The 72,089-nt window shown below is 38.3% G+C and overlaps 3 protein-coding genes and 1 pseudogene across 4 annotated transcripts; 1 reads left to right on the top strand and 3 right to left on the bottom strand.

The window, feature by feature from the left end:
* Positions 1-54,929: 54,929 nt before the first annotated feature.
* Positions 54,930-56,285, top strand: LOC143568651 (histone H2A.6-like). The gene is made up of 2 exons (XM_077054751.1): positions 54,930-55,177; positions 56,029-56,285. Exons 1-2 carry the CDS (start codon positions 54,989-54,991, stop codon positions 56,239-56,241), a joined length of 402 nt encoding a protein of 133 aa, XP_076910866.1. The 5' UTR covers positions 54,930-54,988; the 3' UTR covers positions 56,242-56,285.
* A 1,308-nt stretch (positions 56,286-57,593) lies between these two features.
* Positions 57,594-62,108, bottom strand: LOC143568647 (formin-like protein 5). The gene is made up of 6 exons (XM_077054749.1): positions 61,944-62,108; positions 59,769-60,219; positions 59,110-59,692; positions 58,840-59,045; positions 58,531-58,766; positions 57,594-58,449 (listed from the first exon to the last, which is right to left on the bottom strand). Exons 1-6 carry the CDS (start codon positions 62,106-62,108, stop codon positions 57,616-57,618), a joined length of 2,475 nt encoding a protein of 824 aa, XP_076910864.1. The 3' UTR covers positions 57,594-57,615.
* A 1,040-nt stretch (positions 62,109-63,148) lies between these two features.
* On the bottom strand, positions 63,149-64,252 carry LOC143568650 (photosynthetic NDH subunit of lumenal location 3, chloroplastic-like; annotated as a pseudogene). The gene is made up of 3 exons (XR_013141605.1): positions 63,977-64,252; positions 63,415-63,701; positions 63,149-63,321 (listed from the first exon to the last, which is right to left on the bottom strand). The product of XR_013141605.1 is annotated as a photosynthetic NDH subunit of lumenal location 3, chloroplastic-like (transcript).
* Positions 64,253-67,182: 2,930 nt separating this feature from the next.
* LOC143568646 (autophagy-related protein 18f-like) lies at positions 67,183-71,610 on the bottom strand. Its single transcript, XM_077054748.1, has 5 exons — positions 71,419-71,610; positions 69,445-70,233; positions 68,490-69,362; positions 68,273-68,415; positions 67,183-67,586 (listed from the first exon to the last, which is right to left on the bottom strand). Exons 1-5 carry the CDS (start codon positions 71,608-71,610, stop codon positions 67,292-67,294), a joined length of 2,292 nt encoding a protein of 763 aa, XP_076910863.1. The 3' UTR covers positions 67,183-67,291.
* Positions 71,611-72,089: the final 479 nt, after the last annotated feature.

The following is a 72,089-nucleotide window of genomic DNA, read 5'->3' as shown; positions in this document are numbered from 1 at the left end:
TTTCGGCCTCATACATTTTCTTCTCTTCTTCTTCCATCTCTTTGTATTTCTTGATCTGATCACGACCCTCATACTCAGCAGTATGTGGAATGTAACCATCTTGTATGCACACCCACATCTTAGCATCTTGGTACTTGACATATTGTTCAAAACGATCTTTCCACGCTACATAAACGGTTTTCTTAAGCATCTTCGGTGCCTTTGTAGCCGAACCCGCTTCCACATCCATCTTAACTAGTTCCGTAATGTTTATTGAAGACATCTTTCACGAAACCCAAAGAAACTCGAAAAATAAAAAATTTTATTTTAAACAGTACTGTAGGCGAAGTTGTGGATAACTTCGCTTAAGTCTGAACTTCGTTGATTTTGAACTTCGCTTCCTTTTTAAATTCGCCTGATTCGGCGAAGTTGTGAATAACTTCGCTTGAGGTAAGCGAACTTGAGAGGTAGGCGAAGTTATGGGTAACTTCGCTTGAGATAAGCGAACTTGAGAAGGTAGGCGAAGTTGTGGATAACTTCGCTTAACCTTATATCTTCGCTGAAACACTACGAACAGTGACGGCAACTTCGCCTGATGAACACGATGAATATGCAGGTTTGATTTCTGGATTTTACGAGGTTTGTGAAGGTGTTATGGGTGGTTTATGATTGTAGGAGATGAGTATGACACAAAAACTCAGAAAACTCGTCCCGCGAATATTCGAACGGAACGATTTCTATACCCGCGTGATAATCCCGAACCACACAATCGAGCAAATGCTCTGATACCAATTGTAGGTTCCCAGCCGGATCTAAACGAGATATCGCGTTCTACGTAGGTGCGGAATCCCTACGTAAGACATTACGAGTATAGAAAACAATACGAGCTAACACACGATACGATAATCAAACACACGTTGTATTCCAACCGTAAACACGTGATGCTATGATCACCAAATACAAACTCTCTGACTCGAATACACGAATGAACTGGAATTCCTATGAATAAGCCGTAAACAAAACAGCTTATATAGACACGACAACTTCGCCTGGCATGTTCAGGCGAAGTTGTCCCTAACTTCGCTTGTCTAACAAGTTCGCCCATATAAGCGAACTTGTTAGCAACTTCGCTTACATAAAAAACTCAAATCTAAATAACACGATTACAGACACTCGACACTGAACTACTGACATCATGCACCAACAGACTCCCCCTTGGCAGTAGCTTCATCTCTTTAGCTTCAAATACGTGTCTAGTAATCTTCAATCTTCTATCTTCAAGCATTCACTCCTTCTCGAACACAAACCGAGACAACTCTTTGATATTTCCTCGCTTCGTCTTTCCAAGCTGGAATATAAAATATCTTCTTTTCATTCAACACCTGCAAATCAGCTTGCGACAAATTTACTAGATGCATCGGATCGTACACTCTAAGCAGCTCTTGTTCATCTTCGTCTTCCATCACTGCCTCAGCTGTCTCACAATCTACATACCACCACTTCAGGTCTTTAAGCACATCCTTGGGCATTAGTTTCATCGGCACTTCTTTCAAACACCGGATCGGTTTATACTTCATAATCATCCAAGGTTTTCCATCAGCTTTTAAACCTCTATCCTTGTCTTCAACAAGTTTTCCTTTTTGTGGTTTCAACAGCTCAAATTTATTCTCTTTTATACTCTCTTTTCACACAATCTTCCTAATGACTCTAGCCATATTATCATCACTTCGGTTAATCAACCCCAATCTGGCTAAGTCTTTCACTTCACATTCTGGCAGTGTATTCAACGACTCAACATCCTTTTAAAGTACTGAACACCGTCATATCTCTTAACCACGAAGAGCCTCAACTGCTCATCATATATCCAGCAAATAATCCCTTTCTTCGCTTCAGCATAACCTTTAATGTTGTAACTCTTCTTAAACATTGTAGGAACCGTTGGTTTCTTCGTTTTGACGAACCACTGAGCATAGCCTTCTTTCCATCTAGGCTGCTCTTTTCATTCAGTCTCATCACTTCCAATCTGTTGACTCATATCTATCTTCTCAACATCTGGTATCTCATGCTCCACATTCTCTTCTACTATCTCTCCCTCTTCAATCTCATTATCAATCACAATCTCTTCTCCAATCTTCTCTATCACATCACTCGGTAGTATATCATCATCACCAACCAAACCATCATCCATCTCCTCTACTTCCACTACCACCACATCATCACCACCAGCTGCAGTTGTCGACTCCCCCTGAGTTGTGGAAGTTCCAAGAGCTTGATCAGTTCTTGGCAACTCACCACCTGCACCTTTCGATGCATTGGGATCATCGTCTCTATCATTTCGTCTCTTGGTCCTCAACTCATCGCCTTTACAGCTCGTCTCCCCCTGAGATGCCAAGAACTCCTTGAAAGCATCTATGATTTTTCCATGTTCTACCAGCAGGGACGACTGCATCTGATTCTCTGCAACTAGGCGTTGAATAGCCTGGGTCTGGATAAGATTAATCCTTGACTGCTCTGCCACGACCCGTTCAAGTGCTGCTATTCGTTCAGAGTCTGATAGGGTTGCATCGAAATCGAACCTCATATGTGATATATCTTGAGTGTACTGAGGAGGGATTTCCGATGTCACCGGGACCTCAGAAGTAGAAATAGACGTAACCGCAGGTGGTATCGTCACCGATAACCCTGCAGTGGCCACAACAGTCGACTCGATAAATTGTGCCACGACCTCCGATACCACACAATCGAGCAAATGCTCTGATACCAATTGTAGGTTCCCAGCCGGATCTACACGAGATATCGCATTCTACGTAGGTGCGGAATCCCTACGTAAGACGTTACGAGTATAGAAAACGATACGAGCTAACACACGATACGATAATCAAACACACGTTGTATTCCAACCGTAAACACGTGATGCTATGATCACCAAATACAAACTCTCTGACTCGAATACACGAATGAATTGGAATTCCTATTAATAAGCCGTAAACAAAACAGCTTATATAGACACGACAACTTCGCCTGGCATGTTCAGGCGAAGTTGTCCCTAACTTCGCTTGTCTAACAAGTTCGCCCATATAAGCGAACTTGTTAGCAACTTCGCTTACATACAAAACTCAAATCTAACTAACACGATTACAGACACTCGACACTGAACTACTGACATCATGCACCAACACAATCCTGGTTAACCTTTCCACAGTCACCACTTACATCACCTGCTACACAAGATACATTGACATTAGACCTATCAGATGATGGAATTTGAGCTTTTGATGAAAAGGTAGCAGGAACAAATTTCACTGGTTTTGGTACCTTACCAATCCCATAGGCCATCTCTTCATCAGGAGAAGTATTATAGATAAAATAGGGTAGGCAAGTGTAATTATCATTCATTGGTGGAGGTACTGCTGAATAATCATAACCTAGTCCCGATTTAACTTTAGTACTTCTCTGAGCTCCAATAAGATCATCTAATTGTTCAGATGATGCTTCAAATCTTTCAACTTGTTTTTCCTTTTCTCGTTTATCAGAAATATCAAGTTTCAACTTTTCAATCTCATCTTTCAAATTATTAATTATGTTCTTATAATAGATGACATTGTGCTCTTCTTGAAAGATTTTAAGTTTAAGATTTGCAACATTATCATGATGAGTTTTAATCTTTTCAACATAAATCTTGTCATCCTTAACATATTCAACATTTAGTTGACGAAGTTTTGCATTTTCTTTCAAAACTTCGTCCTGAAGATATCTATAATATGTAACTTTTTTCACGCAAGCTTGAGAGCAAAGATTTTTATTTACCTCATCAGAGGGTGACGCATCAGAACTTGCAGTAGTAGACGAAGAAGCTTTATTGTTTGTTGTGAAAGCCAAGCCAACCATGTTGAGAGGATTCTGCAGCTCTTGGAATTGATCATCCCAATCCATACTAGTGTGCACCTCTGATTGGGAGACATGGGCCTTTGAGTTTGTACTTGAATTGCCCTTGTGTGGATGATTCCCAACTCTTTGAGCTGAGCTGCATGGCTTCTGTACTTCATGCCTCTTTCCAGCAACTTTGCTATTTTCTTCCTCTGTAACTTCGGTCACACGAATATCATTTGCTGGCTTTGAGGGATTCGTGCATTCTCGTGAAAAGTGAACCATCTCACCGCAGTTGTAGCATCGCAACTTTGACTTGTCAAATCCAATCCTTTTTCTGTCAGAGTCGTTGAAGCTATCCTTTCCATACGTCTTCATGAAGTTTGTGGCTCGTTGCACAACCATTGCCATTTGGTACTTGATATCCATCTTCTCAAGATCCTTCTGTTTGATATCTTTCAAATCCCCAGTCTCAAAGTGTGGTGGCAATAGATTTCCCTGCAATAATTCTTCATGACATGACAGAAACGCATGAACTATTGAGACATTTGAATCATTCAGCAATGGTAGAGCTTCACAATAACTTGAGGGTTTGTTTGGTTGAGGTTTTGAAGATGAGGAAATCCCTTGAGCTTTTAATGCTTGGGCAACCGCACTATTGACTGCCTTTTGAAATGAACTAGTACTTAAAGAGTCTGATTGATTGCTGGTTGAGATGATAGCAGTTGGTTGTGAAGGCACACTTGGGGAGTACTTAGGAGTGGTCACAGGATACACATTCTGTTGAGTTTTGCTAATAAAAGCAGTTGGCATTGAGGAAGTCGTACTCACTCCAGCTTGATTCAGAGAACTTAGATGATTGTTCATTCTTATATGTTCATCCATTTCAAATGACTTGATAGTAGAAATCAAATCACTGTTTGTCATGGCATTCAGATTGGTTGTTCTCTTGATCGTGATTATGTTTGTACTCCAACTGTAGGGCAACGAATTCATCAACTTGTGATTGACCTCAGAGTTAGTTATGTTGACGTTGGCAGCTCGGACTCTAACCATCAGCTTCTCAAATCTCTTTACCAAATCCAGCACAACTTCACCTTGTTGATGGTTGAACATATTGAACTCTTCCTTCAATAGGGCTTTCTTGTTTTCCCTAATTTCAGCATTGCCCTCAATCTTCTCAACAAGTGCTTCCCACAAACCCTTGGCACTTGTATGTTCACGAAGAGTCTCAGTGATCTCATTTGAAAGACAGACAGTTAAAATGAGATAGGCTTTCTTGTCTTGTGCTAACAAGTCTCCGTCTGCTTGATCATAGTTTTCAACAGTCTTAAGTTGTTCCCCTGCATCAGTGTGAGTCACAGGAATATGTGGACCTTGTTCAAAACATCTCATTAGGTCAGTTTCAGTTAATGAGATGTAGTTCATGAACCTCCTTTGAAGTCGGCAAAGTTGTCATCTAAGGTCATAAACTTAGGAGGCTTCTGAGGGGTTCCCACTTGGTTTTCCAACAGCAAATATCCCTTTAACAACTCAGAATCAGTGCTCGTCATGGTCTTGGTAGTCTAAAATACTTAACAACCCTTAAACAGTTTAAATTTTTGAAAACAGTTAATTTTTTCGCGCGAAACGCCTTTTCAAGCGAAGCAAAAAAGTGGTTGAAGCGAAAAAGTTAAGCAAGCGAAGCAAAGCGAAAGATATTGTGAACATTAAAGTGAAGCAAAAAAGTTCGAAGCGAAGCGAAAAAGTTTCAAGCGAAGCGAAAAAGTTTTAAAGTTTTCAGAAGCAATCTTTTTCGGGATCTGTTCCACCTAACTTGTCAGTTAACGTCAAAGGTTGGTTCACTGAGTTTGATGCCATGAGAAGCGAAAATCTTAACTTGTTAATTTTAACACTTTTCAACAACCCGTAACATCAAAACTTATCACTTTTAAGCCTAAAACCTTTTGGATCTAGAACTTGAACACTTGTTATCTTCACCAAGAACACTTTCTAAGACATTTTATGAACTTGAAGCTGAATCTTTTTATATTTTTCTTATTTTTGTGGACTTTCTTGTCAAGAACACTTGTTTTCTTCTACTCAAGATCAAAACCCAAGGTTGTGATCCAAAATCCTCAACTAGTGAGCCGAAGCTCTGATACTAATTGTAGGTCCCAACGCGGGTGGATCTAACAATGATCTTGGATCAACCGAGCTTAGTGCTAGCGGAAATCACACGAAGCCACCTAAGCGGTCTCTGATCTTGAGATGTTATTTTTGGGTGGTTTGAGAGAAAGAAAGAAAGCCGAGAGAGAGAGAGAGAATGAGAGTTATCAAAAGGTTATCTATTGATCAACAATGAACAACATCTTACTTCTCATGGCATGCTTCCTATTTATAGGGAAGCATGCATGAGAAGTAGGTCACATCAAATGCCCAATGGACTTTACAACATTATTTCTCGTGGGCCTATTACATTCAATACTAACAACTAAAGTCCAAAACATATAATTACAATACAAAAGACTAAAACAAAATGAGACTAACAGATTAGTTGATATGGTTGTGGTGTTCATGCTGTTTTAAGGAGGAATGTTTGTGAAATATTGAAAGTTTTTGTTGTCATGAAATAAATAAAAGGAATTTCAGGCAGCTATGACATGGTATGGATGTGATTAAATATTCTGCTTATTCATTTTCGTTTGAGTAGGATAGCCGAATGTTTAGTGTGCTGTTTAATGAGAAGTTCGTTTATTTTGTTTATTACATTATGCGTAGTGGTTTAATTAAAAAGTACATGAAAAACGGCAGGCCATGTAAACATGAGTGTTCTCACCAACTTTTCTCTCAAAAATACATAATTGTTTAACTACAAAACTACTATTTCTTGAATCCTTTTCTTATATAAAAATGTGAAAGGGACGCAATGATTGGTTGGAAAAAAGAGTGACCCCACGTCCCAGGTCTTCATGCCCTCCATCAGAGTGGAGCAGGCGATGGTGTCCTTGGCACCTCATCTTTGTGAAATGATGTATGGCTAAGGTGGAGCAAGGATAATGCCACCACAATTGGTCTTAAAAAAGCAAATGAACATGGACGATAAGTGATAAGTGTTTTTAGTTGACTGAACGAAGATGAACACTTGTCGTGTTCGTTCATTTATGTTTGATTTTTTTAAAAAAAATTGTTTAGACTTGTTATGTTTGTTTATTTGCGTTTGTTTCTTTATGCCTGTTTCCATATTTATCTCATATGGATATTTAACTTAATGATCTTTTAATTAGTAAAATGACAATAAATGTATGTGTGTGTATATATATATATGTCGAAACGAATCTTACGAAGGTCCATATACACCGAAGAATCTCAACCTTTGCATAATGCCTAACTCAAATAATTCATTGTCAATATCTACCTAAAACGGCACAAATAGAAATTAAACTTGAATCTCCACTGAACAACTCAAACTTCCTCCTACTATGCCACAAGTGAGAGAGAAACGGAACCTTGGTTACACAGCTACTTTCTAGCTTGTTTAAAAGAAAATATGTGATAGATAAGAGAGGGAGGGGTGAAACTGTTATATTGAAAATTGTTGAGGGTGTAATGGAAAATATAGGCATTTATTGTGTGATATTTACAATTTGAATTGATTTAATTACAAGCCCTAGCCGCTTTTCAAGACAACAACACTATTATCATCGCCGTTTGCTCATTTGCGGTTGGTGAGTTTCCTTTTGTTTCCGAAAATCTTGTCTATTAATTATCTGTTTTTTCTCATTATTGTTCACTACTATGTTTTATTAAATATGGTAAGTAAATGTGTTATTTTATGTGACTTTTTTTTATTCTGTTATATGCCTATTTGTTATTAATATTTATGTTTAGCTATGCTTAATTAAACATGGTAAGTAGATGTGTTATTTTGTATGATTTATTTATTCTATTGCACGCTTATTAAATGCTTAAATAAATATGGTGTTAATGTAGTAAAATGCGTGATTATGCCTGCTAATTAAATGTTTCCCTGTATTGTTAGTAAATGAATATGCTGTTATTATTATTATGCTTATTTTTTTTTATTCGTTACGCCTATTACTGTCTAAATGAGTTTTTGAATTTTTTTTTTGGTGTTGCTGCACTTTCTCTCTTAAAATTGAGCTCAAATCCATGTCTTAGACTATATATTGCTCAATATAATGATCAAGTAACAACTAGCTGGATCAGGATGTATTTGAATATTATGTATGTTGACTATTAGTATTCACAGTGAGTTTTCATGTCAACAGAAGCTAGAAACAGTTGTTTTTAGGGCTTGTTTGGATATGTGATTTATGAATGAACATGGTTATTGAATAAGTTAATGTTACCTTTTGAATCTGTGTTTGAAAGTGCCTTTTTGAACCTATCCTGTTTTGTCTTTTTGAATATTCATGTGTTTTCATGTCAATAGAACTGTCTTTTTGAATATTTGTTGCTTTTGCCTTTTTAAATACAGCTAAGTACTTTTGTTTGTTTGTTTTAGGGCTTGTTTGAAAGTGTCTTTTTGAATATTCATGTGTTCTCGTGTCAATAGAACCTTTCATTTTTTATTTTTTGTATTTCTAAATTAGTGGATTAACAATTTACTTTCTTTTTTCTCAGTAACATGGGTAACAACATGGCTTCGCAGCAGCAGCAGCAGATAACCAAGTGGCGGTGCAACCACCTATCGTCGTCTACCAACCCCTTGAGCCCGCGGATAACCAAGTAGGCATCCGGCTTCCAAGGTAGTATTTATCAGTTGCATTTTTATCAAAAAGTATATAATGAGTATAACAATGTATCAACTAACACTTTTTTTTTTAATTTGCATTACTGGGTTACCAATGTTGATCAGGATCTCCCAAATCAACTCATTATTCACATGCAAAGGTAGCAGCAACTTTGTTAAACTTTATGTTCAAAGTTTTCCAGTTTATAATACAAGCCAACATATATGTTGTGTTTCAGGGCTCCTGCACCCGCCGTGCCAGAATTTCGTTTAAGGTTCATGGAAAAGAGCCACTACCTATTTATCGCGTGGGGGGCTACTCTCGTTAGCCTTGCGTATCTCCACTCCCACGCGTTTAGCGTGGTTAGTTGCATACTATCTCCACGACGAGGCCACCGAGGATCCGGGTGCAGACCCGTTTCCTAGGCTTGTAATCATTTTGGCCTTTGTGGCAGGCGTGGTGGCGCTCTCAATCACTTTCACCACGCTGTATTTCCCGGGTGATATCCCCTTTGTGAGTGCTATTGTGATCGGTATTGTCGGTGGGCTGAGTGTGCTCTTTCTTCTATTCGACTAGTGATTGTAATGATGGAAACAAAAGACTTGACTTTGTAGTGATGATAAGATGTTAGGGTGATGATGTGATACTTCCCTTAAAGTTTTTGTGTAGTCATGATGTTTAGGGTGATGCTGTAAGAAAATCTTTTGAGATACTCTACAGGTTTTGTTATTTAAATGAATGTGATGTTCTAACAGGTTTGGTATTTGGATAAGATCATCATCATCATACTCAGTATATCCCACCAATAGCAAAGCTATGGTAGGGTCTGAGGAGGGTAAGATGTAGGCAACCTTACCTCTACCCCATAGGGATAAGATGGTCCAGATTAATATTTGGTGTAATTCAAAAGGTTTGTACGTTGGATAAGATGCTTCATATTCCAAAAAATGATAGTGAATCTCTAAAATTCAGAAGAGGTTGGTAGAGTGTTGTATGGAATAGACTTAATTTGAAAACCATTGGTTTCGTTTTTCTCGTTTAGTTCGGTTTTTGGATTTTTCGTCTTTTAGTTTGGGTTTGGTTAAGTTTCAGTTTTAGAAAACCGTTTGTTTTCAATTATTTTAGTTTGTTTTCAATTATTTTAGTTTCGGGTTTTTGGTATTGTACTTTAGTTTGGTTCAGTTTATTTCATAATTAAAGGGAGTTTGGCATCAGGTGGTGTGCTAATCATACTATGCCCAATTTGACTATTTATTTTTAATCCATAAACATACCAATATATATAAATATATACATATTAATAAAATGTCCCTCATATGTTGAACTACCATTATCTTTAGTAGAGGCAAAAAGAGAGAGCCATAGATTTAGCCATTTAGGGGGAGTGGGTGCATTTAGTATAACCATGTATGGACAGTTTAAAACAACTCCATGACTTATAACAAAAGAAGTTTCATTTTTTTAAAATAAAAGAAAACAATAACAAGAAATGGTATTTCAGTTACAACACAAATTCCGCTAACAAAAGTTAGCGTTTACTATGCGACCGGCATTTGAGTCAGATTCAGGCCATGTCAGGTTGGGTCAATCTAAACAAGAGCGGATCAAATAGAATTATAGAGCCCGGTTTTATTTATTAGTCTTTCGTATTTGTTTAGTTAGTTAACGATGCATTTTAGTAGCTTGTCGGCTTTTTTTTTTATGTATGTTTGGGTCTAAGGCCTTGTATGGTTGAGCCTAATAGGCCGTAAATAATATATGAAGCATGGTATTGGTTACACTATTTATACTATGCAAAACAAGCTTTTTTGCCAAACGCTCTATCTTATCCATATTTATCAACTCTCTCTCTCTCTACCCTCTTTCTTTCTCTAACCGAAATAAACAAACCTGAACAAGATCCTAGATCTTGGTTAGCTACTAGTGATTTCCGCTAGCTAGTGGTCTAGATCGATTCAAGAAATTTGTTGTTAGATTCGTTACGGGACCTACAATTGGTATAAGAGCTTTCAGCTCTACTAGTTGTAGTTCTTAGGTACAACCTTAAGTTTTGATCTTGTTTGAGTGTTTGAGATGTGTGGTTTTGCAAAACTTGTGGGTTACGGCGTTGTGAAGAGGATTACGGGTGCAAGCTTGAAAAATTGTGTTAAAGGTGTGTTTAAGGGTGTTCTTGTGCTACTCGAGTTTGTGGGTGTACTAGCAAGTTCAAAAGTCGTGAAAAGTGCGTTTGACATCAAATCCATAGGTGAAAAAGGCGTTTTGGAAGTTACTGAAATTTCCAATCGAATCAAGTATATTTTCAGTCGAATCGAATCATTTAAATCGAATTGAGTATTTCACTCGACTCGATTCAATTTGAATGAATCGACCAAACACTCAATCGACTCATTTCAGTCGACTCGAGTCATCCATTCGACCCGATTCATTCTTCACTCGACTCGATTCAAATCACTCGACTCGATTCTTTCTGACTCGATTCGACTCAAACTTGTTCGACTCGATTCATTTGAACTCAACTCGATTTGTTTACACTTGTCCAAAACAGCCTTCTGTTCAAGTGTTGATCTTCCAATCTTTGTACAAGATGGCAAACGATTTTGAGCTGTGTAGGAGCTGTTTGTTGCTTGAGAATGAAGCAGGAATAACCACCAAACCTCCCAAACTAATGACTTTTGATAGTAATTTTGATGATTTTAAATAGAGGTTCAAAAATTATATCAAGATGACCGATATTACTCTTCTAAGATCCCTAAAAGTTGGTCCCCATGTACCCACAACCATGATCGTTAATGGACCTGTACAGACTCTCGTTGAAGGATATGGAGAAGAAGACAAGAGGTTAGTTCTCGAAGATAAAAAAAGCATTCGGAGTCTTAATAGTGTGTCTATCAACCGAGGTTGCTCAAACGTTAAGAGAGCACACTTCTGCTAAAGGGCTCTGGGATGCTCTTGTTGAAAACTTTGAGGGAAACTTAGAAATGAGGAACTATCGCAAGGCCATGTTGAAGGGTGAATGTGATATGTTCAATCATGTGCAAGGGGAAACTGTTGGAAGTCTTATTAAAAGGTTTGAAAAGTTGATAACAGAGATGAGAGTTGCAGGGATTGATACCAACCCGTCCGAAATCAACCACAAGCTGCTAAATTCACTACCTTACATGTGAAACAGCAGTGTAATCACCATTAAGAGAACAACGAACCTTAATGTCATCTCCATACAAGACTTGATCTCTATTATCAAATCATTCGAGATGGATAACAAGCTAAGAATGAATAATCATGTGAGTTCGTTAAATCAAGTTGGCATCGCTACAGGTTCAGGAATCAGGTCAGCCTTCTTAAGTCAAGCCCGTTCAACAGTTCACCCAGTGGACGGTGTGAAAACATATTCAACTCAACCTGCTCCGAACTCTGCCTTCAAGTCTACCGCAAGTCAATCTGCACCATCAAGTTCAAACTCATTTCAAGACGTGGTAAACAAGGCAGTTGAAAAGGCCTTGAAAGCTCATGGGATTAGTAAGCCTGCTGGCATCCCATCCTACTCCTCTCCTCTGTTGATGACTCCAACATTGCACTATATCATGCCTTCATGGCGAGTCACGAGGAGTTGATGCAAGGAAAGCTCCTGCCTCCTTCGTTTTGACAAAGAGACATTCCAGAGATCAACAAGAAGGATCTGAAGAAAATGGACATCAAGTATCAGATGGCGGCCATGGCTGTTCATAGGGCCTCCAACTTCATGAGAAAGTACGGGAAAGACAGTTTTAAGGATCCTGATGGGAAGGGAATTGGGTTTGACAAAAACAAACTCGGATGTTACAACTGTAACGAGACTGGGCATTTGCAAGAGAGTGCACACAACCAACCTAACCCGCTAATGACATCAAGATCACTGAGGTCTCTGACAATGATGGAGTTAAGAGGAGCGATAAGAGACATGTGGGTCAGAATCCTGGTCAAGGGGTTCAAAGAATTAGACAAGGAAATCCACACATAGGAAATTCAAGTTCTAGCTCAAGAGCCCTTGTCACCTAGCTGCATCAACTGGACCTGACTAGGAGGGTGATTAATTCACCGAATTGGCGAACCCTCTAAAATTTGCTGGCATGGCGTTTATCAATGGAGATCAAGAGGCCTCAAGCTTAACAACAGAAGGAAACTTTACCACACTTCCCATTCCCGAGGTACACACAAATCTATGCACACAAGCTTGCATTAATAAGACACAATGATCTGTATTGATTAAAGAAAACTCAAGCATTAAACATTTGAATGAAGAATACATAAAAGCTGACAAGATTTATCCCACTAAAATCAAGACTCACCATGACGACATGGCTAAAATGCATGTTAAATTATTTCATTCAAACAAAGCAGTTGAATTTTATAAAAAGCAAATTGTTGAGTTAAATGATAAAATTAAGAATTTAGAATCTGAGCTTTCAAAAAGAAAATCAACTGTTGAGAAATTAAAAATGACGTATGGTAAGTTAAGTGACATCATTGGAGCACAGAGGGGTGCTAAACAAAAGACGAGTTTAGGTTATGACCATTCTGTTGTCCCTCCATCATTTAATGATAAGTACACTAGCCTGCCCCACTTTAGTTACAATACCCCTCCAGAGGAGGAAATGGTATATGGAATTGGTCATATGCCAAAACCAGTAACATTTGTTCCTCTAGTTTCTAAAATGATTGCTCCAATGCCCGTGACTGTTGATTCTAATGGTGGCTTGTCTTGTGTAGCAGGTGATGTAAATGAAAGTGGGTGTTTGAAGGAGAACATGAGTTGTAAATGTATTCCTATACGTATTTGATGCCACTTACACTTGGAAGCTTATCGTCTTGATGCTTCAAACTCTATGTAAATGTTGCCGTTGATATGAATTGATGCCCTCTACTCTAGTTTCGTTGATGTGATTGTTTGAACATGTTTAATTGTTTTTGTCGGGCGATCGATCTATTTATGTTTCAAACTATATGCTGTTGCTTTTTTTCCCTTCGTTTATATGACTTGACCTCCCTTCGCATGTTACAACCTAAGGGATTATACTTGGATGTAATTTGTAAAAAAATACGTTAACGGTGTCGTATGGGACATTTGTTATTATTTAAGAGTAGTTAATACGAGGGTTTCTTTTATAAAATTGAGAGGATAACAAACCGGGCAAAAATGGTACAAGCAGCCTCTTTTCTGCCAACTCTCAAAAGACTCAAAACATTGTCTTTCCGGGTAACATAAAATTTCATTTGAAAAATCAATCATATGAAATATAATTTCATTTGTTTCATTCAAGTATTCCCAATCTACTAAAATTCGAACATCTGAAATCCATTAGATGGCGTTAAACAGGTGTATTAAAACACTAGCAACTAGCAACATCTTAACTGTTCAACAACCAAGTTGCGTTTTATTACCAATTATTATAACACTAGGATAGAGCCCGTGTGATACACGGGTGGTTAAAAACAACAAAAAAGTTAAATTTAGTAATATACATGATAACATACGTTATAGATTCATATGATATTAATAATGATAAACAAAATTATAACACTAGGATAGAGCCCGAAACCGGATCCGAAAACGAACAGCTTTGTTCTTGATAAACGCTCTAGACGGGTGCGGTGAAATAAAACGACCGAACAAAATGATATAACGATAATATAAATGAACGATCTCGTTATCGGTTGAAAGATTTAATATATTATGTAAACGAATGGACCCACCCAAGGTGAGCTCCCCTTGGATGGGTGAAGACACCATACAAACACACACACATAAGCTAACAACAAATGTCCTATATATAGCAAAAAGAAACGTAATCTAGAAGCTTTTCCCCCGTTGAAGCCAAACGCGTGCCCGAAGTTCTCGTCTCGTGTCCGGAGTTCCCGCCCACTTTAATTATTAACTTGACCGTAGATATATAACGGGTTTCGTACTTTGATATCGCAAGTCACATTTTTTGCCTTACAATCACCCCCTTGACTTGTGATCTCAAAACTTTGTCAAACCGTGTCTCGCATCTTCACAAGTCACCCGATAAATCGAAGCCTCTTTGTTTCAATTCACCCCCTCAAGGTATGACCCACATATATTAATGTTGAAGTAGTTTTCGCTTGTATATAGGCATGAGATGATCTCGAATTTCCACAAATCAATCTCGAATTACCGGCTTCATCGATCAAATGAACAAAACTTATTATTTCATTCGAAGTTCACCTTTCGGATCCAACTTCTCGAACACCTTAGAAATAACAAGTTTTGAACACGGTTAAACAAGACGAAACCCGAACAAATTTGACTTTCTTCAATTAGGTCAACACAAAAAATAAACGACTTACTCGAGCAAAAAAACACCTCTCAAAATCTGCCCAAAAACCAACTTCCTTCGAACCAGCCTAGACTACTTGATAATCAGTTGTCCAATACTTATAAATGGCCAACACTTGAATGATCTAACAATTAAAGGCCAAGATATGTAGTTTGGGCCCAACATGTAATAGGAAGCCTACTTTATTTTCTGATATGTTACGTGAAGAAGAGAAAAGAAATACAAACCCTAGTAAATTTTGTGAGCCTCCAACATAACCAACCACTGGTGACTGGCGCCGGAAAACCGGTCACCGATTATCGGCCGCCGGAAATCGGATTCCGGCCCCCATAGTCGCCTCCATTCCAAACAGCCACCGCCTTCCACCATGACTCTCCGGAACATGGATTCTGGCCATTACAGCCGCCATCTCTCTCACCACCACCACCATACCTACCTCTGCCGCCACCGTTTCTGGTACACCACTCACCGGAAATCCGTTTCCGGCCACATCTAGCCTTCAACACCACTTAGGTCGCCGGCTGCTTCTGCCATTTCTTTTTTTTTTGCTTACTCTAGCCGAAATACGGACCTCCTTTAACAAACAGAGATAACCGACTCATGTCGGAGTTTGATGTGCATCTCCAATCTCTAGAATCGTCACCGGGAAGGACCGTAGGGTCGTCGGATTTTCGACGCATGGCGGAACGGTTCCCGAAACGCCCGGATAAGGCACTCGTAGATCCCGAACATCCGGATCTACAAGGAGAAGCTTCAAACACGCTTATTTCCCATTTTATTTCCAACTTTATTTTCAAACTTCAACGGGAATAACGTCTCGGTTCGGGTAATAGCGGAAATAGAATCCGAATATGAAGAACAAAGTTGAATCATAAGATTCGACCCACTCTGATACCAATTGTAGGTCCCAACGTGGGTGGATCTAACAACGTGTCTTGGATCAACCAAACTTGGTGCTAGCGGAAATCACACCAAGTCACCTTTGTGGTCTCGGATCTTGAGAGTTATTTTCGGAAGGAGAAGTGAATGAGAGAGAGAGAGAACTAGTGAAAAAGTAAGTTAGAGATTTTGGCAAAAGGTTATGTTTCTCATGGCATGCTTCCTATTTATAGGGAAGCATGCATGAGAAGCAAGTATATATTCATATGGCCCAATGGGCTTGTTTACAATGGACCTTGGCCCAATACATACAAAATGACTTAGATAAGTCCAAACATAAACAAACCAATACGAAATACTAAATAAACAAAACGGGACCTACTAAACAGTGCGTTTGGTCAGGCATTTCCTAAGGTTGATCACAAAGCCAAGAAAATGTCTAACCAAACTCACTCCATTGCCAGTGAGACAGATTTCAAACCCAAAAGTGATAAGAAACCAAAGAAACCATTTTGGCTAACCCAAAGAGAAAGAAAAAAGGTTAGCAAAGGGTTCGGAAGCTGGAAAGCCAAAGGGCCCTTCAAATGTTTTCAACAATAAACATACTAAGGACTTTGTTGCTAAGTCCAAACCAAAGCGAAGGCAATCCAGCAAACCTTTTCAAAACCAAGGAAATCATAATTCAAGTTCCTCGAGGGATTGTTATTTAGATTCTGATTCACCAATAGACTACATTTTCAAGAATCATAAAATTAAACTTAGTGATTTTCTGTTTAATTTTCCTAAGACAACGAGGTCTCGGGGCCCCTCCACTAACTAGCTGTTCATGTGTGTAGGGTCAGCCTGGAAGGCCTGTCAACAGTATTTGGTACTTGGACAGTGGCTGCACCCGGCATATGACAGGAGATGAGTCCCTGCTGTTTGATGTGAAACCATTCGACGACGGACATGTCTCTTTTGCTGGTGACGTAGGAGGAGAAATCACGAAACAAGGAAAGGTCTCAAATGATACATTGACCTTTGATGAAGTCAATCTTGTGGAACAGCTCAACCACAGTCTGCTCAGTGTCTCCCAAATCTGTGATAAGCATTTCTCGACTCTATTTACAGAAAATGAGTGTCTTATTCGTAAACCAGGTTTTAAAGTCCCTGATGAGTGGATTATGTTGCGTATTCCGAGGCATAATGATGCTTATATCCTGGACATGAGAAGTAATTATTCAATGCGTACTGCTTCTTGTTTGATGTCCAAGGCGTCGGAGAACGATTCATCCTTATGGAATCTACGTTTAGGTCATGCCAACTTTAATAACTTGAACAAGTTAGTTAAAGGTTTGCCTGTTAAATCCTTTCATTGTGTTGAAAAATGTTTATCCTGCTCTAAATGCAAACAGCACAAGCTCCCTTACAGGCCCAAGACAGTCAATTCCATAAACTCCACTCTTCAACTGTTACATATGGATCTCTTCGGTCCAATCCAACCATTGGCAATAGGTCGAAAAGCCTATTGTCTGGTTATTATTGATTATTTTTCGCGTTTCAGTTGGACTTTTCTACTAAGACACAAGGAAGAGACATCTCAGTTTCTGCTCAGGTTCATCATCTTGGTTGAGAATCAAACTGATAAAAGAGTCAAGTGTATCAGAAGTGACAACGGAACATTATTCTGCAACAAGACCGTTAACGACTTCTGTCACAACAAAGGGACTCTTCGTCAATTCAGCGCAACTTACACTCCCAAACAAAATGGGGTGGCTGAAACACGAAACCGTACATTGGTTGAAGCTACTAGAACCTTGCTGTCATACTCCAAACTTCCTTTGTTTTTCTGGGGTGAAGCCATCAATGCTGCTTGCTTTACCAAGAACCGTGTGTTGCTGAATAAAAGATTGAATAAGACTCCTTATGAAGTATTTTATGGAACAAAGCCAAGGGTTAACTTCTTCAGAAAGTTTGGATGCCCCTGCACCGAGCTCCAAACAAATGTTGCTACAACTTCCAAGTTTGCTGAAAAGGCGGATGAGTGCTACTTTGTGGGCTATTCGGCTGATAAAAGTGCTTATCGGGTCTACAACAAGAAAACTAGAGTGATCTTGGAATCGTTCAACATTGACTGGCAAGAATTGAACCCTACCGGTGCACACACCGGTCCAAATTGGATGTTTGACTATGAAGGACTGTTCAAGCAATTTCGCGGAATGTATATAGCACCGGCGATTTCTCCTGTTCCCACCGTTGTGACAACACCAGCTCAATCCGAAGACGATCAGTCAATATTGATGCGTGCCGTTTTGAGAGGTCTGGAAGATGTTCAAGTAGCTGCACCTGCATCAGTTCTAAATGCACCTGCAGTGGTTAATCAAAAACCCGCGGTGAATGAAGTGCAGCCCTTTGCAGATTCTATTGAGATGCCCACTGTCGAAGACGCCTCTGATTCAGATACCAATTCGTATGTGTCTGCTGACAATGTGGAAAATCATGTGGAAAACTACCAGACCGATCAAGCGATGAATCCGCCAGCAGATCCAAGTATAGTTGAATCTGTTCCTACACCTCCCTCTGATGAAGAAATTCAAGGATCTACTGAGGAGACTGATCAAGCACATGTGCAGAATGAACCAGTTCAGAATGAAGCTTCTGGTAACACCGACTCGACTTCAGTTCCAGCCATCGTTGTGCCTTTCTATGAGAACCTATGGGATGGTTCCATTGCTCAGGAACATCTGGTTGATCAACAAGATGATACCACTGTTCCTCAACCACATGCTCCTGTCATTGTGGCTACTGTCTTTCATCCCTTAGAGAGCTTATCAATCGAGCTTGAAGCAACACCAGTCGAGCATGTCGAGAAAATTCCTCAGTTACCGATCCACCGACGACATTTGACTAAGAATATCAATGGAGATCCATCTGCTGGCATTCAAACACGCAGTACCTCTGGTAACATTAACAGATGTCTTTTTGCTTGTTTTATTTCACAGGTTGAACCCAAGGACTATCGAGTCGCATTAAAGGAGAATTCTTGGGTGGAAGCCATGCAAGAGGAGCTATTACAGTTCAAGAAGCTGAATGTTTGGAGGCTAGTGAAGAAACCAGAACATAAGAAACCGATTGGAATGAAATGAGTGTTTCGAAATAAAAAGGATGACAAGGGAGTTATCATCAGAACAAAGCCCGGTTTGTTGTACAAGGTTTTTGGCAACGTGAAGGACTTGATTATGATGAAGTTTATGCACCTGTGGCCAGATTAGAAGCAATTCGCATCTTTTTGGCCTATGCCTCGTATTAGAACTTCAAAGTATATCAAATGGACAGACCGCTTTCTTGTACGGGAAAGTAAAAGAAGAAATCTACGTTAGCCAGCCTCTAGGTTTTGAAGATCCAGATCATTCTGATCATGTTTATCGACTTGACAAAGCACTTTATGGTCTTCATCAAACACCTCGTGCTTGGTATGCCACACTGGCTGACCATTTGGTGAAGAATGGTTACAAAAGAGGAATCGTCGATCAAACTCTCTTTGTCAAGAAGGTTAAGGGTGATCTGATTCTAGTCCAAGTGTATGTTGATGACATTATTTTCGGGTCAACGAATGAGAATCTGTGCAAGGAGTTTTTTGAGATTATGGAACAGCGATTTGAGATGAGTTCTTTGGGAGAAATGACTTTCTTCCTGGCCTACAAGTTAAACAAAAGACGGACGGGACTTTGATTCATCAGGAGTAGTACGTTCACGACATTGTTCAGAAGTTCGGGTTCAAGGATTCAGCTTCGTTTATGACACCAATCGCTACGCGACCTGTTCTTGATCCTGATCCATCAGGAAAGCCAGTCGATCAACACCTATGTAGGTCCATGATTGGCTCCCTAATGTATCTCACTGCAAGCAGACCGGACATCATGTTCCCTGTTTGTCAGTGTGCCAGATATCAATCAGATCCAAGAGAATCCCACATGACAGCTGTCAAACGTATTTTCAGATACTTGAAGGGTAGACCTTATTTGGGACTCTGGTATCCAAAAGAGTATCCCCTGGAATTCATACTTTTACTAACAGTGATTATGGGGGATGCAATTTTGACAGAAAATCAACATCGGGTGGATGTCAATTCCTGGGAGAGCTGTTGATTTCATGGCAGTGCAAGAAGCAAGTCACTGTGTCCACCTCCACAGTAGAAGCCGAGTACATCGCCGCATCTAGTTGTTGTTCCCAAGTCATTTGGATCCATCATCAGCTGCTGGATTACGGTTTGAATTTCTATGATACAACGATCAAATGATAATGATGTTGCCGTTGCGATTGTAAAAAACCTGGTCCAGCACTCTAAGACAAAGCACATCGACATTCGAATACACTTTATTCGTGATTGTTTTGATTGTAAGCTTGTCAACATCAAAAGGGTCCATACTGATTTTAACTCTGTAAATCTCTTTACAAAAGCGTTTAGTCGTGCCCGATTTTTATTTCTCGTTGAGTCTTTGGGCATGATTTCTTTTCAGTAAGTTTTATCTTTTATTTTAAAATTGTAAATAGTTTCAAAATATGTCACAATTTTAGAGAGAGAAAACGAGTTAACTTTAACTCAACAAAAAGATTTTCAATTTACTTTAAGAAAAACAAAAACGAGTCACTTGACTTAACAAAAAGACTTTACTTTTATATATAATATTAATTTCATCTTTACTCATATTTTAGAAATATTTAAGAAAATTCAAAAAGTATTATCCCGCTTAGAGGGAGCTCCTGTTTAAAGAGAGTCGGATAATTAAAAGATTTTCAATCAAGAATTTGATCCGACCTTTTGGAAAGTGATAGTAAATTGGTATGTAATGATTTTAGCGCGTTAAAAGATTAGATCAAAAGGCTACAAAGTCATTCATAGATGTGTAGATAGGCTTGATAAGCAAGTAAGTGTTGGGTGATATAAACTTAAACTATTGCCGATGCTAGTGGCTATACGTTTAAGAAGCGGTTGCATGATTCCGTTAAAGTCATATCAATGAAGGATGAAATGTAATTACACATGTTATACCCAAGCCTCTCTTTACCTGATCACAGTCGTCTTATAAAATATGTGTCAATTTTAATTTTTATTGAGTCAAGAAAAGTGTCAAGTGAAGCGTCAAGAAAAGCAAGAAAAAGAAAAAGAAAAACAAAAGAGTCAGAAAAGAAAAAGAAAAAGAGTCAGTTATAGGAATTTTAACTTATGCTTTATTTCTTCATTTATTTTATGATTCAATCCTTGGACTTTCTCCTGCTCGATAATATGATATTATCCGACCTACCTGAGTCTTCTGCTTTGTTTTATTTTATTTCTTTTGTTCAAGCCTTGGACTTTCTCTGCGCGATATATGGTATTATCCGACCTGATTGTTATGGCCTGAACTTCTGCTTTATTTTAATCTTTCAAGATCGAGTGTCAAGTGTACAATGTACAAAGTGTCAAGCGTGTTAATAAGAGTACTGTAATCAACTAAGAAAGGTTTAAGTCAAATTGAGGTGATATGTCAACACAAACTAGGCCCGAGATATGATGGAATCAGTAACATGTCTGATTAAGTGGGGACCACATAAGTACCGTGTCTAATTAAACCTTAAATTTATCACGTAAACATCAAAACACTTGTCAAGTTAAATAGGTGGACAATATCTCCAATCGATGATGAACTTGTGTCAAAATAACATCAAAATGGAAACGCGATCTAGGGCTTTGCAAATCAATACGATTCCATGTTGCGATCATTCTCGTAAAATGATTAATCAAATCAATGTAATCTTTTATGTAAATAATCAAATATTAACTTTATTTTTAAAATATGTTTTACTTTTATCTATATTTTATTTTATTTTGTTTTTATTTTATAAAATATTATTCACTTTGGTAATTTAAATATTTTAGGTTTTATTTTTATTTTTAATTTTTATTTTATTTTTACTTTTATTTCTGTTTTTATTATTGTTATTTTAAATTTTAATTTTATTTTTATCTTTATTTTTATTTTTTTAATTATTATTTTATTTTATTTTAATTTATATTTGTTATAATTTATTTTTTTATTTTGTCAAAGAGATCGATCTTGCAAATGTTAACAGTTACGGACCGATAAAAGAAAAATCAGAAAAATAAACAAGTGCTTGGATTCGGTGGGTAAATGTTTTTCGGGTTTGAATGTGCTAATATTTTTTAAGTCCGAGGACTGAGAGTGTATTTTCGGTGAATACTCGCAATGTTTTGACCTTATCGCGAGATAGACTGACCCTATATATAAGGGACACCTAAAATATCTTTCATTATTCACAAAACTTTTCATTTTACTCTCTCATTCTCTCTCTATCCTATCATCTCAAACCCTAATTCTTTTTCTCAAATCTTCAATATTCGGTCCTTGTAATCACATTCGATCAACAAGATGGAACCGACACCCATGGTATAACATCACAAAGCACCATTACCATCCGTTCATCTTCTTTTCTGGGTTGTTTCAGATTTAGACGGTGGTTCTTATGAACCGTCGGCTAGATCTAAGAACAGATATTCAAATCTAGGTTGCTATCATGTTTAGAATCTGTTATTAGGCACCTAGATCTTGATTATCATCATTAGATCTTAGTTTTAGGTTTGTTTTGTAAAGTTTGTAGATTTAGGATTGTTCGAACTTTCTAGGGTCCGATTGACAAAGTAAACCAAAGGGGTTTTGACCCAAACTCTCCAGAAGAACGATTCGGGTCTAGACGACCATGTGGAAGGGAAAAAGGAACATAATTGGGCTAAGTTTAGTTTTTCTCATATGATGAACTTTCGCTTCGCATAAGCATGCGAAGCGAAATAGATTTCTGTCTCGCTTCGCATGATCATGCGAAGCGAAATGGATCTATGTTTCGCTTCGCTCCCCATGCGAAGCGAAATGGATCTCTGTTTCGCTTCGCTGCCCGTGCGAAGCGAATGGATTTTCTACTTCGCTTTGCTTGGCCCCATGCGAAGCAAATGGATTGTCTGTTTCGCTTCGCATGAACCCATGCGAAGCGAAATAAGGGCCATACAAAAATTCTATACTTAGAAAATTTTTCAAGTTTCTGGACTGAGTTAAATACTGGACTGTTTCGACTGTTTTACCCTTGGACTGTTTTGTACATACAAACCCTAAATTTTTTGGACTTATTGACTTATTAATGGTCTAAAATTAACTTTTTAACTTATTAAAGTAAAATGTATATAATTAATTAACCATAAGTAATTAATTAAATTAAGTAATTTGTAAATAATTAAGGACTTGTATATAACTTATCTTATCTTGTTTAACTTTGTTTTATGATGATTCTCATGATCTAGATGAATGATTTCATGGTCATAACTTGTATTGTGCTCTCGAGGTACCAAAGGATAAAGATGACAAGGTGTTCACATCCATGGTCAAGGGGCTAAAGCAGTCACCCTTGAGTATGCCATCACTGCTAACCCGGCCATTTACACCAAATGGGTTACAGATTTCTGGGCTTTTGCAACACCATCTGATGACGTTCTATATATCAAGACCAAATTTGCTGGGAAAGAGTTAACTATTACAGAAGGGGATATAGGACGGGCACTAAAGATCAAAGACAAGCCTGATTACACGTATGAGAAAGGTGACAGGGCAAAGTTAAACGAGTTGGTGACGAATATGGGTTATGACACGGAGTGGAAGAGTCTGGAGAAGAAACATCTCCCGCCTTATTGGAGATTTCTCTTTCACATAGTTCTTCACTGTTTTGCGGACATCCGTGGTGGTTTTGATAGTATGAGGATGGACTGGGTACGGATTATGTTTGCATTAACAACTCGGGAGGAGTTCAACTATTCACGGAGGTTATTTTTGTGCATGTTGGCCAATGCTAAGAATGATTCAACATGGCTAATGTATCCAAGATTTGTGAAACTGTTGCTTGATGATATGATTCCCGATGCACCCAAGCCACCTCACAAGAAGGCTAAAGACAAGAAGTCATTTCCCGAGCCTTATCATGTGAATGAGATCAAGCAGTCAATCTTTGGGGTTTTGCTAAGCACAAAGGGAAAGGGTCACTAGTACCAAGGAGCAAGACCAGGACCCAAGTTTGGACTGTTTGAGGAAACTAAGCCTGCTGGAGATGAGGCTGCAGTTGAAAGTGGGGAGATTGTAGGATCTGAAGCTGAGGTTGAAGCTCGAGTCAGCTGAAGACAGAATGAAGGCCAAGCATGATCTTAAATGGAAGGCCATTGACACGCCTTCCGTTGGTGGTTCTTCTGGAAAAGGCAAGGCTAAAGTTGGTGTTGAAGAGGAGGAGGAAGAGCAGCAGCCCTTGAAGCGAATAAAGAGGCTGGCGGACTCCCAGAAGTCCTCCAAGGTCGTCGTCATGCTTTCTACAATAGGTAAACCTTCCTTTGACCCTCCTGTAGTATCTCCCAGAACCTTAGCCCAAACCCTTAAAGACCTAGATGTGGCTAAGATTAGGATACCTATTTACAAGAAACAATCCAAAACCAGAAAGAAAGCCAAAGCCAAACCAACCAAAACCATGCTCCATGACTCACCAGACTCCTCACCTGAACCCTCTCCAAAAGATCAACCCATTTCAACTTTCTTACCAAAAATACCTGAATCCCCTCCTCAATCACAACCACAAACAACCACTCCACCCAAAAAACCATCCCAAACCACAACACCACCCACACAACCTACTACTGAAACCATACCTGCCTCAATATTCACATCCTTCATCTTTAGTTCACCAATCTAAACCACAAGCTTATGGAGCCAAACCGTTATTTCCTCACCACCAACAAAACCAGTATCAACCACCTTTGAACCCAGACCATACACACCTCTTCTCTCAACACCACTCATCTCAACACCACCCACCTCCACACCCTCACCAATGCCTACCCAATCCATTACCCTGCCTTTCTAAACAACCTCACCACCCATAATGTCCGTCACTCCACCATCCACAATCCTTTCACCCAAGCCCATAGCCAAAGGAAAGTCTTTGACACCTCCAGTGTACGATGATCCTATCCTCGATAGGATCATCGCCCTAGAGGAATCAAACGCTAAAAGGGCTAAACGGGAGTTGGTATTTCACGAGTACATCAAGACTCAAAAGAAGAAGGAGCGTGAGGATGCAGTTACTAACGCTAAATTGGTGGCGGGCGTTGTGACTTTGGAAGAACAAAAGGAGTTGAATGATGCTCTTATTGAAAGTCAACTACTCCTGATCAATCAACTCCAGACTCACATCCAAAATCAACAAGAACTGCTCAACAAAGAAAGTCTGCTCAATGCCAATCAACGAACTGAGTACAAGAAAGTATCTGATCGGGTTGAGACACTTGAGAAGAATTTTCCTGCTACCACTATCTTGGAAGAAAGGTTGTTTAAGAAGATTGAGGATGCAACCACCAAGTGGGATATTGAGAAAAAGGCTACCAACTCTAGAGTCTCATTGCTTGAGGGACAGTTGGCATCGTCCTCTTCACTCGGGACTCTCATCGCTAAAAACTCCAAATTCAGAACCGAGATTGAGGCTATCCAAGCAAAGATTTCTGAGCATAACCGTCTGAACAACTTGCAGCTCAAGACAAATGAGGATATCGTGAGCAAGTATCAAGCTGCTTCTGATCTTATGGGCATGCGTGATGATGACTTTCATGCCCTAGAAGACAGACTTGATACCGTTTTTAGGAGTTGGAGAAGGTCTGGTGAGACTTCTCGATTGTCTGGAACACAACCTACAGTGGGTCCAAGTATGGCCTTGCGAGGAGCTCAGGTTGTGGGTACGGAAGGCGAGGCAACTGTTGGTCGCATTGTACAACAGGCTGGCCAAGCCGGAAGTGGTGTAGGTACCAGCTTGGGTCCTAAACGAACAGTACAACCTCACGTCCAAGCTGGTGGTGATGATGAAGGAGATAATGGTGACAATGAAGACGAAAGTGATGATGACGAGGAAGAAGATGATGACGTGAACAAAAATGTTCATGATAGTTTTGATGATGACGATGGTGATAGTGATGGAAATGGTGGTGGTGATGGCAGAGATAGTAGGGCAGGTGCAGCAGGAGGTGGAGGTGGAGTTAACACTCAATCACCTCCACATACTCAGGAACACATTCAAGACCCTGCTGCACACGATTCTGCCAGAAAAGTCAGGGAACACGACTCCCAGATTGACAGCATGTATAACGAATTGTTTCCTGCAGGTAATGTTGCAGGTATAATTGATGCATTCATTAAAGTAGGGAAGACCATTGAACTGGCCCAAACTCATCATGCGGAGGAGGCAGAGGATGATTACATCAACTACTCGCCTAATCCAGACACCGCCAGTTCAAGTTCAAGCTTCAGAAACTCCTGCAAGTGATCTGGTCATCGACCTAACCGCCGACTTGTCACAGACAACACAGAAGAAGAAGAAGAAGAAGAAGAAGAAAAGGTAGACTCACATCATATCAAGTCGTGCAAGTACCCGCTCCCTCAATTATCCCTATCATGATGATTCGCTAATCGTGTATGCAAAGTATAACAAGGAGAATAGTTGTTGGGCCATCAGAAGATACAGCGGAGATCTCATATATCTCTCTCATCACGAGCTGAAGTCGTTGCTGGAGCTTGACATCAATTATCTTCGCAAAGCTCTGGGCCGAGGAGAATATGATGATTCATTGGAAGGTTGGGTCACCACACATATACATCATCAGTCAAAGGTGGGATACAAGGATTTTGAGCTGAATAGGGGTCGTACGTTCAAGAACCCAAGGAAGATTGACCCAGCCACCGGAGAGCCACGAACAATGTGGAGGTATAGGCACCAAAGGACTGTCACATCTTTTATCATGGTGAGCCCTATATTCCTAACACTCTCCGAGACTTCATTGGCTGGGAATTCGATAACAAGACAGGTGAGGCCGTCATCCACTGCCAGAACATGCACGAGATTCGTGTGTTTGACGAGCACGAGCTTATGGGTTTGCATATAGAGGACGTGAAGAAGCTCTACAACTCACCGTTAGGGACCGTCGAGGATCTTGGTCGTCAAAACACAGACCGGATAGTTGAAGCCTTCAACAAGTTCGTCAGAAGACTTGTTGAACTTCCACTGACAGAGGATGAATGCTTGGTGTACGACACCGACGGGTTCCAATACTAAAGACTAGAAGGAGATTGTTAGGTCCCGTTTTGTTTATTTAGTCTTTCGTATTGGTTTGTTTATGTTTGGGCTTATCTAAGTCATTTTGTATGTATTGGGCCAAGGTCCATTGTAAACAAGCCCATTGGGCCATATGAATATAAACTTGCTTCTCATGCATGCTTCCCTATAAATAGGAAGCATGCCATGAGAAACATAACTCTCACTAGTTCAAGATCCATTCAAGATGTTGTTAACAAGGCTATGGAACAAGCTTTGAGGGCCCATGGTATCAATCCTTCCTCCAAGAGTCAATCCTGTTCAAGTGTCATGAATTGAAAATAGCATTGAGATTTGTTGTCCTCTTGATTGTAACAGTGTTTGTGCTCCAAGAGAATGGCAAAGAGTTCAACAACTTGTGGTTTATTTCATATGTATGAAAGAGCACCTCAGCACTTCTCATCCGGGCCAATACTTTCTCAAATCTTTTTATAAGATCACAAACACTTTCACCTTATCGATGATTGAACATATTAAATTCTTCTTTCAATGTAACTCTGCGGCTGTATCTTATTTCAGCATTACCTTCAATTTTCTTTACCAGATCATCCCATAAGCCCTTTGCAGTCGTGTGTTTTCTAAGAGTTTGAGTGACTTCATTGGAGAGACACACTGTCATCCATCCATTCATAAACGACTCAAACATAGCACTGGTTCATGCATTTCTCTCAAATAATGAGGAGCTGCTGTAAGGGAAACTTTTACCCCTATCGTTCGAACAAGATGATTTCAATGATATCAACAAGAAGGATCTCAAGAAGATGGACATCAATTATCAGATGGCCATGGCTGTTCACCGTGCCAATAACTTCATGAAGAAATATGGCAAGGGCAGTTTCAGAGATTCTGATGCCAAAAGAATCGGGTTCGACAAAGAGAAACTTTGGTGTTATAAGTACAATGAGCCGGGTCATTTTGCTAGGGAATGCACCAACCTGTTCAAACCAGCTAATGATATCCGGGTCACCGAAGTTTTCTGACGGGGAAGGAAGCAAATCAGCTGGAAAGAGGCACACGGGACAGAATTCCAATCAAGGGGTTCTGATGAAGTAACAAAGACAACTAAGTCATTTTACTTTGAATTTGTACTAGCTTCAGAACCTGTGTAATACACGAGATTTGCCGACATTTAAATTAACTAAAATTGTATATAATAAGATGATCTAAGGGTTGAACCTTGGTTATAAAAGCCTTTACCGTTCAGCCTAGGCTAGAATGACATTTTGTAAATGCCATTATTGATCTGATTAGCAAATGCTAGTTTTTAAAATTTGTTTATCTATTATTATTATTATATGTTATAAAAGATTTGGATAATTACAAATATAGTCATAAAATATGTTTCGTCGTCAAAATTTGACGTTAAATTTAAGATCTTAAATTGAATAATGATCGTAACATCGTCTTTGTTTTGGCAATTGATTAATGTGTGTAACCATACAATAACTATACCTTTCAATGTGTTAATCCCAATGGTTGAACCAAAGCTTCGGTTAAGTTGGCTATCGGTTATGTTCGGCTGATGACAATCCAACTCATTAGAAAATGTTTATCAAGCACGTTTATGAACATGCTAACCCTCAAACCCGGTAAAAGTAATCTCATCCGGAAACATAAATATTATTACTCTAAATGATATAACAACACTACGAGAACAACACATACCAATTTCATTTAATACTTGAACTATGAATCGATAATATCGACATGCTTAAATCAATTTTTCAATTAAGAACGTAGAAGATACATTTAAAATTTAGATATATCCAGTACACATTGATTGTGTATGATTATTTAGACATATACTAGTTACACTCTAATTTGATTAATTCGCAAAATAAAATATTTGACTGACTTTTTTTTTAATCAACTATATAGATGAAAAGTTAAAGAGTCGTGACCATTATCAAAACTAAGCAAATTAAATTTTCTTCTTCTTCGTTTTTTTAAGTAAGAATAATGATAAAAAAAAAACCTTTGGTTCATAGTTTGCAAACCATTGATAACATTAATTCTCTAATTATTGCAAATAAACATTATGTAGCTACGTACATGTATTGCAATTTATAATTTGCCGTCTTTAACATATTGAAAATTTAATATAAGTGGATTTTAAAAACAATCGGTGCGTCTATCTAAATTTTCATCAAAACCGGGTTGTAAACACCAACCCCTACTTCTTTTTTTTATGTCTTCAAGTGTCAGCATTTGACTTTCGATATTTAACTTGTATCTCATAAATTTATGATCACTTTGGTCAGTCGATGTGAATATTGATCTTTTATTTTAAAACAATAATAAATTAAGAAACAACATCTTGTTTTATATTCAAAGTCAAAGTAGGAAAACTGAGCAGGAATTAGTGGGTCCATAAAGTTCGATGTGATTTGACCATCTTAAAAGACCCCAACCGGTTTTAAGGACATTTAATGATTAGATAGGTAGCGCACGCAGACTCAGTAAGCAAGCAAGTCTGAAATCTTTTTATTCAGTGAAGCAGATTTGCGGGGTATATATATTTTTATTCAAGTTTCAACGTACACAAATAAGAAACGATATACTTAAAAGTCGAGACGAATATGAAAGTAGGAATATATAATAGTTTAAGTTTTTTAGTGTATACCTATTTACTTGGGTTTAAAATACCATATTTTAGAGAAGAGGGGGTGTAACTGGTATATTATAAATTTTTGAGGGTGTAATGGAAAATATAATGAGATATTTACGTGTAGAATTGAAGTTAACCTAATTTACATTACAGCAGCCACTTTCCAAGACAACAACCCTCCTATCATCGCCGTTTGCTTATTTGTGGTTACGTGTAGAATTGTTCACTATGTTTTATTAAATATGGTAACTAAATGTGTGATTTCTTTATGCTGTTATATGACTATTAAATAAATGCTTATATAAATATTGATTGTATTAAATAATGTTGTTAAATGCATGATTGTGCCTATTGATTGTATTAAATAATGTGTTGCTACATTGTATTATTATTATTATTATTATTATTATGCTTATTTGTTTTTATATTCGGTTATGTCTATTATTACCATCTAAATGAGTTTTTCTTCTTTTGGTCTTGTTGACTACTATTCACAGTGAGTTTTCATGTCAATAGAAACTAACAGTTGTTTTTAGGGCTTGCTTGGATATGCGCTTTAATGTTTACCTTTTGAATCTGTGTTTGAAAGTGCCTTTTTGAGCTTTGTCTTTTTGAATCATGTCAATAGAATGCCTTTTTGAATCTTTGTGGCTTTTGCCTTTTTGAATCCATGTTTCTTATTATTGTTGTTCACTATGTTTTTATTTTCTATGCTTTTGCCTATTTGTTATTATTATTTATTGTTAGCTATGCTTAATTAAGTATGTTAAGTAAATGTGTTATTTCATGTGATTTTTTATTCTATTATTATGCCTATTTGTTATTATTATTATTACTATTATTTATTGATAACTATGTTTAAATAAGGTAAATGTGTTATTTTTTATTCACACCATTCTTTTTTTTCTTATTTCAGCTCTCCTGAACCCGCGGACCCTAGCTTTCGGGTGCGTTTTATGGAGTTTAACGGCTTTCTGATGGCGGTGTGGGCAGCTACGCTAGTAAGCATGCCATGCCCATGTATATGACTCCAACATTTCGCAAGCTTCCGAAGAGGAAAAGAAGAAGATTCATGAGTACCGGGTGATCATGTTTGCTGCAGCCGTACTTGTGGCGTGCTAATTATTATTATTATGACTGGTTATAAGTTTTTAGTTTCACCACTTTTATTACCTACCACTCTAAACTCTAAAGTATGAGATTGTTCCACTACCCAAAAGTAGTGAATTGAAAACAAGTGATTAAAGATTATGAGCAATGTTTTAGTTTTTATTGGAGCTTAACCTTCAGTTTACCATTAGCCGGAGCTGGCAAACTTTAATCCAGCCTTTACATAACCAACAACCATCGAAAAATGACTAATACCCTCACCAGAACATTGAACCGTAGTCGCTTGTAGCATCATGTTGTTGAAAATAAGATTCAAAACAGAAAAAAGATAGAGAGGAGAAGAAACTTGAAGTACAAATATGGATACCATCATACCAAGTAATAAAAATCTATAGGAAGGAGATAAAAAAATATATATATATATATATTACCGCTCAATTTAGTTTTCCAATGTGTAGGAGGATATGACTAAGCTTTAATTTGGTTATATTCCAATAGCTTATAGCTTTTTTTTCCATGAAAAATGCTGCTTAAGTTTCTTTTATAATTTCTTTAATATTTGTCATTTATAAGTATTTTTAAATAATCTTCAAATTATATAATTAATTTACTCATCCGGGTTGTAATCCAGTCCGACCTTTGACCCGGTAATGTGTTCGGGTTAACGTCCGGTTCGGGTTTGAAAACATTGATTATGAGCGATCATGTGTTCATTAATGTTTGTTTATTAAAGGTTTTTAATGGCTACTAAACAAAAATATATACAAGTATTATGAGAAATTGATATGTTATTAGAATCTTAGAATTGACATGTGATTAGCATATGAATATGAATCATCATGAATGTGTAATCTTGTTATAGAAATAAATAGTGAAAGTTGTGTCTAGCACCGAAATAGTACCCTAAGAAAAAAAAAACACAATGTTTGAAATAAATAGTAAATCTGCGTAGCACTGACTTTCATAATAAATAATATAATAAATTCTTTTTGTGTTTGCTACAAAATTATAATTTGAATTATCATGCAATAGTAAATTGTTCATCGTCGTAATCCTCTTCTTCATCACTTTCATAATCATCACCTTAATCTTCATCATCAAAACCTTTTGCAATGATTTCATAGTTGTTCTATCAAATCCGACTGAAAATATTAATAACAATAAATATTAATGATCCTCTCATGGGTGAATTACCCCTAACCGGTACGCGTGATTCAATCGAATCAGTATTAGAGCTCCTGCCAACTTAAGGTGTCATTAAAGAAAAGGAAGGCAATACAATCAATATTCTTTGGATGACTTGGAAAGCGAGAAACGAAAAAGTATTCAAACAAAAGGATTGCTCAATCACGAAATTGGCGAATCATGTTATAGCCTGGGACTTGAGCTCTTCTAGCCCTCCTCAGCCGGATCTGGTCAACGGGCAAGATCTCCCGCCCGCCAATGGATTATTACCTAGCCTCTGGCGCCCCCACCCCTTGTAAGGCCAACATTTGTGACTTGGGTATTAATATGGCGAAACCTGATAAATATATTATAGTCAAGCAAATAAAGTGGGCGTGAAATCCGGATACGAGACGAGAGCTTGGTGCACGCGTTTAGCTTCAACGGGAAGAGATCTTCTAGAATATTTGTGTTTTTGCTATAAATAGGACCTTTTTTGTTTTATTTATGTGTGTGTTCTTATGGTGTAAATCACCTACCCAAGAGGAGTTCACATTGGGTGGTGTCGGTTCGTTCGTTTATTTAATATATCAAATCTTTTACCGATAACGAGATTGTTCACTATCCTTTATATTATTTTTATATTATCTGTTCGGTCGTTTGATTTACCGCACTCGTCTCGCACGTTTATCAAGAACAAATTCATTCGTTGTCAGATCCGGTTTCGGGACCTACAATTGGTAGATCAGGTTTGAATCAACTGATTCGATGTTGTTCTTGATATTTGGGTTCTATCACTGTGATTACCCGAACCGAGACGTTAATTTCTTGAAGACCGTTGAAGGTTTGAAAATAAAGTTTGAAGATCTTGGAAATAAAGTTGAAAATAATCGTTCTAGGAGTTCGTCTTTGTAGATTCGGCGCTTTATGGACCGTTCCACCATGCGCTGAAATTCCGACGAGCGGGTTCTTCTCCAGTAGCGATTCTAGAGATCGGAGACGTAAAAATCACCCTCCCGATATTTAGTGAATGTTGGTTATCTCTGATTTGTTGCAACTGTGGGATGAAGGCAGTGGTCGGAATCCAGTTTTCCGGCTTTGGGGTACGCCGGTGATATGCGGAATTTCACTTGGTGGCTAAAGCTGTTGAGAACCGGAACTTTTTCGGTGAACGATTTTCCGGTGATTATTAAGCCATGAGGATGAAAAGCGGCGTCGGTGGTTGCAACGGCGTAGCCGTGGTGGCGGTTATGGAGGAGGTGGTGGTTTATGTCAATGATGAGTGTTGTTCAGAGATGGTGACGATGGTTGAGAACTGGAATCTTTTTTTTCCGGTGAACTATTTTCCAGAGGGGTTGTGGCCTTGGTGGTGGCTTTGGAGGTAGAGGTGGTCAGAGGGACACGGGTTTGGTGGTCGTTGATGGAGGGAGAGATGGCGCCTTGGTGGCCAGAATCCATTTTCCGGCGCCGGTCTTGAATGGCGGCTGAACTGAAACAAAAGTTTTATCTTATGTTTTTTTTTCTTATGTGTGACCTAAATTGATAAAAAGAATTGGGCTTGGGCTGCTATGGACTTGGCTCGTGCATGCACGGGCTGATATAACAGATTCCTAAACGGCTAGCAAGTAAGATATGTTTTGGGCTATTGGGTTTATTTTAGTTTGGGATTAACTTTATTATGGGCGGCTATAATTAATTTTATTTTGGGTAGAGAAATAATTATATGTTTGGATTGACTAAAATGAAAAAGGTCAAACTTTTTGGGTTTTCATCATTGTTTAACCGTGTTCAAAGCTTGTTATTTCTAAGGCATTCGAGAAGCTGGATCCGAAAGGTGAAATTCGAACGAATTAATAAGCTTTGTCATTTGACCAGTGAATTCGATAATTCGAAATCGATTTGTGGATGTTCGAGCTCTTCTCAACCTATATTGCTTAAGATCCAAGAGAATGGATAAAGAAGCGGGAATTTCTTCATGAATGAATTAGGTTGGTCATACCTTGAGGGGGTGAATTGAAATGAAGAGGCTTCGATTTATCAGGTGATATGTAAAGATGCGAGACACGGTTTGACAAAGTTGATATCACAAGTCAAGGAGGTGATTGTAAGGCCAATATTTGTAACTAGCGATAATAATATGGTGAAACCCATTAAATATATTATGGTCAAACAAATAAAGTGGGCGTGAAATCAGGTTACGAGACGAGAGCTTCGGTGTAAGGCCCCGAGCCCGGGTGACCTACAGTCGGTGTTGGATTTACTCACAAACATAGTTCTAAAATCATAGTTAATTAAAACTTTTGCGGAAATATAAAAGTCAACCAACTCTTACAAACCAGCAAGTACTTGTCTTAAACAACAGAACAAAAGTCTTAACAGTAAACATAAAACGACACGTGATTCTTCTTTCTTCAGATGCCAGTCTTCACTTGAGTGCCATATGTCCCTCCTTAGGCTACCGGTATGATTCTACTCATTTGTGTGCATACTAAAAGTCAGCTACACTGAGTGAGTTCTAGTTTAGTAAATTACAGGTTACTCTTACACGTTTACCTCACATAATCGTACCCGTAAGTACCGTTCTTAGTTTTATCCTGTACTTGTTTTCTTTCATCTTACGTATTCTTTATTTTATTCTTTCTTGTAAATATATTTATTCTTACACGTTCTTTCATATTCGTACAATATTACTTTGTACTATTCTTGCATAATTCTTACACTTTCTTACATAATATATAATTATTCTTACATTTTTGCACAGATATTATAAGGGTCAGCCACCCGACTCTTACATTATATTCTTACTTGACTCTTACAATCACGTTTAATTAAACAAGTTAAACACATACAAGTTCTTATAAACATTCTTTCTTTCTTGCAATCATTATTCACATTCTTCATATAATAAGCACATGTAATAATATATTTCCATCTTTCTAGTCTTACCATTTATTCTTTCAATCTTGCGATATTTATAACGTTTTTCTTATTATATATATATATATATATATATATATATATATATATATATATATATATTCATATCTTTCTAGTCTTACAAATATGCACACAGCCTCGAAAACATTTTCAAAGAGAAATGGGGCTAGAACTCACCTGGCGTCGGTTTTTTTCTGAATTTATGGTCACCCCCTTTTTCAGCTGAGCACGGCTAAATGTTCACAATTACAAGCATCAATCATCATGTTCTAACTACCCTAAACTTATAAGCTAACGAAACCCTTAACAAACCCGGGGGGGGGGGGGGGTTCTAGCTTGAAAACGCCCGAATCACAACATTCGAGTTGAATGAAATGTTCGAGTTGAATGAACTACTCGGGTTGAATGAACCATTCGAGGTGAATGAAACATTCGAGTTGAATGAACCATTCGAGTTCTCATTCCATTCCATTCGATTTCCCCCTATTCCATTCGAATCCCAATCCATTCAATTCCCCCCTATTCCATTCGAATCCCAATCCATTCGATTCCCCCCTAATCCATTCGAACCCCATTTCATTCTATTCCCCTTGATCCATTCGAACCTCATTTCATTCGATGCCCCTATACCATTCCAGTCCCTAGGCCCCATTCCATTCGAACCATGTATAACATTTGAATCAAATCAAACCATTCGAATCAAAATCCAATGCATTTACTCGGTTCGAATGGAATTTATTAGGTCGGGTGACTCGGCCGTTTCGTTTTCTTACTTACAAGACCCGATTTGCCTTATTCATTGTTTCTTAACACAACACGACATTAGAAACGTAATATTTAACCTACAATATACCTTTTTAGAACCTGGTTAGGTTTGGATCTTGAACCTCACGAATCTAGACAGGTTTTTCTTTGTTGCTTGAACAAGAATCAACTTGCTAAACCTTGAATCTTGGATGAAATAAGGGAAGAAAAGAGGGTTTGGGTGTGTACAGGGAGTGTGTGTGTGTGTGTGAAGGTTGAAGATGAAGGAATGAGAATGTTTAGGGTTTTAGACATGTTTTGGAGTTAAATACCCCAGACTCATGAACCTTAGGCTCGTAATCATCCTTAAGTCCATATATCAATTCTAAGCCTAACACTCCGTCCCATTATTATTTAACCGAAATAAATAACGGCAAATAAAAACTTCTATTATTTATTATTTTTCAAAATACTGATGTTACATTCGGTGCACACGTTTAGCTTCAACGGGGAGGAGATATTCTAGAATATTTGTGTTTTTATTATAAATTAGGACCTTGTTGTTTTATTTGTGTGTGTGTTCTGATGGTGTAAATCACCAACCCCAAGGGGAGCTCACCTAGGGTGGGGTCGGTTCGTTAGTGTATTTAATATATCAAATCTTTTACCGATAATGAGATCGTTCACTATCCTTTATATTGTCTTTATATTATATGTTCGGTCGTTTGATTTACCACACCCATCTCGCATGTTTATCAAGAACAAATCTGCTTGTTGAGGGATCCGGTTTCCGGCCTACACCCCTCCCCTCTTCTTTTTTCTCTCCTCGCAATGGTGTTTGGCAAGGCCGCCTGATAATGCGTTGACCTTAATAGACCCTGTGCGAGTAAAGAAAATTGGCCTTAGTAAAAACTCATATATAATCAGTAATAGAACAATAAGTGTGATAACATATTAACATTAAACAATAGTATTGAATCAAGTGATCTATCTAAAATAACTATACGAGTCGCAATGCTCTTCTAGCATGTTTTGTAGCAGATTAGGTGGCTCACCCGCCGCATTGTGGCATAGTTGGGGTGCAAACCGTGTGTTCGGTCACATGCATCTTTGGCTTAGTTCATATTATAGTTGCTATTATATGCTTTCGTATTAAAGTCTTTACATGATAATACTTTCTAGACAATATACAAAAGATTTTAGTTCTAGATGATAAAACCCAAGTTGCATTTTCTTTTTACATATGAAGCGACTCCATGCTTATATAATACATGCAAGGGTTTTTTACATAAATATATTATACAGCCTTCTGTTGCCAAGAGCGCGAGCTACCATTTTTGCTAGATGTCTTCTTATGCCCCTATTTTCTTCATCATTTGGAGAGAGGTTAGGTACATATGGTTAACAAAAATTTCTTTATGAGAGTTTTGACCCGAGTTTGGTTGATATCAGATTTGGGACTGGGCATGTTAATTTTTCAAACAAATGAATGGTGTATCCTATTGTTGTATAACAATCTGTAAATATAACACTAATTTTGGCAAAGTTGACCACGTAGGGCAGCAAGGGTGTATCTATCAGATTGCAGATGAGGGGCATATCTGTCGTTGACAATTTTTTAAAAAAAAAATTATTTTATTTTTTTAATTTCGTAAGTGATTTAAGCTTCATGCCATTGTTTTCTATGATTTACGGTTTTCAGTTTGGTTTTAAACTATCAGCAATCTGAACCAAACCAATGACATTTATGTAGCTTTGAACATTAGTAACAAAAATTCCTTTTTGTTTTAACCCAATTCATGGTCTTAACATATGAAGAGTCGATGAGACATAAGACAAACCTTAGACGATAACGTGGCTAATCTCCTTGTGCTACAATTATGAGCATACAACAGCAACAACAAACGAAAACGGTGGCATGTGAAAATAAGATCGAAAGCATGTCATAAGCGGGAAAGGTGTAATGCAAAACACACTGTTAATGTCAACAGAAGACCACAAAGATCAAACACAATCAGACAAAGCAGCTCATCATCAAACGCAAATTAAATCAAATATAATTAAAAAATAAGCCGTAGTTTTCTTTCTTTTTAGTATGCAGATGACAATATATTTCAAATATCATCTTATAGATAAATTTAATAATTTAATTACCCGATTACAACTATGTGAATGAAAATTTGGATACTAAATTTTTTTTAACAAAGCATGGTGGAGAGTGTCTTAGTTAAGCATGGTTAAAATATTTAGAATGAAGTAAATACAAAGAGATAATTGAAGTTTACATTATTCTTTTGTATAAAAGGAACTACATAAAGGTTAAAGTATCAACCTGATGTCAGCAGAAGACCACACAAATCATACATAACCTAAAACCAAAAAACAAATAAACAAAAACCATATAACAGGGACGAAGAAGCATAAAACTGAGATGCTGGACAGCACACATGGGGATGCAACAAAAACCCCAAATGTAAAATAACAAAATAACTTACATCCAAACATAATCCAAGGAGACAAACCGGAGATTTCGTGGAGAATAAGACAACAGGGGTTTCCGAGAAAGAGTGTGCAATGAAGTTCAGAATAGAATAGGTTTGTTTTAATGAATGGTGATGAAGGTGGGTAATAAACTTATAATATTTGTGATTGTGAAGCTATGCATAAGGCAGACACCTGGCAACCAAAAAGAAAGGGAATCAAGTTACAACCAATATAAGCCTATGGTACAACAACAGCAGACACCCTCCCAAAATTATATATTTACTAGTAGATTGTCCCGCCGTATTGGATAACGATTAAGAAAAGTAGTTACACGTTTGTGGCCTGCATAATTTATGTTTTACATAATACTCATAGACCTTATTCACATCATATAAGAGGGTCTTTTGAGATGTACAGAATATTTGCACTACTAATTACAAAAAGGGTGTTAGTTGCCAAAAGTAGAAGCTTGCTGTCTCTGCCATAACGTGTTGAACCTTCTTCGGTTTGTTTCTTCTTAGTATGCGTTGGTGCTTTGGTATACCTTTTTTGTTTACCTGATCATGGTGGCTGTTGCCAATGGCGTATCATGCTATACATCCTTTGTTTCTTTGCTCTTGGATCTATCAAATGTTTACGACCACCATCACTATTTACTCCATTAATTTTTATAATAAAGCAAAGATGCAGTACTTAAAACCAAGACGAAAAAACAATCCTCTCTGCTTAATTATCAACTTAAAAACAAATTCAACACACACTTCTCAAAAGACCCTAGTATAATAGCGCATGTAACCAATAAAATAAAGAACACATGACATACCTTAAACGACTTGGTTACCAATCATCTTCCAACCAAACTAAACGCACACGATACCAACAAAATGAGAAACCTGTTTCAATTACAAAAGAAAGCACAAATAATTAAGGTAAAGTAGAATAGATAACATGATCAAACATAAGAAATTGTATCCTAAACACAAAATACATGGCACACACGACAAAATTTTACAGTGACACTCTTAAATACTACCAAACCATGCGTCATCATATAAATTATGTGTTACCAAAATGTTGGTGCATAATGTCAGTAGTTCATAGTCTAGTGTCTGTAATCGAGTCTGTAATGTTAATTATGTTTTATATATGTCTTAAGCGAAGTTGTTAACAAGTTCGCCTAAGCGAACTTGTTAGACAAGCGAAGTTATGGACAACTTCGCCTGAACATGCCAGGCGAAGTTGTCGTGTATTTATAGTCCTAGGTTTCGGGCTGTTTAGCGTTAATCGTTTTATTGTTCGAGTTATTACGAGAGCTGTAACGTGTGTCTGTAATAGTGATATCGTATCACGTGTTTGAGTTATAATATAACGTGTTCGTTTATCGTATCGTGTTCGTGTGATTCGTGTGTTCTACGCTCGTAACGACCTACGCAGGGATTCCGCACCTGAGTAGATCGAGATATCTCGTGCGATCCGTCCAGGGAACCTACAATTGGTATCAGAGCTGTAAAGGCGACGAGTTAAGGACAAAGAAGAGAAATGATAGAGACGATGATCCCAATGCATCGAAAGGTGCAGGTGGTGAGTTGCCAAGAACTACTCAAGCTCTTGGGACTTCCACAGCTCAGGGGGAGTCTGCAGGCGCAGTTGGTGGTGATGAGGTGGTGATGGTTGATGATGAAGATGATGTGATTGATGCTTTGAAAGAATTAGATGATGATATGTTTAGTGATGATGTGTTGTTTGATGATGATGTGCTGCCAATTGAGGAGATTGAGAAGATTGGCGCACAGATTGTGATTGAAGAAGATGTTGAAGAAGGTGAAATAGTAGAAGAGAATGTGGAGGATGACATTCCAGGTGTGGAGAAAGCAGATATGGGTAATGAGACAGTAATCGATGAGACTGAATGGGAAGAGCAGCCTAGGTGGAAGGAAGGCTATGCTCAGTGGTTCGTCAAAACGAAGAAACCGGCGGTCCCTACAATGTTTAAGAAGAGTTACAATATTAAAGGCTATGCTGAAGCGAAGAAAGGGATTATTTGATGGATCTATGATGAGCAGTTGAAGCTCTTTGTGATTAAACGGTATGACGGCGTTCAGTATTTTAAAAGAATGTTAAGGTCGTTGAATACACTGCCGGAATGTGAAGTGAAAGACTTAGCCAGATTGGGGTTAATCAATCGAAATGACGATAATATGGCTAGAGTCATTGGGAAAATTGTATAGAAAGAGAGTATAAAAGAGAAGAAGTTTGAGCTGTTGAAACCGCAGAAGGGAAAACTTGTTGAAGACAAGGATAGAGGTTTGAGAGCTGATGGAAAACCTTGGATGGTCATGAAGTATAAACCGATCCGGTGTTTGAAAGAAGTACCGATGAAGCTTATGCCCAAGGATGTGCTTAAAGACCTAAAGTGGTGGTTTGTGGATTGTGAGACAGCAGAGGCAGTGATGGAAGACGAGGATGAACAAGAGCTCCTAAGAGTTTACGACCCGATGCATTTGGTAAACTTATCGCAAGCTGATCTGCAGGTGCTCAATGAGAAGAAAATCTTTTATATTCCTGCTTGGAAGGACGAAGCGAGGAAGTATCAAAGAGTTGTGTCAGTTTGTGTTAGAGAAGGAGTGCATGCGTGAAGATACAAGATTGAAGATCACAAGACAAGTGCTTAAAGATCAAGATATGAAGCTACTGCCAAGGGGGAGTCTGTTGGTGCATAATGTCAGTATTTCATAGTCTAGTGTCTGTAATCGAGTCTGTAATGTTAATTATGTTTTATATATGTCTTAAGCGAAGTTGTTAACAAGTTCGCCTAGGCGAACTTGTTAGACAAGCGAAGTTATGGACAACTTCGCCTGAACATGCCAGGCGAAGTTGTCGTGTATTTATAGTCCTAGGTTTCGGGCTGTTTAGCGTTAATCGTTTTGTTGTTCGAGTTATTACGAGAGCTGTAACGTGTGTCTGTAATAGTGATATCGTATCACGTGTTTGAGTTATAATATAACGTGTTCGTTTATCGTATCGTGTTCGTGTGATTCGTGTGTTCTACGCTCGTAACGACCTACGCAGGGATTCCGCACCTGAGTAGATCGAGATATCTCGTGCGATCCGTCCAGGGAACCTACAATTGGTATCAGAGCATTTGCTCGATTGTGTGGTTCGGGATATTCACGCGGGTGTAGAAATCGTCCCGTTTCGACTATTCGCGGGACGTGTTTTCTGTGTTTTTGAGTCAATCTTACCTCCTACCATCGTATTCAAGCCTTTGCACCGTCAAAAACCTCGTAAAATCCAGATTTCAGATCTGCAAAAACGTCCGTGTTCATCAGGCGAAGTTGCCGTCAGGATACGTAGGGTTTCAGCGAAGATATAAGGTTAAGCGAAGTTATCCACAACTTCGCCTACCTTCTCAAGTTCGCCTAACTCAGCGAAGTTCTCTACAACTCCGCCTACCTCCTAAGTTCGCTTACCTTAAGCGAAGTTAATCATCAGCAAAGTTCTTCAGCGAAGTTAATCTTCAGCGAAGTTAATCATCAGCGAAGTTCTTCAGCGAAGTTATCCGTAACTTCGCCTACAGTACTTTTCAGAAAATTTTTTGAATTTTTTTTTGGGTTTCTTACTTTTCGGGAAAGATGTCGTCGATTAACATCTCTGAGTTAGTGAAGATGGAAGTTGAAGCAGGGTCAGCTACTAAGGCCCCAAGATTGCTGAAGGGAACCGATTTCGTTGCATGGAAGGACCGGTTCATACAATACGTCAAATACCAGGATGCGAAGATGTGGGTATGCATCCAGGATGGTTATATTCCACCAGTTATGGAGTATGAAGGTCGTGATCAAATCAAAAAGTATAGCAAAATGGAAGAAGAAGAGAAAAAGATGTATGAGGCCGAGAGCAAGGCTCATGCTGCTATTACTATGGCTCTTCCACAAGAGATCCTTCATACGTTTAGAAAGTACACGTCAGCAAGAGAGCTTTGGGAAGCTCTTGAGAACAGATTTGAAGGGAATGTAGGAATCCGTGCTTCAAAGATAAAATTGCTCAAAACCCAGTTCTCAGTCTTCAAGTATTTGAAGAATGAATCTTTAGATGATATTATCACTCGATATTACCATCTGATGACTGAATTGAGCAACTATTCAATTTCCTACCGAGAAGAAGAAATAGTTGAGAAGCTTCTAGATGCTCTCCCACCAAAATGGGAGATGTACACTGTGCTGATGAGGGAAGACAAAGACTTTCCCACATATGATCTAGAAATGGCAGTCAACAAGCTCAGAACCTTTGAGCTTAACATGGTTAGAAAGGAGACACCTACGGATCAGGTTCAAGATCCAGGTATGTATGGAGCTAAAGTCAACACTAGCTCAGGATCGAAGACTGAATCTGCTGCCTACTACTCGAAGGGAGAGTCGGGCGCAAACTCATCACATGAGGGGCATGTGTCAGTCAACACAAATGGTGATGTTTGCTATGTAGCAGGTGGATCGAGTGGTTCTCAACCCCAGGTAAGCAAGAGTAGTTGCTCTCCAAGTATTCCCAGCAACAACTACTCCAAGATGCCTATGAGTGTCAAGTCTGCTGAAGAGCAGTTTGGTCTCTATGCTTCTTTTATTGCTTCCTATGAGAACTACATTCAAGGGAAAATTGTTGATCCAGCTATGTTGGATGAAGATTATGACCAGATTGATGCTGATGATCTGGAAGAAATGGATCTGAAATGGCAGATGGCTATGATAGTAAGAAGAGTGAAGCGGTTTATGAGAAAGACCGGAAGGAAGTTTGTCAGTGGAAGGCCAGGGTTTGACAAGACGAAGGTAAGATGCTACAATTGTCAGCAAAACGGTCACTTTGCAAAGGAATGCAGGAATGAGCGTGTGGAACGAAGTCAGGGCAGGTCTCCACAGCAAAGTGGGGGTTCTAAAGATTATATTGCAATGATTTCCAGAGGAGATGGTGAATACAACTGGAACTTGCATTCTAAAGAAACTTTTGAACAGGCCAATTTGGCGAAGGTTGAAACTGAAGGACATGAGAAGGTTACCGGAGAAGAAAAAGCTTTTATGGCAGATGTTAAGGACCAGCTCTCCGAGGTATGTTCTAAACCTAATTGTTCTAAATGTGAAAACTTGTCTGAGCAATTAGCAACCATAACTGATCAGTATGTCAGTTTGGATGCTGAGTTTAAAACTTTAAAAGAAGATCATCATTTTACAAAAGCAAGAGAAAATAGCTATACAGTCAAAATAAAAGCTTGTGAAAAAGATGTTAAAAGTCTAAAAACAAAACTTGCTGAAAAAATTGAAGTGATTGATTTAAGCTATGAAGTTTTGGAAGAAAAAACCAAACTAATTGCTGATAGAGAAAAACAGATTGCTGATCACCAGGTAAAAGTGGTGGAACTGAATAGAAAACTAGAGCAGTTCAGAAATTCCTCTGCTATTCTTGATCACCTTGTTAGTGATCAAGGTTCCTCTGCTAAGAGAGGAGGAATCGGTTATCATGAGGTTCCACCACCTTATAATCACAATTACACTTTTAACCCTAGTGTTCAGAAATCTGTTGACTTTGAGGTTGCTCAGACAGTACCAGTTAAAGTAACTTGTAAAGAACCAAATGTTAGTGGAGGCGAAACAAGTTCGCCTGTTTCAAGTGTTAAAATTTCTGATCCAAGTCCAGTCTCATCGGATTCGGATAAGTCATCCGAGTCTGGTAAGGCAAAAGAGGAGGTGGTATTACCCAATGGCGGAGAGAAAGATAAGACGAATAAAAAGAGTACTCCACTAAACCCGTACGTTCCACCATATGTGAGACGAACGGGCGGTAATAAAGCCTCGACATCTAAAACACCGGTTGATAAAAAAGTTGAGCATAGGTGTTGTTTTAGGTGTAATCAATTAGGACATCTTGTTGCAGATTGCCCTCTGAAGCAGCGATTCAGAGGTGTGAGGCCTACTAAAACTGAGAATAAGCCTAATGGTAATCATAATACTGGTAAAAATGAAAACCATTCAAAATTCAGAAATGTGACTAATTCAGGTTTTCATAGAAACAAATCTCAGTTTTACACTGCTAATAACCAAACCACAAGCTATAATTCTTTCAATTCACTAAGGTTTGGAAGGCCTCACAATCAATCTACAAGGAGGTATCCTGGTAGGACTTACAGGAATTATCAAGGTACTAACTTTGGAAAGCCGAAGTTCGGGATGTATAGATCCAAGACCAATTGGTCTTGGGTCCCTAGATTCTAATCTTTTGCTTTTATCGTGCAGGAACAGTTGAACAGGGCTGCCAATAATCTTTGGGTTGTGGATAGCGGCTGTTCCCGGCACGTGACGGGTAACAAATACTTGTTACACGATTTGAAACCTGTTCAAGGAGGGAGAGTGAGTTTTGCCGGTGAAAGTGGAGGCAAGATTACAGGAATGGGAACGGTGTCGAACGGTAAGATGACATTGGAGAAAGTTAACTTTGTAGAAGAATTGAAGCACAATCTGCTAAGTGTGTCGCAGATTTGTGATAAGGAGTACACCGTACACTTCACAAAGAATGAAGCAATTGTGTTACATCCTGGTTTTCAGATACCAGAGGAGTGGATTGTGATGAAGGCTCCACGTGAGAGGAATACGTACATTATGGATATGAGGTCGACTGAAATGGCCTCGGAAGAATCATGCCTTATGACAAAAGCGAGCGAATCGGAGTCCGAATTGTGGCATAGGAGAATGGGGCACATTCATCTTCGAAAGATGAACCACATTGTCAAGAATGGATTGGTGCTGGGCGTTCCCTTGAAAAGTTTCAATTTTGAAGACAAATGTCTACCGTGCAAGAAGGGAAAGCAACACAAGAAATCCCATCACACCAAGAAGGTCAATTCAATTGCCAGTACCCTAGAATTGCTTCACATGGATCTCTTCGGTCCCGTGAATGCAAAAAGTCTAGGAGGTACTTCTTACTGCTTGGTGATCACTGATGATTACTCACGATATTCGTGGGTATATTTCCTGAAATCAAAAGATGAAACGGCTCAGATGGTGAAGAATTTGATTACCAAAGTTGAGAACGTTATGGATAAAAGGGTTAAGTTCATTAGGAGTGACAATGGAACGGAGTTCAAGAATTTTGAGATGGAGATCTTCTGCCTTCAGAAAGGGATTGAACACCAATACAGCGCTGCGTATACACCGCAACAGAATGGAGTGGCTGAAAGGAAGAACAGAACATTAATTGAAGGAGCCAGAACAATGCTGGCTGATTCGAAGCTTCCTGTGGTGTTTTGGGCTGAAGCTGTTGCTACAGCCTGTTATGTTCTGAATAGAGTCTTAACTGTTAAAAGACTTTGTAAAACGTGTTATGAGCTTATGCATGGGAGGAAGCCCAACTTGAGTGGTCTTGAACCATTCGGGTCCCCTTGTTCGATTTTAAAGACAAATTCTAAATTTGGTGAAGTAGCCGATGAAGGAATCTTAGTCGGTTATGTTGTTGGCACTCCCAACAGACGTGTCTTTAATACATTGACCAGCAAGGTTGAGGTGGTGTGTAACACCGATATCACAAGTTACCAACCGCCAAAATCAAGCAACGGACTTGCTGAGTTTTTCGACTATGTTAAACTTTTTAAGTCTTTTAACATACCGTATTTGGATATTGCTGAAGAAGAAGAGAGATTTGCTACGAAGATGATCCTTGATGAGGAAGAAAATCTATTGCAAAGACAGCTGATCGATAAATGTCAACCTTCCTCATCAAATGCTATCGATACCCCTGCTGCCTCGACTGAAGAAGAATTTTTCAATCCATTTCACTCTCAGCAAGAAACAACCATTGACGAGCTCTCTTCTAACTTGGAAGACAATTTGCATGTCGGTTCTGTTCCGACCACGAGAATTCATAAAGATCACCCTTTGGAGAATGTGATTGGTGATGTGTCCTCCGGTGTACAAACAAGACGTAGCTTGAATGAGCACACCTGTGTTTACACAAGCATCAAGGAGACAGGGATAATCAACGAATGCTTGTACACTTGCTTTATCAGCCAGATTGAACCGAAGAACTATCAAATGGCTCTAAAGGACAGCTCGTGGGTCGAAGCCATGCAAGAAGAGTTGGCTCAGTTCAAGAAAATGGAAGTATGGGATTTGGTTGAAAAACCGAAGAATGTGCATGCGATAGGCACAAAATGGGTGTTTAAGTGCAAGAGAGATGAGAAAGGGATTATTATAAGAAACAAGGTAAGGCTAGTCGTTAAAGGTTTTAATCAACAAGAGGGGATTGATTATAATGAAGTGTTCGCTCCTGTGGCAAGATTGGAAGCCATTAGATTGTTTTTGGCATTTGCTGCTTATAAGAAGATGAAGGTATTTCAGTTGGATGTGAAGAGTGCGTTTCTGAATGGGAAAGTTGATGAGGTTGTGTATGTTGAGCAGCCTCCGGGTTTTCCTGACCCAGACTTTCCAGATCACGTGTACAAGTTAAGCAAGGCATTGTATGGATTACATCAGGCACCTCGTGCCTGGTACTCAACTTTATCAGATTACTTGCTTGAAAATGGGTTTGAAAGAGGAAAGATTGATAGCACGTTGTTCTTCAAGAGAGAAGGAAGCGACTTCCTGCTGGTGCAAGTCTACGTGGATGACATTATCTTTGCTGCATCAAAAGTCTCCATGTGTCAGGAGTTTGAGGCCGTCATGAAGAAAATGTTTGAAATGAGTGCTATGGGTGAACTAACTTTCTTTTTAGGATTGCAGGTTGATCAGAAGAAGGATGGGATGTTCATTCATCAGACGAAGTATGTCCATGATGTTCTCAAACGATTCAAGATGGAGGTCAGCTCTCCATTTGATACTCCAGTCTGCGTCAATCACAAATTGGGTGCTGATTCAGACAACGATTCAGATGTGGACCCAACTCAATATCGGGCTATTATAGGTTCTTTAACGTACTTAACTGCTTCTAGGCCTGATATAATGTTTGTTGTTTGTCTTTGTGCACGCTTTCAGGCAAACCCAAAAGAATCTCATTTGAAGGGTGCAAAGAGGATACTGCGGTATCTCAAGGGCAAGCCGAAGCTGGGGTTGTGGTACCCGAGAGGAGGAGACTTGGAGCTAGTCGCTTACACAGATTCTGATTATGGAGGGTGCAATCAGAGTCGGAAATCAACAACAGGTGGATGTCAGTTTCTTGGTGGCAGATTGGTGTCGTGGCAATGCAAGAAGCAGACTTCAGTCGCAATTTCAACCTGTGAAGCAGAATACATGGCAGCATCCAACTGCTGCTCCCAGGTTCTTTGGATTCAACAACAGTTGCGCGACTATGGTCTGAATTTCTTACTTACTCCTATTTGCATTGATAACACAGCTGCTATCTCAGTAACTAACAATCCCGTGAAGCAAAGTAAAACTAAACATATTGACATACGTCATCATTTTATACGGGATTGTGCTGAGAAGAAACTGATTGTGCTTGAAAAGGTGGATACGCTTGATAATTTCGCTGATTTATATACTAAAGCGTTTGACAAAACAAGATTTCAAAACCTTATTGAGCTGAATGGGATGATCAATCCCGAGTAACTATGCTTTTTATGTTTATTAAAAAAAAAAAAAAAAAAACGTCACTATCGCTTAGAATTATGTCGGTTGCCTCAGTTTGAAGGACATGTCTTAGGACATGTTTAGTCCTCATTTCTACTTGTAGAATATGAGGATAGCCATTAACCAGATGACTGAAAGTGACCGGGACGGTTTATGATGAGTTTTCATTATTTCGCTTAAAAATAGTCGATCATACTTAGTTAGAAGGACACATACTACTATGTGGTCGGTCCAGCTGATCCATTGGATCTTCGGGATAGCCGTTTACCTGAAGACTTTGTTTTGGTCGGGGCGATTGATGTTAAAATTTTTCTTTCTGGGAAATGAAATTATTTTTCAAGTCTACTACTTCGTAAGAAGTTCGTTTGCTATGTTTAACAGAAAATAGATCCAACCTTGGAAAATGATAGATATACTGTTTCTGTGTGCTTAACTAGTGAAGTTATTAGGCTTAAAAGGCTTTAGGACAGTCATTGTATGTCATGGTAGCTTTTTATGGTGCGTAAAAGTAGATGTGATACAAACTAAAACTACTCGATTTTACGTGGAAACTCCTTAAGAGTTTTGCATGTCTTCATATATATCTTTTCGAATGATAGGCAGAAAACCGATTACCCAGTCATACACGAGCCCGTGAGTGTTCTGATTCCCGTGAAGATAGCGTTTCAAGAAACTGCAGTGATCCAGATTCGGGACTTGCAGTTGTTTACTACTCTGAAGTCTATGTAAATGTTGTTCGTTTAAAAAAAAAAAAAAAAAAAAAAAAACCTTATGAGTTATTGAAACATTCTAGAGCTAACAATGTCAAGACTTCTCAATCATGGAGTAAGAAAGAGAACGGGAAGCAGATGAAGAGTACTTACAAACTTAATCAGACACTATGGGTCGAATTCAATTCGGGGTGACTTGGGGAAAGCCAAATACGCTTTGAGAATAGATAGGAGGCATCATAATCTATGAGTTGTTGCCCACTTAATTTTTGAGCTTACTTGAACTTAACTCGTATCACAGAAACGATGAAAACCACTTTAAGTTATTTACCTGCTTACAACCTGTTTCTTTATGTCATAATACAGCTAAACACGGATCTATGTGACAGTCACGTAATTAGTATGATTCCTGTTCGGATCTTTTCTAAAACGTAGTAGTCCCTATCGAGACTGAAATTTGATCCCTTATACTTTAATTGTTAAAAGTTTTCTTTTTATGTAGTTGTATGCTTTTATAAATGGTTACTTGGACTTGATCGTGTTATTTAATTCTTAAAGGAAAGTTTTAAAAGTAAATTGCAAAATGTTCAAATTATAAGGGTTGATTTTGTAAATATAGGCGAACTTGTGAATAACTTCGCCTAGGCGAAGTTAACCGTAACTTCGCCTGTATAATCTCTGACCCTATATAAAGAATTTTTAAAGTCAAACTGTTCATAACTTTCAAAATCAGCGAACTTATACTCCCCGAGTTAACAGCGAACTTATCTAGATTTATCTGTTCATCAATTTCTTCGATTTCAAACCGATTTAAAGGTTTGTTGGGTCATTATATCGTATAATCCATGTTCATTGATGTTAATCTGAGGTCGTTTCGACCTGTTTCGTGACCTCGGTCGATCGACCCTTATTTTCAAACTTGTTTTTTACGTGTTCATACCCAACCTAGTCGTCTAGTTATCCTTCAAATCTTGTGTTTAAGAGTCCTAAATCTTCACATTAACCAGAAACATCAAGTTTTCGGAAGTTTGAAAAGATCTTACTGTCGCCGATTCAGATTCAGGCGAACTTAAGGATTAGGCGAAGTTATCCGCAACTTCGCCTGAGGATTAACTTCGCCTGAGGCGATGTTGTGAGGCGATGTTGTGGTGAGGCGAAGTTATCATTAACTTCGTCTGGACCTTTTTAACTTATCGGTTATTAGACGAACTTAAAGCTGAAGCGAAGTTGTTCCCAACTTCGCCCCACCTTTAACTTCGCCTATACAGATTTTTTTTCACAACTTCGCTCATGGTAACAAGCGAACTTGTGTTATGCCTTAACGTTTATCTAACTTGGTTCGTTTGTTGCAGATATGGCTGCAGTAGCAGGTGCTGGAGGTGCTGGAGGAGATGACGGAGATAATCAGAGGCAATTCTTCCCGGGTCACAATATGTATATCACCTTAGACCCGGAAGCGAACGGAGTTGAAGATTACCGCGAGATAATCACTTTCCTCCTTCGCTCGAGGATATTCCACGCAATCACTACGACTCTGCCGATTTCCTTACCCAATATTGAGGATTTTTGGCAGACGGTGGAATATGATTGCCGCGTTGAGCCCCCGGTTATGCGAGCAACCGTCAACAATCAAGAAGTTCAGTTCTCGTCTGAACAAATTCGGGTGGCGTTACGTTTTGGAGAGGAGACTAGGGATGACCCTACAGAGTTTGTTGCTCCGTTCCGCGATGGAGCATTTCTACGAATGGGCTATTCTGGTCCATTGGGCGATACACAACGGAGGAAGGGTTTCCTACTTGTCAGTGGCGCTTCCTCATGCACGTAATGATTGTCTGCATGTCTGGGAGGAAGGCGGGCACTGATGGTATGGGTGCGACCATGCAGGTTATCAGAAGAACCATCTTCGCCGGATCTAACCCCTCGTGGGAAACATCTATTTAACCCCCAGATTATCCGTAATCTGCCCGGGGTCACTCAGTGTTTCTTCATTGGCGCCATCCGTGCATAAAAGCTAGAACTACTTCTTTTTCAGTTTTTTCAAACTTCTGGAAAGATGGTTAAGGTTACTCCGTTGCCAAGGCCAACGAGTGACCAAGAAGCCCCGGTAACCACAACCCCAGCTACTGGGGGGAACACCGGCGAGCACACAATATTTACGAACACTACCCCGGTTACCCAAGCCGGGACAAGTACAGTAAATTTTACGAACACTACCCCGGTTACCCAAGCCGGGGCAAGTGCAGTAAATTTCTCCCTGGGATTTACCGATGCCCAGTTGGAGAAACAACAGACGAGGCTCCCCCGCCAAACACTTGAACAAGTTAAAGCGTGGGCGGAAGCACGTCAGAAGGAATTCCAAGCTGAGTTGGACGAACGCTTACGTTCCATCCAACAGGCTGACGAATTTGGAAGCACTCGACAGCTCAACATGAGCAGTGACTGCGAGTACTCGGATGATGGCCAGGAGGAATCCGACACCGACGCAAACCCTCGCCGTAGGGCGAAAGGGAAGCGTAAGGAAACGGATTTCCAGCCAAGAAGGAATTTCGAGAAAACCTTCAAACCGAAGAACGTGGGGGGAAACCCACGTGACTTCTCCAAAACTTTTAGACCAACTGCTGCAAATGCGGGAACGTCCAAGTTCGCAAGGGACATTGCGGAAGCAATCGCCCCGAAAAGTGCCAAACAGATGTCCAACATCGGCACTTATGATGGTATATCCGACCCAGACGATCATTTGAACAGATTCATAGCGGGGGCAACCGTCAGCAACTGGACGGAACCCACGTGGTGTTATATGTTCCAGATGACGCTCGTGGGAGCGGCTAGAGCGTGGTTCGACCGTCTACCGGTCCACCACATCTACGATTGGGCAGACTTCCAACAGAAGTTCAGCCAACACTTCAGTCAACAAAGAAAGTACACTGAAGAGCAATGGACAATCCTCAACTGCATCCGAGAGGAAGATAAGTCTTTACTAGACTTCATCACACGCTTCAATTCAAAAAAGCTAAGTCTGGGCAACATTAGCGAAGATCTTGTTCGTGCTGCTTTCGTCCACGGCGCTTAAGACCCGGAGCTCATCCGCACCTTAACGGGTAAAGATAGCATGCCATCCACATGGGATGCCATCATGACAGCGGCTAAACGCTTCGCGGAAACGGAAAAGCAACTGGGTAGAGATCTTCCTCAGAGCACAAACCTCTACACCCAGAAAACAAGAGAAAACAATGTCCTTACCGCCCGACTAAACAAGAAGAGGAAGCTAGGCATTTGGCAGTCAAGGGTAAACTTTGACACCTCATCCGGCTCGCAACCTCGGTTACGCGGAAAGGATAACATGCGGTCGTCGTACCGTAACTCCTGATGGACGCCACTTACCAAAAGCGTTACCGAGATATTCGACACCGAGAGGCTCCCATGGCCAAAGGCTCCAATAATCCGAGAGCGTCACAACGCTGATCAGAGCAAATACTGTGACTTCCACAGGACAAAAGGCCACAACACCGAAGAATGCATAGACTTGAAGGACATCGTCGAAGCATTTGTCAGAGATGGGATGCTCGCACACCTCGTGGCGTAATGAATGCTAAGCAGACTAATGCGTGAAGAACCCCGGTTGGGGAACACAAGAATGAAACTGCAGCTTCAATGTTGGAGACTACATACTGCATAAACAACGAGATCCCGAACCAGGTGCATATCGGCTCGATGGCACTCCCATCCCAATAACATGGAAGGGAGCTCAATTACACAGTTTACATGTAGATCAATTCCAAACTCGTAAAGAAAAGGCCCAGAGCCACTTCTAATGGAAATGATTCTCCTTATCACATTGATGCTGATGGTCTTACATTTATACTTATGAACTTTCCACACTGATATGCCGGTCTTCACCGCATACATAAGTGGGGAAGTAAGTCGTTGCGTGTGGAAGGCGGCAAAACCCGCATAAACACAAAAAACGGCAAACCTTCACGCAGGTCAGTCATAGGTAAAGTTTGGTCACCCCACTAAATGAAAGTGCCGGTCTTACCCGCACAAATCATGATAGAGGAAACCGAACTAACCTATTGACAAACGCACGTCGAACGGTTAATTTATTCAAAACACTGATGCCGGTTTTCACCGCATAAGTGTAAAGAAATCGTTGCGTGTGGACGGCGGCAAAACCCGCGTAAACACAATAAACGGAAAACCTTCACGCAGGTCAGTTATAGGTAAAGTTTGGTGATCCCACTAAATGAAAGTGCAGGTCCTAACCGCACAAATCATGATAGAGGAAACCGAACTAACCTATTGACAACCGCGCGTCGAACGGTTAACCTATTCAAAACACTTAGAAAAATTCTAACGAAAAGATGAGGAAAACCTCCACGCAGGTCAGATATAGGTGAAGTTTAGCCATCCTAAGTGCAAGTGACGGTCTTACCCGCACAATCACGAAGGAGGAAGCAAAATTTCAACCTATTATCTACCACGTTTAACGGTTAACTTATTCTAAACACTTAGAAAATTTCTAAGAAAAAGATGAGGAAAACCTCCACGCAGGTCAGATATAGGTAAAGTTTAGCCATCCTACTAAGTTACCCGCACAATCACGAAGGAGGAAGCAAAACTTCAACCTATTATCTACCACGTTCAAAGGTTAACTTATTCAGAACACTTGGAAGGTTGCTAATTTAAACTAAAGTATGCATGAGCAAGTCATATAACGTTTATAAAGCAAGTCATCCAGTGAAAGTAGCGGTCCTACCCGCACAAAGATTTATATTTCATAATAATTCAAGTATTACAAGAATGGCCAGGTATCTACCCGCCTACAAGAATATAAATCTATACAATGTAAACATATCCTAACAGTGGGAAGGGATCTAAAGGTTCAAGCTTCAGGACCCCTCCCTCCAAACCCACTTGTACCCGCACCATCAGTTGGCTGTGGCGGTTCAAGGGAGGTCTTGAGAATGGTTAACCCATCATCAGCAGCAGCAACTTCGTTCACCTTCTCCACCACTGGATGCGGGAAGACAGCATACTGGTTCACTGCTTGGTCATAAGCAGCTTCAGTATCTACATCATATAAAGGGAAGTTGGAAGGCGGGATGCCCTTTTCAACGAACCCTAGACCAAGCAGGAAGCCAGCCTTTTCCCCATCCTCATGAGAAGCGTTGAGGGCTGCGCTCATGGCATCGTCATATGATGTGTCCGTGAAGACCCGATGCACAGCCTACAAAACAAAAATACAAGTATCAAAACCTTTTCTAAGTATAAAGAAAAGCGTGAAGACATTATGAAGCTAAGCTTACCTGCGACAACGCTTCTCGTAGAAGCCATTCCTTGGTAACCAGAGCCTCCTGGAGGGCAGGTTGAGCTTGGTTACGGGCGTGTTCTGCTTCACTTTTATTAAGGTTGGCAAGCAACACTTCTTTAGCCGCAGCCTCTTCGACGCCCTTAAGCTTACGCTCAGTATGGTCAAGCACGCCCCTCTGGTCCAAGATCTCCTGGAGCTTCTTGGCGTCTTCCATGGCCAAGGCATCATGAGCCTGTTGGAGCCTCTCTAGTTTGGCTTTAAGTTCCTCATTCTCGAGGCGTAGAGGATCAGCAACAGCTTCAGCCTTGGTGGCCCTCTCAGTTGCGTTCCGTGCAGTCTCCTTAGCCAGCCGAAGCTGTTCGTTAACAGCTTGGGCAGACTTGGAACGGGCCTCGAGACGGGCCTGAACTTCAACCTCAAGGGCCTTGAAGGCCTTCTCCTTCTCCGCAGCAACAGCGAAGAGCCTCATGTTCTCCTCTCGGACAGCCCGCGCCTGAGCTACTTCTTGGATCCGAGCTGCCTTTAACTTGTCGTTTTCACGACAAAGCAGCTCGACGCGCGGCTGCATCCGGGCTAGGAGAATCCGGAGCTCATTTGTCAACCTACCCTCCTGGTAGCTTGACATTGCTTCCCCCAGCGCCCCCTTGGGGCGGCGTGGCGCGCCCACTCGACGCATTCTACAGGCGTTCGAAGGGTTGTTCCTCGGCGGATGTTCCATCGTGGAACATACACTTCATTGGAGCCAACATATATTGTAGAGGGAAGGTTCACATGGTAACAACATAATTTTAAGTTAAGACGTATTGTGCAAAACGGAGCCAACAGAATATATCGTCGCAAGTTGCAGTGCAATGCTGTCTATATGCAAAGAATATGATACTAACTCGATCCAATGTTGTCTATATGCAAAGAATATAATACCAACTCGGCTCGCCTCAACGCGACGGATTAGATTAGTAGTTGATAATAACTTGAAAATCTCAATACAAACAAAGTTTACTCGTTTTCTTTTCACAATACACACACAACTCCAACTAAAAAAAACAAAAGAAAAAAAAAGAAAAGGTTTAAAAAGATACAACAATGACATCAAAATCAAACAAATCTAAACCCCACATCCACCACACCCAACTCACAATCCAACGGCCACAATCCACAATCCTCACACTCCACTCTCATTGGCTCAAACACCACCACCCCAACCACTATATAACCAAACCCACACCCAAATTCTTTAACACAAACCCATTCATTATCCTTAATATTATTATTCCCATTTTACCCTTCGCTGGTTTATTATAATTATCACCCACCACCAAATCAATGGCCGGAAGAGGCAAAACCCTAGGCTCCGGTTCGGCAAAGAAGGCCACTTCAAGAAGCAGCAAGGCCGGTTTACAGTTTCCGGTTGGTCGTATTGCTAGGTTTTTGAAAGCCGGTAAGTATGCTGAACGGGTCGGTGCCGGAGCTCCGGTTTACCTCGCGGCTGTGCTGGAGTACCTTGCTGCTGAAGTAAGTTAGTTGGTTTTGGTGTTATATGTTTAATAGAAGTTGAATTGAAGCTGAAATTGAAAATTTTTAGGGTTTGGTTGGATCTAGGGTTTTGAAAATTTGGGGGTTTTGTGGGTTTTGTGAAATTGATTGTGTATAGATGCTTGAGTTGGCTGGAAATGGTTAGTTTGCTATATGTGTTCAACTTTTTAGGGTTTTGATGTTTCTAGGGTTTGGTTAATTTGGGGGTTTTCTGGTTTTTATGAAATTGATTGTGTATAGATGCTTGAGTTGGCTGGAAATGGTTAATTTTGCTATATATGTGCTCATCTGTTTAATCAAATTTGAAATTTTTGGTTTTTTTTTTTCAAATTGAAATTGAACTTTTTAGGGTTTTGTTGGGTCTACAGTTTTGAAAATTTGAGGGTTTTGTTATTTTTGTGAAATTGATTGTCTGTTGCTTGTGGGGTTGGCTGGAAACAATCAATTTTGTTATTTATGTGTGTACAGCTTTTAATTGAAATTGGATTTTTTAGGGTTTTGTTGTTTTTTTTGGGTTTAATTTTATTTTTATTTTTTCAAAATGAAATTTATCATCATTAGGTTCTTGGGTTTATCATCTTTAGGTTCTTGGGTTTGCTGGAAACACTTGATTTTGCTATATACTTGTGTATCTGTTTAATTAAAATTGCAAATTTTAGGGTTTTAATGTTTCCAGGGTTTGATTAATTTGGGGGTTTTGTGGTTTTAATTAAAGTTGATTTTTTTTTGCTTGTGATTTTTCTGTTTAATTTTAAGTTGAAATATGCAGGATTTTGTTATTTCCAGGGTTTGATTAATTTGTTTTTTTATTAATATTTGATTAAATGTAGGTGCTTGAGTTGGCTGGAAATGCTGCAAGGGATAACAAGAAGACTAGGATTGTGCCGAGACACATTCAATTGGCGGTGAGGAACGATGAGGAATTGAGTAAGCTGCTTGGCGATGTTACCATTGCAAACGGTGGTGTTATACCAAACATTCATAACCTCTTGCTTCCGAAGAAGGCGGCTGGATCTTCAAAGGCAGCTGTGGATGATGAGTAGAGAGTGATGGGATACGGAGAACCGAAAGCGTATTTGGTGTTGTGATGTTTTAGTGTTTTAATGTAGTGGTTGTGGTGTTTGGATAACGGATGTTTGTTTTAGGAGGAACTGGAGATAGGGTTTCGATTATATATGTTTATAAGTTTTAATTGAATCAATGAAATGTTCTAAGAATGGTGTTTAACATGATCTTGATGTGTGTCTTGCAATTTTGGTGTCTGTTTGACTGAACTGAAAGTGTATGACTCGAATCGGATGTTGCGATATCACCATCCGATTTTTCTATGTTGGTTTGACATGGCATTGTAATATATTCAAACAACTATCAACATTTGGTAATTGATGACAGTTCTTAGCTAAAAACAATTGTTGTGTAGTCGGAATAAAAACCGCTACAGGTTGTTGTAACTGATGTGTAGAAGTGGGTGACTGCTGATTCGATAGCACAATGTCTATCGAAATCAATTGAAAAAACATGTTGATTTGGAACAAGTTTGGTAGCACAAAGCAAGATACAAGTGATTTTTTTCAAAAAGGTGTATTTTAGAAATAAAATTAGGTTAATGGGTTGGTAAAAAAAAACAGAGATAGGTTACTATCCCTAATAGCAGTTTAGGAGGAAGTGACATATGTAATCAGTCATTGCAAAAAACTAATCTGTCATTCCCAATAGCGGATTAGGAGGAAACCTATTTCACCCCGTTAACCGGCATTAGTTTTAACAAACCAAGTTAACCCAGTTAGTTTTTTAACAAACCAAACTAACCGCTATTAGGGATAGCGGATTAACCTATTTCCTTTTGTTTTTTACCAGCCCATTAACCTAATTTTATTTCTAAAATACACCTTTCTGAAAAAAAAAATCAACACAAGTAGGACTTTTGTTCGTCAAACAGAAACATGGACTAAATAGTACCCAAAAATCGATCCGAACTCAAATAAGAACACAAACACCGCCCAAGTTTATGGTTTTTGGTTAAAAAACCGGAAAAGTTTCTACAACTGCACCAAGCGTCCCAAGATCGGTTTACATTTAATTTGGGATATGATTTTGGCTTGATATGCTGCTACCACACATCAACTTGTTTTCCTTACCAAAACGGTTATTTTCTACTTAGATGACATATCTCAAATCCAAGCTTTCCGGGAAATAGATCTTCAGATTTCATTGTTTTGCATATATAAGTATTTAGTACACAAAATACTTGCATATTCTCCCAAATACTCCTAACTATTTTCGGCTACAATTGTGTCTTAAAGCAAGAATTATGTTCGACATGATTTTTCATATTTCATAAAGCCCGTTACGAACAATGACATACATACCTGGCTTATGTTACATAAAAACCAGTGGACTGATTGCAGACCATTAAACTAAGCCTCCTTCTCTGGACCCCCGTCGTCTTTTTTCACACCCGTTTGCAAATCATCGTTTTCCAGTAACTCGAGTGACACACCATCTTTCTTCTTCAGTGGTTTTATAGGAGCAGCCTCAATCTCTTTACACACCTTTTCTAAAATAATCAAAAAATCACGAACAACGGAAAACAATCTCAACCCTTCATCTTTCCCAACATTTCCGTGAAAGTAATCCACTGTACTTTTCACAAGCGCCATTATTCTCTTCTCTTCTTCAACCATCCATGAAATATCCTTCTCAGCAGTCTTCACAAAAGTCGATAAAATAAGCCAAAATTCATCTACTTCTGCATCCTCCGATTGTTCTTCCAAACTCTTCATATCTGTGGTCAACGACTCTTGTGCTTTCACGAGACCATTTGCAAGTTTAGTAACCGAATTGCTTAACACATCAGCATCAATAAATGCTGCTTGTGTCACATTTTCAAGCTCACTACTCAAACCAGAAACCACCTTGAGCCCGAGTCTGCAGTAATGTTCATCTGCTTCTTCTTTAGAAGGTTCCAGAAGAAGGTCTTCGGTTTTAATGATGTGGATACTTGTATTACCATCTTTGGCCGCTCGGGCAACTCGTGTACCTTCACCCCTCATGATTTCTTGAACTACAAAATGTAAAAGAGTTGTTTTTCCATCAATTCCTTTCACATCCGAGAGTTTTAAGAGCGTGTCCAGTTTAAACGCTGTTGCACTGCCACGAAATGTTCCAACATTCATCCGGTTCCCGGTTTTCAAAACCGCTTCCAGTAGTTTGGAGAACAATCGGCTTTTTTTAAGCTCTGTACAAGCAGCCTGTGAAGTGAATGGGTTCAAATTGTCACATCAACAAAAGTCAAAACTGTTGTAATGGATTCAGATGTGAAAAGTTTAAACCTCTAAAGTTTCAAAGGATTCTTTTATGTTGGCTTCCTCATCTTGAAGCGTGCACATGAATAACAACGATTCCAGCCTTCTAAATGCGTACGGTATTTCAACTAGTTTTTTTAAAAATCTTTCTGCAGGCCCGAGCCGACTAAGATCACCACCATATACCCTTAAACTCATTTCTTCTTCATTAGTCGGTGCCATTTTTAGCAGAGTTTGAACAATTTCTATAGGTAGTTCGTTTCCTGAATAAATTTTATAAAAAAGTTAGAACGACTCACGACATATTCAAATGTTTAAAGTTTATAAAAGAATTACCTTCTATAAGTGCAGCAGAAACTTCTTCAATTGTTACATTTAATGCTTTTAAGAGAATAGACAAGTTTTGTGCTTTTTTTGTATCGATAACTTGAATGAAAGGCATCTGCGGTTCTTTTGGTGGAGTGTTCTTGGTGTCATGATCCTTGTTCTTTCCATGTGGTGCTTGATAACCGAATAAACTTTCAATCGTTTCTTCATTAAACCTATTGATTAAAAGATTCTGTTATGCTAATTTAATATTAAAGAAGTAAGAATATTATAACTTACTGAAATGATCCTTGGTTGATTTTATCCCAAACCATTTGTTTATCAGGATTAGCCAAAACTTTATCCCAAAAGAACGGTTTTAGCTTAGTTTTAGAAGCATTGGTTGAATCAGTATGATGTAGCGCTCTGATACTTGCACCTGACCACCGAGGAGGCGGTGGGGCCCCAACTGAATTCCTTCCAGGTATGGGCGGCGCTGGTGGAGGCGGTTTAGGTGCTGGTGGTGGCGGTTTAGGGGGGGCTGGAGGAGCGGTGGCGGGAGAGCGGGGAGTGGCGGCGGGAGAAGAAGCTGGAGAACCACCAGTGACTGGCGGTAGTTGGTGAGCCGAATCTTTCCCTCCAACTGGAGACCGTATAACAGATTCTGTCTTTTTGGTAGGGTGTAAAGACGATTCTGCCCTTATAGCTCTAGGCTTCAGAGTATGTTGTTTTACCTTTGGAGTTGGAGGTTCTACGGGTGGATCCAAAGACGCCTTCATTTGCAGACCTGAATCGACAGACACGTTCGCATCCGTCTGTCCGTTTGATTCATTTTCAGTATTCTTATGTTTACTCTTTGGTTTTAACAGTTTTTTAAAAACACCTGCAAAATTTAACCGAATCAGAAACACACATCGATGAAAAGTGAAAACAGCATTTATTTTATAAGTTTTAAGTACCACTAGTAGATTTCTTGTTGGGAAGAGGCTTTTCGTCTTTTTTAATGGCAGCCAGACCTTTTTTCTTAGCATAACAATAAAAAGAAACACCAGCAACGCAAAGTGTGACGATTGCAGTAACGATTACAACAACAGCAACTGTTGCAGGGCTAACAGTTTCAGCCAGCCTGCGTCTTTTGGGTGCATCATTAGGTTTGTTTAAAGAAGATAATAAATACTCCGTGTACCACTTTTCAGGAAGCTTATCTTTTCTGGATTTGGATAAAGTGATTTGTTTAGTTTTCAAACAATCTAGTACAGTTTTCTTGACGTGTGGATCTTCGATATCAATAGCTTTTAACAATCTTTCCTTTCCTATAAGGGTCGTGCCACTGTCACAGTATTGGAGATCTTGACAATATTCCATGGAAGAAACCAACTCTGCTCCGCAGTTTTCCCATAATAACTCTGCCTGCAGCCAGTTAATTTCATTAAATCTCAATGACCAGAAAACAAGCACAAGATTTGACATATTATAGTTCTCATTCAGTTCGGTTCTCATGTGTTCCCCTTGATAAATAAGCATAAGCAAAATGATTTGGTATAAACGTTAAGCTAAAGCAATGGTTTATTCGATTCTAAAGTAATATTTGAAGTGCTGTAAACAAACCGAACCGAACCGAACCAGACCTTGTTCATGTTCGTCCGTTAAGCTCTTATTGGACAAGCAAAGGTTCGCGAACAACTAACTGAACGAATTTTTTTGTTCGTGTTTGTTTGTTCATTAAGAAAATGAACTTTTTCGTGAATGGCTCAGGGACACAAATGAGCACAAACAAAAATGAGCGCAAACAACGTTTTATTTGATTGGCTAACCGAAAACGGTCATTGTCAACACTTCGGTCCATCTACCAAGTTTACGTTGGTGTTTTTTTAACATTTGTATTGATATGTTAATTTTACATATAAATTGATCGCATAATACTCATGTATATGTTAGTTAACAAAAATGTTAAGATTCGAAAAATAATTAACAAGTATCAAAAACCTTCAATGCACAAACATAAACAAACAAACATTAGCGAGCATAAATAAATGTAAACGGACACAATTGAACGAACATGGCCTTTGCTCGTGCTTGTTCATTTAGTCAACCAAACGAGATTCCTTGTTCATGTTCGTTCATTTATAACCAAACAAACAATTCATGAACAGTTCACCGAACTTTCGGTCCATTTACTGTCCTAATAAAAAGTATTAAAAACCTTTAATAAACAAACATAAAACAAACAAACAAGCATTAACGAACTCACTATCGCATGTTCGTGAACACAACTAAACAAACATGACCTTAGTTTGTGTTCGCTCATTTAGCTAACTAAACGAACATGGCCTTTTCTCGGTTTGTTCATTTAGTCAACCTAACGAGATTCCTTGTTCATGTTCGTTCATTTATTAGCCAAACGAACATTAACGAACAATTCATGAACAGTTCACCGAACTTTGGTTCATTTACTGCCCTAATAAAAAGTATTAAAAACCTTTAGAGGGTGTTTGGGATTGCTTATTTCACCATCTTATAACTTATAAACTTTTTGAAAACCAGTAAGGTGTTTGGGATTGCTTATATTGTGAGAGGATAAGTTTCATAAGTTACAATGTTGTAACTTATTAACTTAATGAACAGTTATAACGAGGTAAAATAAGGAATCCCAAACACCCCCTTAATAAACAATCATTAATGAACACAGTTATGGGATGTAATGAACACAATTAGGTTATACATTTAAGATGTTGCATTTGAACTGAATATGAACTAATTGCTGAATTTGTAATCAAAAGATTGCTATGTGTAGTTTTTGGAGCTTATGAGCGTAACTCGGTCATGCATTGAAGAAGTTGCATGTTACCTTCATATGAACTAATTGTTGAAATTTTGTTTATATCATAAAATAAACAATCATTAACAAACTCATTATCGCATGCTCATGAACACAATTAATCGAACATGACCTTAGTTTGTGTTCGTTCATTTAGCTAACTAAACGAAATTCCCTTCCCTGTTCACGTTCGTTCATTTATTAAATGAACTTCCTTCCCACCGCTCCTATTTCAGTAACTATTCTCACACAGGACTTTTCACAAACACCTGGTGTGCACCTGGTCAAAGTATGAACAAAAGTAGATTACCAGTACCGTGTCATCATCAATCGATTCCTCCCAATCGATTCGATCGTCAACGGCTAGCTGCTGCCGCCGATTACTCTCTGAATTCAAAGCCTCTGCCAACAAGGAGTAATGTATAATGATAACTGTCATCAACAGAATCACCATTTTGGCGCCCATTTTTCCCCAAAACATCAATTTGAATCATCTCATTGTCAATCGAGGCTTTAATTATGAATTGAAACAATGTCATTGGCCAGCAATGGATAATTAGGGCTTCGAATTGTGCTAACAAAAGCCCTAAATTAAATTCGTTAGTTATTATCACAACGGGGAACGTTCACAAAATGAACGGTTTTTCACATCATTCTACGTCACGTTTTGTCCTAAATTCATCCTTTTATTATTATTATTATTATTATTATTATTATTATTATTCAGGATCAAATACATTAACCGATTTGTTGTTATTATTAAGTTTGTTTTTATAATTGTTTGTTATTTTTTGTTTGTATTTGTTGATTTTCGATTATGAGACGTTATAAGTATTTGTTAATTTACATTTTTTTTGTTATTATTAAGTTTTTTTTATGATGTTATAAGTATTTGCTGTTATTATTTTGTTGCTGATTTTGATTCTTTTGTTGTTATTATTAGTTTTTTTCTTTATTATTATAATACATTGTTTATGTAGATTGACATTGTAGTTGATATTGTTTCATACGTTCTCATTTTTGGTATATTGGTATCGTTTTCTACGTTCTCATGTTAAGATTATTTTGTACATGAACATTCCTCTTATTATTATTATTAATTTTTTTTACAATAATTTTACTTTTTTCCTAATTCACCTAAGCCTTGATGAAACGGGGTTGCGGGACTTCAGATCAATGTGAGATGATGTGGCAAGCCTACAAACCTAAACCTTTTAAGATGAACAATTTGTTAGGACTTTCCATATGATATGGGATATAGCGTGACCACCATGAGAATGTTAAGTATGGTGTGTGCTAAAAATAATGAGTAAGGAGTGAATGAATGTAAGCCTGGTAGTTGAATTGTATTTATACAGATATTATATTTTTACAGTGATGAAGTGGTATGCAACAGTATTTCATGTATTCATTGTTCATAATCTTATTTTAGTGTTGGGCGTGGCTTGCTTTCTCCGATACAATGCCTCGCACAAGTATTGCAAGTTTCGAAGATAAATAAGTACACATAACAAACGCGGAATTCATATAAAAATGTATACAAAAGTTCATTTAAAATCATTCACACTCAATACATTTTGATCCCAAGAAACAATTCAAGCCATTCTAGTCATAACTTCTTGAAGAATAACCGTCGTGTCCTTATACAACGCTTCCGTTTGAGGAAGATCTTGTTGTTTCACCGCGTCTTCTAGCTATAAACCAACCACAAACATATCAGAAACCAAATACATTTTTAACCGACTTTTAAAACCTTACACGCTAAAATTTTGTTCTATCATATATACCTTTTCGACGGTATTGAACAATCTATTAGCGAGATCAAGGAGTGGTGGCTTATTGTCGGGTGTGGCAGCCGAGATGACTTTATCAAAGTCAAAATACATGAGTGTTGACTTTAGTCTTAAATACTTTCTAACATAGTTCCATGCATCTTTCCCTATTAAATCTCCCAATGCAAGAAGATCAAATGCGTACTTCTTTAGCCGAAATTGTCTTCCTTTCGTCCCAATATCCGCTATGTACACACCCGTTTTGAGAAAAGAACGCGTGCCCGTTTCCACATTGTCAATCACTACAATGAGTCAATGACAAAACATAAGATTGACCAAAGTCAAACCTAAAGAGTTTGTAACTCGAAATTCGATCCGAATCGTTAACCGTTTCAAAATTTCTTGATGGTTAATTGAAGTAAATAATAATTAGCTTCAGTCAAAAAAATATTTGTTACTATTTTACATCACAATGCTTAATAATTTAGAATCCAAAAGTGACAAGTTTGACCTTAAAAAGTCAAAGTCAAAGTCAAAGTCAAGTCAATGTATCAAGAGAGGGATGCTAGAGAATTACTATTAGCAGCCCGTGGTATCGGGATGGGTCCGGTGAGCCAGAATCCATTGTCTTCGGCTAGAGAAACCGCAACATTAGAATTGATAAACAATCCAATGGTGCCAAAGCCTAATGCTAGTCTTCTAGTTGGTTTTAGTGAGTCGGTTCGGGTTCATCCGCCTTGTTTCCGGACAAACTAGAGGCAGTGACATCGGTGCGTGGTACCTTGTCGCCCGAAAGCTTAGGAATGGCCGGAAAAGTGGTAAAAATTTGGTGCAAATTTGCTGTTGGAGACATGGTTTGTTGTAAGTGTTAAAAGAGTTGATAAGAGTGTTATGGGCTTTGTTGTGTGTTGGATGGAAGATTGGTTGGAGTTAGTTACGAGCCACCAAATAGATATCCTAAACTGAGGGTATTTTCGTAATTTACAAACATGAAAATTTTTTTTGTTATCCTGAACATTTTTTTTGTGTGGATATTTAGTGGTAATATATTAAATATTTTATATTTTATATAGTTAGGCATTTGTAAAAGAAAAAAGTTACCATACTCTATTAAGATGTTATTTAATAATATTTATTAACTACATCTTTATTCTTTTATTATATTTAATAAATGGTTTTGTTTTACGTAAAGCTAGCGAGAAAATACCCGTATGTTGAGAGAAGTGTAAATTTCTTTGTTTTCTATGTACTCGGTAAAGTAAGCGAAAGAGAATACAAAAAGTTATAGTCATAATATAACCAAAATTGTATTGAAACTTATTTTAGGTGACATGTGACGGTCAAACCTGCTTGCTACGAAAACCCCAAAAAATGTAATGTGTTTGGTTAATTGATTAATTTAATATTTGACTTAAATTAAAAAAGAATAAAAGGAATAAAAAACTAAAATAATCAAAAAGAAAAATAGGACACTTGTACACAAAGCTAAACTACTTGTAAATTACTGTTTTTTAACGGCTAACAAATAATTTATTAAGAAACCGAGTCGAACAACTACATTTTGAAACCCAAACAACCGCCAAAAACAGAACACAAACATAAACGGTACTACAAACATCTACATTTTGAAACCTAACCAATCCTCCCAAGAAGCTACAAACATTCTCGACCTATTCCGGATCCATGAAAGCCGTCCACTTCTATTTTCTTCAACACTCTATCTAGATCAGCCAGCTTCCGATTAAAGACCAAATCATTTCTCGTTTTTCATATATTTCAAATTGCTACCACCTTGTAAATTACTATACATCTAGCTTTTAATTAATGGAGGTATAAATGGCTTAATTTATATATAATTGCATGTTTATGGATAACTATTCGGTTTCCTTGCACGTCACGTTGATAGATAAGGTCAAGTGATGCTTTTGGTTGCTTCTTTTAAGACTTTATGTTGAAGAATATTAATTAAACATTTTTATTTCTTGAAAGTTAAAACAAATTAATTTGTAATTAAAACAATGTTGAAAAACTAGAATATCATTAATTATTAATATCAACTACAATTTTACAAAGAAATCATCACATTTAGCATTATGCAACAAAATAATAAGGTGGTGTTAAGCGGTCCTTCTTTATATGATTTTTATTAAATGTACGCTTGCTTGAACTTATCAAATCAGTTATCATTTACTTTTAACATTATTTACATACATATTAAATCCCTAAACATTTTATTTCAGTTAATATTCTCCAGTATTTTGTTATTATTAATTATTATTATCATTGCCATTGTTATTATATATATATATATATATATATATATATTTAATAGTATCAATATTAGTATAAGTCTTTCACACACGCGCATATTTATATATAGTTTTATAAATATAATAGTACATCGATAATGAATATTATTATGATCAAGGAGAATAAACAAAAAAAGGAGAAACAAAAAAAATATAATAATAAAACATTATAGAAATAAAAAAATAAAAATAAAACTTTTAAAGAAGGGCCATAAAATTTAAAAAATGTTAGAGGGTAGTAATGTGTCAAATAAAATTATTAAATGAAATCAAAGTTAGGGAAGGAGGTATTGACAAGTAAGAGAAAGTAACTCGCTTTATTACATTAAAGATCTCAGACCTACTTAAATTTTCATCGATCATTGTAGGTGAAATCACTTTCGTGTTACTTTTTTCATTGCATATAGTCAACAAAACATAAGGTTTGCTCATTTAGTCTTTCCCGTAACGTATTACGTCTAATTTTCACGTATCTAAAAATCTATGTTCTTGCGTGGATATTATACATATAAATAAACTAATTTCATATCCTTGTGTAAACAATACATGCTTAGAGATCACCATGAATTAGTGCCTTGATAATAATTTTATCGATCACGAAATCCAAACATATCGGTACTCTTTACAATAATTCACCGTCAATTGCGTTTCAATCAGGTAGGTAACTGGTGTTGTACAATATTATCAACTTATCAAAAGTTCATAGCACGACTGATATCACTTCCTCTCCTCGAACTTAAATGCACATTGTAAAAAGTTGTTTTATAACATACCATAAGCTTTCAAGACTGGAAACAGACACTAAAATGAGCAAATGAATATGATGATGGAATCATGTTACAACTGATCATTCAGAGGTTATTTACACAAGTCAATGAAAATCCAAATATACATTAGAAACCTCATGCCTACAAAATAAACACAAAACATCAATGATTGTCATCAGCATTATGTTCTTTCGAGTCTCGTAATATTAATCAAACTTCCTGTCAAACAGGCTGAGTGATTTATTACAAGGCCGGCCCTCAAGGACGGCAGAGTGGTTGACAGACCTCTGGCCGACGCCACGCTAGGCCCAAAATTTTTATTTTTTTTAAATTTATATATATTTTTAGAATAAAAAATGTGTATTTTTTATTTTTAAGCTCAATTACTCGACGCATTTAAGCCTATTTTTATACAAAATTATTTTTGCACAAACCAAATCATAACCAAGCAAGCCCATTTAAAAATTTAATTATTTAAACCCAACCAAAATCCTTTTTACTTAATTCGGCCCAAAATTTTTTACAATTCTCAGAGACGGCCCTATTTTATTAGTAGCTCATGACATAATAAACTGTTAAATTTTCTAAGCGGTTATGTAACAAACTCGAACTTGTTTACGTTAAAAAAAGATTAATATATTAATATGCATTAAAAAAATTTTAAAAATTATTTAAAAGGTCAACCCACCTGCTTTGACCCGACCCGCTATCAGTTATAACTCGTTACCTAATCCACCCGTTCGACTCATATGAGCACAAACCAGTTTTGACCCGTAACCTAAAAAAGCGCTAAAGCGTATAAAATAACCTTACCTTTTAATCAAACTCGGCACCTTGATCTTCAAAGTGGTTCTCGAGTTTCTGACCTATGTCGCTATTTACAAGCTCCGAACGGGTCCCACTGACCGAGTGTTGTATGCTATCTACAGTCTCCGGTCGAGTTTGAGATACTGGACAGCTGTCACTATTTACAACGCTATCATCCTCCCCCGTTTCTTCATCGCCCTTCTCAAGTCCACCCTCGGTTTTCGTGCTGGGCTCGTGTGTAACAACCTTCTCGTGTTCATGTAACACGTTATTGTTGTTGTCGTTGTCATCTAAAGCGTGAACTCTGAATATAGCGCGTTATTTATAATGCATAAAACATTAAAACTAGGGGTGTCAAATGTGACCCATGGATTGAATGGGTTGTAATAAAATGTATATAATGGGTTAGAATGGATCAAACTAAAAAAAGAAAATGATTGAAACGGGTCAAAACGGGTTGGCATTTCTTGAGTTTTTTTTTAATTTATTTTTTAATTTTTTTTATGGAACGAGAAAAATGGAGGAAACTTTTTAGTTTTTTTACTTTTTTAGTTTTTTATTTATATTTCGAGTTATGATTTTTTAATTTTTTTTTTTTGAATTTTTTAATGAGGGGTTTTTGAAATGGGTCAAAATGGTTTGAGATTTCAGAAACCCTCACTAAAATATTCAAAAAAAATAATTAAAAAATCATAACTCGAAATATAAATCAAAAACTAAAAAAAATAAATAAACTAAAAAGTTTCCTCCGTTTTTCTCATTCCATAAAAAAGAAAAAGAAAAAGAAAAAGAAAAACCCTCAAGAAATGTCAACCCGTTTTGACCCATTTCGATCCATTTCTTTTTTTAGTTTGACACATTCTGACCCATTATATGCATTTTCATTATATACAGTTTATTACAACCCATTCAACCCATGGGTCACATTTGCCACCCCTAATTAAAACCTATTTAAATCGTTTTAATCATAAAATAAGATAAATTATTTACCTTGTGTTTTGAACTTTCGGTCCTCGAAGATAATCAACAGCAGGAATCAAATATCGAGATTTAACTTCAACCGTGCGAGTTGGAATATTCTCTATCTCCGACACGTTAATAACATCGTCTATCATTAAAGACTGAAAAAAAATCTGCAAAATACAACAAATTTAGAAATAAAAATTAATGGTTCATGTTTTAAACATATTAACGAAATGATCTGCACCTGCGATTTTGCCCATAATGGCGTCTGCAACGCGTGCATTTGTAATTCCGCTTCAGAAATATAAACATGGTTTTTTTCCTCAGCATTAACACTTTCTTTCTTGATTTTACTCGCACCTTCAAAACAATCGGTTTTCTCGGGAAACACTTTTCTAGTATCTATATGCGCGTTCTCGCCATAAACGTCAATATTTTCTTCTCTTTCTCGTTCTCTTCGGTTCTGTTTATTAAAAATATGCCACTTCTGAATCGGGTCAATGGTCAACTTTAAACTATTATCCACTTCAGATGATACCCGCAACGCATACTGTATCACCGAACCAGAAGACGAAAAAACTAGCATATAGTACTTCGATAACGCGGGACCCGAATCTAAATCCGGGTCATTTTTACCCTTGCATTTATGGAAAGTAGACGCAATAATCGACACCGCCAGCCCGTTCACCACGTTTCTCCACCCGTTGTTTCCAGTTCTTATTCTGCCGACAGCCAAGAGTGTAACTGGCGGCTTACTGGCAGCATCGTACGCGCATTCTTCACGGGAGTGCATATTAACCGGGCCACCGGTTGGAGATATAGCAAAAAGATGACTCGTGCCCCGTGAAGAACTTATCGTGATCCAACGGCTGTCAAAGCTAAAACTTATGTCCTGTATAACCGCGTTTGTAAACCCGCGTTGAAGCCTGTAAAGATGCGTATAAGACGCATCGTTAGCAGGCCCCGGTCCGATACGAAAAACGTTAAAACTATGACCGTGAACCGAAGCTGTTACCAATAAAATACCACTTGGGTCGAAGCACAACGACGCGATCGGACAATCGTGCGCTTTAAATTGAGCGATAACAGATTTGCTCACAACATCTCTCACAATCACCTGACAAAAATAAACATTTTATTAACTTCATCAAATCAAAGACAAGGGTAAAATGGTCATTTTTATCGATTAAACAAAATACCATTCCGACATTCTCTGTATCTGGTGAACGACCCGTGTCATTTACTTGCTGTGAAATATTACCTTCGGGTAAATAATATCTAGACAGCTTCTTATACCCGATATCCCCGAGTGTAACAATCCCGACAGCTAGCTGCTTGCTCGACTGTTTTGCATAGTGTGCAACAATGCTTCCGTTTGAGCCCGAAGTAGTAACACTTTTCGGGCCCGTAAGATGCTGCGGACTAACACATGTGTTTGGTGATGCCACCATGCTACCACTGTAGGCCATCCATCTTGGGCCCATAGCAAGCGGGCCCAGCCCGATACTTTCAAACCTCGACGAGCTTGTAGCTATAGGGTTAGTAAGAACCGTGTACTCTCGTTCTAATGTAGCAGCATCAAAACAATGTATTTGTGCAGCTTGCAAAACCGCAACGATACGAGAACTGCATCGTACCGAGTAAACTACAGATCGGAACTTCAGTTCTTTTATATAAGATCGGGATTTAAACGAGTAGAACCATACGACTGTCGGCATATATCCATTGTTTATGTTATTATTATTATTTTTTATGTTACTGTCGCTAGAAACGCTGGGCCCGCCACAAAGTACCAGCAGCGGGTGATCGTTTAGTTTTGAGAGTATTTGCATAAACGAAACGGGCCCGTCGAACCGTGAGACTATATTGCGAATGTTGTTTGCGTGTTCAACATCCCATACTTGGAAACCGTGTTGATACCCGAGTAATAGCACGCGGTGTGAGGTACCGTCTTCACATGCCAGCTTGTCAAACCCGGCCCATAGCACCTTTTGTTGAAAAACACATAAAAGGACTAACGGGTCAATTTGGGTGAATATTGTTGCATTCGGGTCCATTTGGTTCGGTTCAAATTATACAACAGGTAATTTTGCAAACGGGTTCTATTTGGTTGAAGTCAAATTATACAGACGAGTCAACTTAGGTCTAGTCAAAGTATTCAACGAGTCAAAACGAGTTACTCTTATAAAACTTGCTAACTTAAAACGGGTTGAATGTTTTTTTTCATTTCAACCCGTTCCCACTTTTTTCGGAAGTCGTAACCCATTTTGACCCAAACCATATTAATACTTTTTAAAAACGGGTTATTTTGGCCCGAACCAAATTATTACCTTTTTAAAAGCACGTGTTTGACCCGAACCAAATTATTACCTTTTTAAAAGCACGTGTTTGACCCGAACCATATTGATATTTTTTAAAACAGGTTATTTTTACCCGAACCAAATTCATACTTTTTGAAAAAGACGTATTTGACCCAAACCATATTAATACACTTTAAAAACGGGTTACTTTGACCCGAACCAAATTAATACTTTTAAAGACGGTTTATTTTGACATGAACCAAATTAATACTTTTAATGGCGGGCTATTTTGACCCGAATCAAATGAATACTTTTAAAAACGGTTTATTTTGACCGGAACCAAATTCGTACTTCTTCAAAAGAGCAAGTTTGACCCGAACCATATTTACGTTTTAAAAATGGGTTATTTTGACCCGAACCAAATTAATACTTTTAAAGACGGTTTATTTTGGCACGAACCAAATTAATACTTTTAATGACGAGCTATTTTGACCCGAACCAAATTAATACTTTTAAAAACGGTTTATTTAGACTGGAACCAAATTCATACTTCTTCAAAAGAGCAAGTTTGACCCGAACCAAATACTTTTTAAAAAAGACATACTTGACCCAAACCATATTAATACTTTTTTAAAACATGTTATTCTGACCCGAACCAAATTATTAATACTTTAAAGACCGGTCCTTTTGACCTGAACCAAATTCATACTTCTTCATAAGAACACATTGGACCCGAACCTGTTTTGCCCATTTTGCCCATAACCCGTTTGACCCGTTACCGACCCGTTTTCCTAAGCTGACACATTCATCATCAAGATTCATACACCTAACTAAATAAACAAACCCTTTCCAACTTATAACAAATTAACTAACCTGATCAGGACCCGAATCCGAATCCCGGTCCACAATCGCAGCAGCCGACCGAACAGTCGATGCAACGGTGGATGCACTGGATGACACAATCCTCAAATAACTTGAAAATGATCGAATCGAACTCGGTATAATCCCATTATTATTATTATTATTGTTATTATTATTCCTTTGCTTCTGATCAGTCTTCCTCATGACAAAAACAAATAATAATAATCAATCCAATTAATCAAACACAAAACATAATAGAAACCTTGTTTTGTTCCCTAACATAAAACAACGTGTTGAAATCAAACACGACAAGAACAAAACAAACAAATTAACAAAGAAATAGATGTATTTATTAACAAGGCAAAGAAAGAATATTATTAATAAAAGTGGAAATGAAAATGTTAGGGTTTTGTGGGTAAGATGTATATATACATATAATAATATGAATATGAATAATATTATTATAGGATGAAGATGAAAGCAACGGATAGTAGTTGAGAAATGGATAACAAGTTATTTATGGAAGAAACAAATAAGAAAGAAGAGTTTGATTTACGGAATTTAATTTAATTCATGAGAAGAAGAACAAGAGACTGCACCCACACGTGTGTGTGTATATATATATATATATATAGTTGGTTTTTAACTTATGTTTTGTGTGTTGTTTTTGACTGTGGTTGTAA

Source organism: Bidens hawaiensis, unplaced genomic scaffold (assembly GCF_021521415.1).
Source record: "Bidens hawaiensis isolate Kalapana, Puna unplaced genomic scaffold, B.hawaiensis_p1.1 tig00024029_1, whole genome shotgun sequence".
NCBI lineage: Eukaryota > Viridiplantae > Streptophyta > Magnoliopsida > Asterales > Asteraceae > Bidens > Bidens hawaiensis.
This window is presented reverse-complemented; position numbering and strand designations above follow the sequence as displayed.

What these genes read in the sequence shown, in the direction of transcription:
- LOC143568651 (XM_077054751.1), top strand. Translation starts at nt 54,989, where the DNA reads ATGGCCGGAAGAGGCAAAACCCTAGGCTCCGGTTCGGCAAAGAAGGCC. An exon ending in TGGAGTACCTTGCTGCTGAA is followed by an intron (nt 55,178 to 56,028) that starts GTAAGTTAGTTG and finishes GATTAAATGTAG; the next exon opens with GTGCTTGAGTTGGCTGGAAA.
- LOC143568647 (XM_077054749.1), bottom strand. Translation starts at nt 62,108, where the DNA reads ATGTTTTGGGGAAAAATGGGCGCCAAAATGGTGATTCTGTTGATGACA. An exon ending in AATCGATTGATGATGACACG is followed by an intron (nt 60,220 to 61,943) that starts GTACTGGTAATC and finishes AACTGGCTGCAG; the next exon opens with GCAGAGTTATTATGGGAAAA. An exon ending in ATCAACCAAGGATCATTTCA is followed by an intron (nt 59,046 to 59,109) that starts GTAAGTTATAAT and finishes TTTAATCAATAG; the next exon opens with GTTTAATGAAGAAACGATTG.
- LOC143568646 (XM_077054748.1), bottom strand. Translation starts at nt 71,610, where the DNA reads ATGAGGAAGACTGATCAGAAGCAAAGGAATAATAATAACAATAATAAT. An exon ending in CATTATGGGCAAAATCGCAG is followed by an intron (nt 68,416 to 68,489) that starts GTGCAGATCATT and finishes TGTATTTTGCAG; the next exon opens with ATTTTTTTTCAGTCTTTAAT. An exon ending in CCGAAAGTTCAAAACACAAG is followed by an intron (nt 67,587 to 68,272) that starts GTAAATAATTTA and finishes CGCTATATTCAG; the next exon opens with AGTTCACGCTTTAGATGACA.